This window comes from Capsicum annuum, chromosome 7 (assembly GCF_002878395.1).
Source record: "Capsicum annuum cultivar UCD-10X-F1 chromosome 7, UCD10Xv1.1, whole genome shotgun sequence".
NCBI lineage: Eukaryota > Viridiplantae > Streptophyta > Magnoliopsida > Solanales > Solanaceae > Capsicum > Capsicum annuum.
This window is the reverse complement of record NC_061117.1, coordinates 196,496,075-196,568,163: the sequence shown is the minus strand read 5'-3', so window position 1 is coordinate 196,568,163 and position 72,089 is coordinate 196,496,075. Positions and strand designations below refer to the sequence as shown.

The 72,089-nt window shown below is 36.0% G+C and overlaps 1 long non-coding RNA gene and 1 pseudogene across 1 annotated transcript; both read left to right on the top strand.

Annotated features, from left to right (window-relative positions):
- Window positions 1–12,694: 12,694 nt before the first annotated feature.
- On the top strand, window positions 12,695–41,638 carry LOC107878283. The gene is made up of 3 exons (XR_001676802.2): window positions 12,695–12,991; window positions 13,527–13,613; window positions 41,335–41,638. It is a non-coding gene; the product is annotated as an uncharacterized LOC107878283 (long non-coding RNA).
- LOC107878282 lies at window positions 15,252–25,826 on the top strand (annotated as a pseudogene).
- Window positions 41,639–72,089: the final 30,451 nt, after the last annotated feature.

Genomic DNA, 72,089 nt, shown 5'->3' with positions numbered 1-72,089 from the left:
AGGCAACTCAATCTCGTAAGCTACCTTTCCAAAATGGCTGAGAATTTGATATGGAACGACATATCTGGGACTAAGTTTTCCCTTATTTACAAACCTCTTCACTCCTTTCATAGGAGAGATTTTCAAATACACAAAGTCACCAATCTCAAACTCGAGATCCTTTCTTCACATATCTGCATACGATTTCTATCGGCTCTGAGATGTCTTAAGCCTTTCCCTGACCAATTGAACTTTTTTAAGGCATCAAATACCAAGTTTGGCCCTACCACTACGGCCTCACCCACTTCAAACCAACCAATGGGAGATCTACATCTCCTCCTATAGACTGTCTCAAACGGAGCCATCTCAATGATGGAATGATAACTATTATAATATGCAAACTCAATCAAGGTAAAGTGGTCATCCCAACTACCCTTAAAGTAAATGGCACACACCCTTAACATATCTTCCAAAGTCTGAATGGTCCTTTTTTCTTGACCATCTGTCTAAGGGTGAAAGGCTGTACTGAGGTGAACTTGTATACCAAGACCCTTTGGGAAGGTTTTCCAAAAATGAGAGGTAAACTGGGTACCTCTATCTAAAATAATAGATACTAGGACTTTGTGCAACCTGACCAACTCTTTGACAAAGATTTTGGCGTATTTCTCGACTGAATAAGAAGTATGAACTGGTAAGAAGTGATCTAATTTGGTCATCCTGTCTACAATGACCCAAATCAAATCATGCTGGCAACGAGTATGAGCAAACCCATCATAAAATCCATGTTCACTTCCTCCCACTTCCATATGGGAATACTGAACTCCTACATAGATCCACTAGGCTTCTAATGCTCAATCTCAACCTACTAACACGTAGAGTACTTAGCTACAAACTATGCAATGTCCCTCTTTATCCCACTCCACCAATAAATCTCTCACAAATCATGATACATCTTAGTGGACCCTAGATGAATAGAGTAACGTGCACCATACACTTTTGCAAGAATTTGTTGCCTCAATTCATCTACACTGGAATGTATAGCCGACCCTGGCAATGCAATACACCATCTCCCCCTTGGAATAAAACCTTTACTTTCTAATCTCTGACTTACTCTTTCAACTTGACTAAACTGGGATCTCTTTCCTATTTTTCCTTTACTTTAGAAACCAAAGATGATTCTAAACTATTCTGTACCCACACACTACCTTCGGCTAAATCAATGAAGCGGACACCTAGTCGAGCAAGCTGATGAACTCCCTGAACTAACTTCTTCTTAACATCCTCCATATGAGCAACACTACCCATAGACATCCTACTGAGAGTATCAACCACTATATTGTCCTTTCTCGGATGATACAGAACACTCATGTTGCATTCTTTCAACAAATCTAACTATCTTCTCTGATGTAGGTTTAGATCTTTCTGAGAAAATACATACTGTAGGCTCTTGTGGTCTGTGAACACATCTACATGTACCCCATACAAATAATGCCTCCAAATCTGTAAGGATAATACAACAACTACTAACTCAAAATCATGAGTTGGATAATTCTTTTCATGTTGCTTAAGCTGTCTAGAGGTATATGCTATGACCTTACCTTTCAGCATCAAAACACACCCTAAACCCACTCTAGAAGTATCACAATATACCACAAACCCGTCTGATCCATCTGGTAAAGTCAAAACTAGGTCTGTAGTGAGTCGAGTCATTAAGTCCTAAAAACTCTTCTCACAAGAATCTAACCACTGGAACTTGATTTTCTTTTAAGTCAAACTGGACATGAGGGATGCAATGGATGAAAATCCTTTAATAAACCGTCGGTAATAGCTAGCCAAACCCAAAAAACTCTTGATATTTAATGGAGAAAAATATCTAGGCCAGTTTCTCACTGCTTTAGTCTTTTAAGGATCAACTCTAATGCCCTCACTGGAAACTATATGACCAAGGAAAGCTACTAACCTTAAGACAAAATTCCCACTTACTAAATTTGGTGAACAACGGATGGGTTTTGAGAGTTTGTAATACTATTCTGAGATGGTCTGCATGATCATGTTCACAACAGAAGTAGACAAGAATGTCATCAATGAAGACTATGATGAACATGTCCAAGTACTGCTTGAACACACGGTTCATCTAGTCTATGAAGGATGCTGGAGCATTGGTAAGACCAAATAACATGACTAAGAATTTGAAGTGACCATAACAATTTCTGAAAGCTATTTTCAGAATGTCACATTCTCTGACTCTAACCTGATGATAGCCTAATCTATGGTCTATCTTAGAAAAAAACTGGCACCCTAAAGTTGGTCAAACAAGTCATTGATTCTGGAAAGAGGATACTTTTTCTTAACCGTGACTTTATTTAGATGATGGTAGTCTATACACATTCTAAGAGAACCATCTTTCTTACACACAAATAGAACTGCTGCACCCCAAGGGGATACACTGGGTCTGATGAATCCTTTATCTAGGAGATCCTTCAACTGTTCTTTTAACTCTTCATTCTTTATGGTAGGATAGAGATAGGATGAGCATCTAAAAGAAGGTCTATTTTGAAGTCAATTTTCTACTCGGGAGGGACTCCAGGAAAATCTTTGGGAAACACATCTGGGAATTCAATGCTATTGGAATTGACTCAAAATTAGGGGTCTCTGAACTAAAGTCTTTAAATTGAACGAGATGATAAGCACACCCCTTGGATATCATTTTCCTTGCCTTAAGGTAGGAAACAAGTTGACCACTAAGTGCTGAAGTACTACCCCTTCACTTAAGGACAGGTTCATTTGAAAACTGAAAATGAACAACTCTATTTCGGTAGTCAACTGAAGCATAGCATGAATGAAGAAAATCCATGTCAAGAATGACATCAAAATTATTCATCTCTAATCCTTCTAAGTCTACTAAAGTGGCTTTTTGAGATACCATAACCAAACAGTTCCTGTATACCCACCGGTCTATGATAGATTTAGCTACTGGGGTAAAGATTGAGAAGGGCTCTACTAGGATTTCAAGACTGACACCGAAGTCATCAACTATATAATGAGTTACAAAGGACAAAAAAGCTCCTGGATCTAGCAAAGCAAAAATGTGAAAATGATAAACTGGTAATGTACTAGTGACCATATCAGGATAACTTTCCCTATCCTGTTGGGACTGAAGTGCATAAATCCTATTTGGACGTTGCCCACTGGTGGCACTGGAAGAGAAACCCTGTTGATTCGGGTGACCAGATTAAGCTGAAGGATGATTATATTGACTCTGCAAACCCATTCGAGGACACTCTCTGACCCTGTGGCCTGGCTTTCCACATTCAAAACATACATCACTACCAGCCTTGTAGACACCCTGGTGGTTTCTGCCACACTTCTAGCAAAGGGGATTTGTTCAGGCACTGCTAACACTACCTTGAGGTTTAGGGCCTGGTACCCTATAGTTATTGCTGTCTCTAAATTTTAGCACTGGAGCACTGGCTGAGGATGGAGCTGGAACAAAAGATTTTGGGTTAAATTGAGAATGATTTCCACCCTCTACTTAGGCTGAGTGAATTTGAAGCTACATATTCTAGCTCTCTTATTTTCTCTCTCCTTCTTCTTATTCTTAGCCTTCTTAATCTATTCAGCATGGACCATGAGCCTGGATATGTCCATCTCCTTAATCAGCATTACGGTCCTACACTCCTTGACGATATCGTTAGATGTGCAAGATATAAAATTACTCATCTTAGATCTGCTATCTGCTACCACATGAGAGGTGTATCTGGATAACTGAGTAAACTTAAGAGAATACTCTTTCACTGTCATATTGACTGCTTCAGATTAATAAAATCCAAAACCTTCACTTCTCTCAACTCTAGTAGGAAAAACCTATCCAAAAAAGTAGTGGAAAACTCCTCCCATTCTATGGGCCCTGCATCTGCGGTCCTTTCTGCCTTTTCTTTCTTGAACCATGAGTGAGAAATATCCTACAACTGATATGTGGCTAACTCCGTGCTCTTACTCGTACTCACCCCCATAAAATCTATGACTTTCTGCAGCTGATCAAGGAATTTCTATGGGTCCTCATCTGACTAAGACTCGGTAAAGGCTGGAGGGCTCATTTGGGTGAAGTTCTAAATTCTAGATGCAATAGTATTGGCCACTAGGTTGGCCGGAACAGCAGCTGAGCATTCATTTTGGGCTGCCACAGAATGAGCTAGAGTGGTGAAAGCTTCTTTGAATTCTGCACGAGAAACATGCTCGTCCAGAGGATCTGGCTGGACGGGCGGAGGTGCTGGCTGATTTTTTGTTCTTCTTTCGTTGTTCTTTTTGGGAGGTATGTTTTATAATAAAAGGGAAAAAGAATTATACTGAGAGTTCAATTGGATCTCATGCTCACTCTCACGATATAAATACTGAAAGAAGGGAAACTTTTCCTAAAATGCCTCATAGCCTCTTGTCCATAAGTATGGCACGCTACACACCCATGCATAAGACTCTTAGACGCGGCTTTCAGACTTCCTAGGACTCTGTTGAAACCTGGATATGATACTAAGTTTGTAATATCCAGATTCTGTACCCCAAACGTCATACAGTGCTCATAATCTTTAAGGACCATAAGCTAACCCATGACTGGTACCTGCTGCAATCACTGAATAGTAATATTATAAAAATACAAAAATTTGGATAAAAATACCATAGGGTTCAAAACTAAATCAACTACTAAAAACTCAAAATCAATACTGTAAACTGAATATCTGTTTGAAATACTCTAGCCTGAAAAGCATCTAACTAAACTATCTGAAAGTGGAGTTGATGGAACAAGCCCCCAACTAATTCAGACAACTAAAAATATACTGAAATTGAAATAAAGACTCTATCCTCAAACTATGAAGACTCACAACTAACTCTACTGCTGGTAATCTAGGCTGCTAAGACAGTCAGGAGCCCGTGCGTCTGAACCTATGATATAAGAAATCATAGCACAAAAAAGGTATGCATCAGTACTTTGAATGTACTAGTATGCTAGGTGAGGTAAGGTTGAATACATGGGTTCATATGCATGAATAATCACCGACTGGATGGCATATATATAAATGAATAAGAGTACATGTATATTTAAAACTGCTGTAGATACTAATTATGCAAAATGACAGATATCTGAGTTTACTGATACTGTATTACTATTAACTGAGTGACTTTTTCTAACTATCCTAATTCTGTAGAACTGAACTAAGTTCTATATTGAGCTGGGTGACTGTATCTGATAGTCCTAATTCTGAAACTAAATTGAGGTTTTATACTGAGTCTAAAACTAAACTGTGGGAGTGTTCATCTAATTGAATACCCCGATTATAAACTGAGTTGGGGTCCAACCTGTGACTCAGTTGAAAGGGTGTCAGTATCTTGCCAAGGCTTACTAACAATGGCTATTATTTAACCCTCTCTGATAGAAAGCCTTTTCATCAACCCTCACTAGAAGGAAAACTTGTACGAGTTGTATCAACCCTAGACTGGAAGGAAGACATCTCAACCTATGCTGGCTACATAGTTGTATAATGCAGGGATTGCTACTAAGGGTCAAACCCTCTACTGAAAGGAATGCGTCCATCCCTGGGTTCCCTCGATGCTGATTCCTACTCCTAACTGAATAGACATTAAACTGATTTCTAGACTATACTAAGCTTGACTAAACTGTTATTGATTATGCTGTCTATCTAAATTGGACTGAGTTCACTGGGTTCTGACAACTTACTGAATACTCTGAGTTCTGTTAACTGGCTGAATCTACTAAGTTCTCTTATCTGTCTGAGTACTACTGGATGTGACATCACTGAGACTATTCTAAAACTACTAAAAATCTAGGTAAACAGCTATATTGTCGTGTATTATATACCCCCAAGACTCGATTGCATAAATTTTAAAACATAGAACAATCTTGAAAGCATAATAGCTAGACACTTTGTCACAAGTCATTCATTGAGGCATTTTAGCAAACACTTCCATGGCATAAACTTGTATATATGCTAACATGATATGATTTCATTACTCAACTCGCATGAACAATTCATCAAATACTTGGGTAGCATAATTTATACACAGGACAATACTATAACATGCAAGCATCATGATCAAAATCCCAAACTCACAAACTCAAGGGCTTTCAACATGAAACCATATAACAACACACACATGCTATTTGTTTCTTAAAAAACTTACAATTAATCATGGATTATAAACCCAACTACATCATAATCACGAATACAATGAAATTCAACATAAAATTTGTGAAAAAAAATAAACTTGTAATTTGAAAAGGGTTCTTGAGCTCCAAGGGTGGAAGTAAACCCTTGGATGAACACCTAACATACTTTGATACTTGAATTCGTGAAGATTAATGGTAAATTTATTGAATCTTTATCTTGACTTGATGGACTAGGGTTTGTTCTTGAAAAGATTTTAGTGAATAATAAGAGTATTTTGCCTATTGAGCGGTTTAATCTCGTGTTTTAGGATTGAATAGAAGTGGGGAAAATGTCCCAAATACCTCTCTGGACGCTGATTTAATTATCAAAAAGTATGCCCAATGATGCGCATACCGACGCAATGTGATGACTAACGTGCCGCATCGAGTTTGTGTTGGTTCACTGAAATCGCACCGAAAGCTAGGAAAACATTATCTATCGACGTGATGGGCGACGCGACGCATCGAGATTGCGTCGACCTATAATTTTGGTCACCTGAATATGATTCAATCGAGGTCTAAAAAATCTGAAACTCACTCGGAGTGACCTATTGTCACACCTAATCATGATTCAATCCAAGGATCTACATTCTAAGGTCATAAGGGTCGTAAAATAGGATCGCCAACTTGTAAAGGCTAAAATAAATTCTAAGTGTAAACACTTAGCTGAAATTTGTAAGTCTGGGACCTCTTTTCAAGCTTTAAAGGACTGAGTTAAGTTTAGGATTTTGTGGGGTATTATAACACAAGTCATAAGTCATGTGATTTCATCTTTAGTTTATAGATGATAAAGGTGATTCCTTTTACACTTAGCCTGTATGATTTGAAAATAAACTTGACTTCAGCCCTACTTATTCTACTAGAAGAAAGAGTACAAGTACAACTTTTAGAATAGTGTTATGGATGGAAGGATCTATACAATATGTTTTATTACTAATGGTTTATGATTTTCAGCTTTAAGCTATTCAAGCTAAGGTGATCCATTTCTATTTAACATGCATTCTTTTATGAGTTTATATGAATATTGAGATATTCTTTTACTTGTGCATTAACCCCCCACATGATCAGTACATTCTAATAGTACTGATCCACATATATGTCTATGTGCTACATTGTCTCATAATATAGGTTCAGGTGCTCAGTTCCAGCAGCGTGATTGACCGTGCGCATCTCTATCTGCATCCCAACAGTTGGTGAGTCCTCATAGTTCAGGGACCCAGTTATTCAGATTTCCAATTTTTCAAATTAGTTTATTCAGTTATGTCAGACAGTTCAAGTCAGCTGGGGTTCTATCCCAGCGACTCTCTAGTAGTAGCATTAGAGGCTTGTCCGACTATTAGATACTTTTTAATTTTTCAGTGTTGGTTCTTCAGATTTTCTTAGTAGAGTACTTTTAGACTTTATATGTATTTAAACTCAGTTCAGTTCAGATAGTATTATAGTAATTTAGCATACCACATGCTTATGTTATCTTTACTTGGGTCCTCAGAATGAGTAGCAGGCTTTCAGGGTTAGCTCGGGACTACTTGTAGTTCAGAGCATCGTGTGGCATCCCAGAAGCCATTCTTGGGGTGTTACAAAAATATACCTTCTAGTCGAGTCATTCCCCTCGACTCCTAGGAGATGAATCTTCTAGCCGATTCATTCTCCTTGACTCCTAGAAGATGTACCTTCTAGTCGATTCATTCCACTTGACTCCTAGAAGATATACTTTCTAGTCGAGTCACTCCCTTTGACTCCTAGAAAATGCACTTTCTAGTCGAATCATTCCCTTGACTCCTATAAAATGTACTTTCTATATGAGTCATTACCCTTGACTCCTAGAAGATGTACTTTCTAGTCAAGTCATTTCCCTTGACTCCTAAAAGATGTACTTTCTAGTTGATTCAGTCCCCTTGACTCCTAGAAAATGTACTTTATAGTCGAGTCATTGCCGTTGACTCTTAGAAAATATACTTTCTACTCGAGTCATTCCCCTTGACTCCTAGAAAATGTACTTACTACTTGAGTCATTTCCCTTGACTCCTAGAAAATATACTTTCTAATCGAGTCATTCCCCTCGACTCCTAGAAGATGTACTTTCTAGTCGAGTCATTCCCCTTGACTCCTAAAAATATACTTTCTAGTCAAGTCATTCCCTTCGTCTTCTAAAAGATGTACCTTCTAGTCAAGTCATTCCCCTTGACTCCTAGAAGATGTACCTTCTAGTCGAGTCATTCCCCTTGACTCCTAGAAGATTCACTTTCTAGTCGAGTCATTCCCTTTGACTCCTAGATAATGAACTTCTAGTCGAATCATTCCCCTTGACTCCTAGAAGATGTGCTTTCTAGTCGAGTCATTCTCTTTGATTCCTAGAAAATGCACTTTCTAGTCTAATCATTCCAATTAACCCATAGAAGATGTATTTCCTTGTTTAGTTTTTTCAAGTAGTTATTATGCGACTTTCACAAAAGTCCTCTAATGATAAACTGAGTAAAATTTAATTCCTATTGTTCGGAACTTTACTTTTCTGAAAAAATAGAATCTTTCTTTATCATAATCTTTTTTGTGATAACACTTGTTCTAGTTTTGACATTGAGGTAGGAGTCCACCCAAGCAAAAAGGTGAAGAAATTGAAAGTCAAGAAACAAAGTGAAGAAATTGAAAGTCAAACAACAAGGTGAGGAAATTGTAAGTCAAGCAACAAGGTAAAGAAGTTGAAAGTCAGGCAACAAGGTAAAGAAATTAAAAGTCAACAGATTGAAGAAATAACAAGTCAGGAACCTTCCTGAAGAACAGGGTGAAGAAATTGAAAGCCAAGCAACAAGGAGATAAAATTGCAAGTCGGGAGCTCGACCGGAGAACTAAGTAAGGAAATCGCAAGCCAGGAGCTCGCTTGGAGAATAGAGTCACAAAATAGAAAATCAACATTCAAGAGAAGTTGCGTAGGTAAGACTTTTGTAATTTCATTGTTGTTTTTAACTAGCAATTTTTATCTTTGATGTAGTAATAGAGCTACGGGCCAAAATCTCGATAGGGCCTTAGTTGACTCTCCAACTCGGTATAGCCCTTCTTCTTTTTAATCCTTAAACCACATGTGACTTGATCCCCACATAACTTGAGATAGGTACAATGTCCAAAATCAAGAATCAGTTGTATTCCTTCTTCTGTTTCCTCCATTTGAATAATGGTCAGGTCAAAATTCGATCTTGTTGTCTACTTTTTTGTCTGAAAACACTTTATATTTACATCCAAAGAGGGGCATGATGTACACACGTATTTTTGTCCCTCCAAAAATTAATTTTGAAAACACCTTAGCATGTACCCTACCCCCATATGATGATCTCTTCACAAAAAGACAAAAATAATAAAAATTCTAACAAATTAACAACCCACCCTAACTAATTTTGACACCTCACAACCCCTTACCCCACATACACTCCCCTAGTCTCCCTCACACATTTTACTCATTTTTTCCATAACAGCAATACAAAGCAACAATATATAGAGAGAGAGACACTTCTCTATTCTCCATACATAATAGGGGATAGACACTCACCTCACAAAAACCTCACATACACACTTGGAGAGGAATACTCACACTCACTCACCCCTACAATACATATACACCTCCATACGGCTTCCTCACTATAGAGATTACACCATATACACACACCTATACAGACAATACACGTACACATACTCAGGTCTGACGTTTTCTTCAACAAAAGACACTCCACACACATAGATAGCAAAGAGGGGCGAGGATAAAGTGAAAATTAGAGAGAAATGGGGAGTGAAGCTGCAAAATAGTAAGTGAAATAGAGTGAAAAAAATAAAGGGGGAGAGAGAGGAAAGTCGAGGGTTGAACGAAAAAGAGAGAAATTCATAGTTGTTGAATTTTCGGCGAGTTCCTCGCTGAAAATCACCAAGAATAAAAGTCGATTAGATACCACTGCCCCATTCACGATCAAACCATCCTTGGAAACCCACCAAACCAACACTGACTTTAGTTCCAGTTGACCTCACTATAATCTAAGCAACCGCATCCCCAAAATCCCCAAATTCTCTTCTGTTTTTGGTTCGCCGGTGAAATCTCACCAGGAAATATTATTTTGCTGACTGCCAGGATCCATCAGAGCTTTGGCGAGTTCGAACCTTACCAAAAATTGCAAACCCGACATCCAAATCAGTAAACCCAACATCCAAATCAACAAACCCGACCCATTTCAGTCAATTCCAACGTAACCCAGTCAGAACACGACTAAAAATAGAAAAAATGGGTCAGTCGGGTCGATTGAAAGTTGGTTCAGTTTTGGTTTTGTCTAATTTTTGAGTTATTAAGGCTTGATTCGAGGTTTCGGGTGTAGTCTCATCTTTCGATCGCATACTTTGACACAATAAAAACTTCAGTTGAGGTCCAACTCTTCTCTTTCCCTCTTTTTATTTCATTATTTATTATATTCGATGCATTGAATTGAACATGGTGTGCATTGTTATTTTTTATTCTGTGATTAATTTTCATAATTATAGATTGTGTGGTGAAATGACACTTTATTTGTGTTTAGAATGGAATTGGGGCGGAAATTAAAAATTGATAAAAAGCAGACGTTAGTTGGTTTGTTTCATTGATGCTATTGAATGTGATAATTCCATGATAGGTCGAGCTGGGTAAGCAAACGGTAGGCTCGGGTAGGAAAATTTAGAACTTATGGATTGTGGAATGCTTGAAATATTTGTTTAGTGGTTTTGTTTACCACATTTGGATTTATTGTACTCATTTGGCCGGGGATTGCCTTGAGACACATTGTACTTATTCATCGGAGAATGTCCTGAAGTATCATGGACGCAAAAGAGACTCGTGATCAAGGCCCGAGGCATCGAATAAAGCATATCTAGGATAGTTTAGGTTTTAATTTCAGCATTTTATTTTGGGTCGTAATAAATTGGACTGGACACTCTTTTGGAGTTTTAATTGTTTGTTTTTGTGTGTTGTGTGTTTTGTTTGATTTATGCATTTTATAATGTTGTACTAGCCGATATGCTCCACGAAGCGACCGTGGTCGAACTACGGAACAGAGGGGTACCCAACACCTTCGCCTCGATCAGCAGAATTTCTTAACCGAAATCTCTGTTCGTAGACCGGTTTTGAAAGAGTCAGAAATTATTTTGAACAAGGATTTTCAAAGGTGACTTGACACACCAGATTATGCCAAGTGGTGACTCTAAATTTTGATTGTTAAAAGTCTTTTTCGAAATAAATTAGTTTCTTTTGTCACTTAATAATAAAACCCATTTCAAACTTGAAATTCATCTTTTTAATAAAAAAAAAATGTGACACACACTCCAATAGGAAAGCTTAAGTTCCACAGGAATCCTCCATTATTTTTCTACAATAAAAACTGCATTAGCTAGTCTTTCAACACTTGACTTTGAGAAAGATGACCCTGATATTATTTGAAGTCTTGGTCTTGGTTTTTATTTATAAATAAATAAACTCATTGAGAACAAACTTTAACACTTTTCTAAAAGGAACAAATTTCCAATGTTACATTTCACTTTTGTATTTTGTACTATTATTGCACAGCTCCAATAAAATAAAGATAAAAATATCTCACCTTAATATTTTTATTAAGGACCACTCGTGTCAATTCTACTACAGTGTTCATTTCCATAACGCTAAGGCCTAATGCCATATTAAATAGACTAGTTTTCAATATTGAATAATCATAAACACTACAAGCAATTACAGAATAATGAAAAATTCCATGGAGGGCCTCCTATTTTGCTGCCATGGGCCATTCATGACTAGGCTTTGCATGAAACGTTCATTTAACCCAAGCAAATGTTTGTTTCTTATATTTTTACCACTAAATCTCAATTATTGGTCATTTTATATAGGCATAATACATAATTGTACCCTTTAATTTGGCATAAGCTGATATTTACATCCTCGAATTTTGAATCTGCATAAGTAGACACTTAAACTTGTATAAAACTGAACAAGTAGACACAGACGTCTTAGGTGGCATCTACGTGGCAATTCTCATGAGATTGCCATGTAATACGCAGACATCTAGTTGTTCAACTTTATACTAGTTTAAGTATCTACTTATAAATACTCAAAGTTAGAGGGCATAGATGTCAACCGAGCCAAGTTAAAGAACATGCTTATATATTATGCCTTTTACATAAGATTATGAAAAGGGACTCACATTAAGAGATCTTACGGAGGTAGCTTATCCTACGCAAAAACTTAGTGGCTCAAATTTATAACCTCACAGTGAGCAATTTTGATTTAGCAACAATAATATATTTAATATAATTTCATAAGTAAAATCTGCGAAGGATAAAATCCATCAGGTAGAAAGGTTATTTTCTATATAACCTCACCTCAAAAGAAACACAGAATGTGGCAAATAGAAAGGAAATGCAAATAAGACAAATCTTAAACATATGGAGAAATTTCTAGTTGTCTCAACACTAATTAAAGAAAATAATTTCCTATGACTCCTTAAATTGTGAATAAGAAATGATCCTACAAAAATCTCTCGTGTTTTATTTACTTACTCATCTCTTTTGAAAAAAAAGGTCGTATAATTAAAATAGCATTGATAATAACCACAACCAAAATGGAATCTCCTACCTTCTAGTTATCATTTTTGATAAATTAAAGGAGAAAAGGGACCTTGCTCATTTTTGTAGTGATTTGGTTTTAAATCCTTTCACATATATAGGCACGTCCCAAGTTTGAAGAAGCAAAACCTTTCTTTTTCTTCTGAATTATTTTAGACTTGTAATCACTAGTTTAAGGTAAATATCCTTTTATCCGTTCTTATACTATACTTCATTGTTTTAATGTTGCTGTTTAACGTGCCACATTTTCCTTCAATTTTAGTAGCACCAGTCATTTCCTTTATTTCAATTTTCGTGTTACTGGTTATCACTACTTGTTCTTTTCTTATTTGTTCTCAATATGACTTATTCGCTACTGTATTTGGTTTACATACTTGATTTTAGATATGCTTACTCAAGCCGAGAGTCAATCGGAAACGGTCACTCTCTATGTACCTTCACAAGGTAGGGATAAACCTATGCACACATCCCTCCGCAGATCCTACTTGTGAAATTATACTGGATATGTTGTTGCTATTGTTAAACATGTCATACTTCGTACTCTAATGTAATTAAATCATAGTAACTGTTAAAAAAAGTTATGATACGATATTTATATATGCCAATAGTAGATGTAAAACATGTTCTAGTTTTTCTTTTTTCTTTTAATTGTCATATACTTAGTTCCTCTAAAGGGTTATACATTCATCTACTTAGTTTTTCATGTTATTAGGCGTTGAAGAGCTTTATAGGGGGAGAGACTGCTGGATTTCTAAGTCCTTTGATCAAAATTGTTATCAGAATATCAACTAAGAGTGAGGTAAGAAATCTCGACTCATCTTGAAAAGTTACAATATACTCAGTCCACTTTAATTAGTTTGTCTAATTAAAGACTTTAAAAAAAGGTTCTTTAGAAATTGATAGGAAATGAAAGTAAGACAAACAAATTGAAAAGATGGAGTTTATTTCTTGATGAAGAAATTTCATTTCCCCTGATTTTCGAAAAAAAATCAAGGGCTTTGATCTGGTTCCCCGAAAAGAAATTTCTTTTCTTTTTCGAAAAAGTTCTTATCAAGGAGTTTATTTCTAAGAAATTTCGCATGTTATATTATCTCACTAGCAGACCTTTTCTATGTTTTCTTCAAGTTACATCAATAGAGAATCTTTGTGATAATTTGATTTAGTTTCCTCGACATTCCCTTGCTACCTAAACGTGTTCAGTTCTGTTACAATGTAATCAGCATGCAGAGTTGATTTCTCAGATGGTCACTCAAGTAATAGTTATTATAATAAAAAGTCACTTTCTACTAAAAGGAAATTGAAATAAAGATGAAATGTGATTTTTTGAGATGATAACTATTAACTGGGTTACCGTATAAGAAATCAACACCCAGCATGCATAATTCCAGTATCAGTCTTGCTAAACTTTGATGCAGAAACCTTCTAATATTTCACCCATGTGTCTAACATTTTTGTTACTTTTATTCTTGACTACTTTTCGTTGAGCTGTGGGTCTATCGGAAACGACCTCTCTATCTCTGAGGTAGAGATAAGGTTTGCATACAATCTACCCTTCCTAGACCCCACTTTGTGAGATTATACTAGGTATGTTGTTGTTGTTGCTGTTGTGTTGTCTATCAGAAAAAGTGAAATCTGGAATCTGCTAAAAACATCTGTTAACATATGCAATTGTCTCAAGTGACATATCATGCATCATTTTATTGATAACTATAACCATATCATTCATTTCATATAACTTACTAAAAGCTTCAGAATAGCTTCCTTAGATTTTCAAATTTTATACAACTCTTACATCAAGAATTGACCTTAGACTTGGACATTTCCAGTAATTAAACACTTTGCAACACTTGGAGGGGATATACAATAGTTTGACATAATACGGAAGAATTTAATCAAGCTAGTGAATGAATCTAGAGAAAATTGAGTGGTGGCTACAGGACCATTTACATGAAAGACCATTACTATACAACTATAAACTCTCTTCTAACATTATCTAACATGGCAGCAAATAATTATCTGTGGATGAAGTAATTACCAATCAGATGACTAATACCAAAAAGAGAAAAACATTTAATTACCTTTGAGCAGGACTCTTATTTTCAGCTTCCTTTAGTGTCTACGAGGACTAATTACATTTTCAATTTTGATAAATTTGCAGCTGAGATATGGGAGACAGAATCACAAGTACTGTAGCTAACTGTTTCCAACATAATTTAATTCATGGAAAATAAACTTCAATCACAAATAAAAATATGAAAAAACAACAGTTTTATTGATAAACGATGGGGGTACAAATTTGTTCCTCCCTTGATTCTTCTCTCTTGATTTTCAATTCGAGGACCGTCAGTAGCATATTTCTCGAATGTATGAAGATTTGAATATGAATTTCTCCGTAATTCGAGGGCCATTAGTGGAATATTTCTCGAACGTAGGAACATTTGGATTTGATCTCCATGAAAGAAGGGTTCGTCTTCTTGATGTATTTGATTATCAAGAAGAGAGAGTTTTGATCTTTATGAATATCCCATGAATTTATTGGGACTTTTCAGAGCGTTGATCTCTTTGTGGATATCTCGTGAATTTGTGGGATACTGAAGATGCTTCTTTAAAGGGATATTTGCCCCTTTATATATAGGAGTAATTTATGGTTTAGGTTGAGTAGCCATCAAGCTAGATTTAGGGTAAAGTAGCCCCTAAGAACTCTAACCAAAATTAAACTCTTTTTGTAGAGCCAACAAAATTTCAATGCCTACAAATTCCCCCTACGTCGGAGTGTAGACTTGATGAAACTAAAAGACGAGTACCGCTTCCATCTTTACGATCTTGCGGCTACAGATTTGAATAGTTGATTTGTGAGAAAAGAGATGAAGGGTAGATTTGGTCCCACTAGGCGTGCCAATTTGTTTCCAACATAATTTAATTCACGGAAAATAAACTTCAACCACAAATAAAAATATGAAGAAACAACAATTTTATTGATAAACGATGGGGTTACAAATCTGTTCCTCCTTTGATTCTTCTCTTTTGATTTTCTCTGTAATTTGAGGGCCGTCAGTAGCATATTTCTCAAATGTATGAAGATTTGGATATGAATTTCTCCGTAATTCGAGGGCCATTAGTGGCGTGTTTCTCGAATGTAGGAACATTTGGATTTGATCTCCAGGTAGGGAGGTTTTTTCTTTTTGATATATTTGATTATCAAGAAGAAAGGGTTTTGATCTATAAATATTCCATGAATTTATTGGGACTTTGAAGATTATTCATATGAATTTGTTGGATACTGGATATGCCTATTTAAAGGAATATTTGCTCCCTTTATATAGGCGTAATTTAGGGTTTAGGTTGAGTAGCCATCAAACTAGATTTAGGGTAAAGTAGCCGCAAGCACTCTAACCAAAATTGAACTCTTTTTGTAGAGTCCACAAAATTTCAATGTCTACACTAACCTCATCGTAGACTTGTCCAAACAAGTGAATATGCATGCTAAATATGCTATTCAATTTGAAAGTAAGTTTATGGAGATGAAGAGAGAGCTGAGTCTCATGTGTTTGTATATCACAAAGCAAACAGGATGAAAGAAAACAATGAGTTTATCAAGTCAATCCTATCTGCACTTAATGAACTAATTTATGAAACAGATAATGTGATCACAGATTGCCAAATTCGTGAAGACTATCTGAGGATGAAAGGGAATCCTTCTTTTATATTTCCGTCTCCGAGGGAGATTTCTTACAGATACAACACTGGAAGTAAACTGACAGAACTCAACAAGAAGATAGTGAAAATGCATCAGATGCTGAGGACCTTTGTTGGCCCAATAACTGAACAATCAAGAAGTGACCATAGCAGCAACAGACCGACTAGATGGTCCTCAGACATTATTGATGAATCTAAAATTTTGGGGTTTTATAAAGATAAAAGAAGAATCAAAGAATGGATCCCATCTCACAGCAAGTCACTACATCGCGTTGGCATTGTAGGGATGGGTGGTTTGGGTAAAACCACAATCGTGCAAAAGATCTACAATGACGTACAAGTGAAAATGAGTTTTGAAAAGAAAGTTTGGGTTTCAATATCTCAAACTTATGATGAGATTGACATCATGAAGAGAATTTTGAGATAGCTGAGAGCAGATGATAGTGGAACTGACAAAGGGGACTTGCTAAACAGAATTCATGAAGCGCTTTCACATAAGTCATACCTGGTAGTCATGGATGATGTATGAAGTATTGCTGATGGATGGTGGGATAGGATCTCAAATGGATTAGCTAAGTTTATAGTTGTATTATAATCACATCAAGAAAGGAGGATGTCGTCAAGAGGATGGGAGCCAGAAAATTAAGAATTCATCGACCAGGATTGCTTGATGATGAAGAGAGTTGGTTGTTGTTTTGCAAATTTGCATTTATTACAACTAGAGGGAAGTGCAATGCTCAACTGGAAAAAGTTGGAAAGGAGATCGTGCGCAAATGTCATGGTATTCCTCTAGCCATCAAGACTACAGGTGGGATGTTATCATCAAAGTCACATTTACTCGTGGAGTGGATAAGGATATATGAAAATTTTTAAGAGAAATTGATATAGGATTGTGAAAGCAATATCTCTGTAATTGAGGCTTCTTTGCAGCTAAGTTATGACGAGCTTCCTTCTCATCTAAAATAGTGTATATTGTTCTTCTTAATCTATCCAGGCAACCATGAAATTGAGGCGGAACAATTGGTTCGTTGGTGGGTAGGGGAAGGATTAGCTTATGGCGATGACACAGAAACTGCGACAAATGTAGCTTATAATTATTTGTCTGAACTGGTAAGTAGGTGCTTGGTTAAAGCTATCCAAAGAAGAAACTTTGATGGCAAAGTTTACAGTTGCAAGATGTATGACATGGTTAGGGACATGAAAATTCTAGTCACAGAAGACGAGAAGTTTTGTAGCTTTAAAAGAGGCAGGCCCATAGCCACCAGTAACTCTAGGCACTTGGGGGTCAATAAGGACACAGCTTTCCAGCCCTTGGCTAGGAATTCAAAGCTAAGAGTACTTTTTCTCACTAAAACAAAGTCCATTGGCTTTAACAGGAAAATTGCTCTAGCTGAAATCAAGACTCTTAGGGTTTTGGACTTGTCATGTGTCAAGCTAGACAACATCTGTTTACATAATTTATGGTTATGGATCACATCACTAAAGCGACTAGCGTATTTAAACCTTAGAGATGTTGCAAACCTGGAAGAAATTCCAAACTCTGTGAGGAATTTATGGGGCCTCCAAATACTGGTCCTTAGAGAATGCAAGGAACTGAAAAGGCTACCAACATCAATCACAACACTTTCAAGATTGGCAATTCTTGATGTTAGAGGTTGTCCATCTTTTTCATGCTTACCACAAGGTCTCTCTAGGCTTTCCAATCTTGAAGAGCTATATGGATTCGAGATACCGAGTCCAGCAACAATGGAAGCTTGTCGCCTTAATCAGGTCATGGCACTGACTCAACTTCAGTACTGCAATTAGACATAATGGATGAAAGCATAATAGAGGAGAAGGACTTAGCTACAATGAAACAACTTCAACTACTAAGGGTGCTATCAATCAACCTAGGGGACAGTAAAAACAAGGACATCATAAGGAAACTGGATAACATGTAACCACCAACGCGCATTGAAGAATTATATCTAAAGCACTTTCTTGGAGAAACCACACCAGCATGGACAAACCCCATTTCACTTCCCCAACTACAGTACCTTTGCATCAAAGACTCAAGAGTGCTTAGTCACATGAGCGAAAATTTGTGGGGAGACAACGAGGGTAGCTGGAATGTCGAAGGACTATGCTTGAAATTCCTGCCAAGGCTCGGTGAAACATGGGAAATATTCCAAACTGCAATGCCAACCCTCAAATACTTAGAAGTCAGCCATTGCAATTCGCTGATAAATTTCCCATATAACGTTGAGTGTTTAGGATATTGGAGAACGACAGAGGAAGAGCAGGAAAAATAGGAAGAACAAGACGTGATTTCATGTAACAGAGGCAATGAAGGAGAATTTGGAGTCATCTACTGAAACTATAGGATTCCCAATCTTCAGTGTCAGTTCACAATTTTGTATTTCTTTTTCTTTTTTTTTTTTTTTAGGGGGGGAGGGGTTTGAATATCAGTTCCCTGTTTGTTGAGTCTTTATTCGAATATAATTTTTATGCAATGGACAGGTAACAATTTGTATTGCTTGCTGATTTATATGAATGTGAATTATGAAGCTTATGTTTCTGCTCCCGTCCCTACCTTGGTGAATTAACCTAAACAACCGTCCACCCAACTATTTAAATTACAAAAGGCCGGCACATGTATAGTAATGGGTATGATCTGAACAACCCTATGTTTTCCATCAAATTTCGTTATGACAATCTTTTTTCGCAACAAAATGGTTGTTACACAACTACCATAGGACATTTTCATCAGTTCTTAAAAAGCGATTTTCGTAGGGGAAGTACGGTACAACAAGAGCTGCTTCATTGCCCAAGAAGGGACATAGAGGTTAGAAATAGTGGAATCTTGGATGGAGAAAATGGTGGAACGAGGAGTGGAAAGGAAAATCTTTAGAGAGATTTGGAGAAGAGTAGCTAAGATATTGAATCCGTGATTTCGAAGAGCTTTAGAAACGTTGATGGTGAGTTTGTGTTTGTTGAAATAATGAGATGAGTTTGAGTGATTGTTCTTGGTTCATTTAGAGTGCATTGTGGGGGTTATTGCTGTGTATGCGAGGAGTATAGAGAGGAGTAAGAAAATAGCACATGGCAACAAGAATTAGCCATTATTAGTTTTGTGTGTAATGTGATTTTGTGTTTTATGAAGATGAAGAGAAGTTGGTCAAAGGAGAGAAGGAATATTTTGTGTGTTTGGTTATGTAATTTGAAAAAGAGGGGATTTTTCCTTCCTAATTACAAATTGTTAGGAAATTAAGATTTATCTAGAAACTCTTAGTTAGAAGATATTTTTTGTAGTAGAAACTCCTAGATATTAGATTTTTTTTTTGGAATAGGTTCTTCTAGAATATCCTAGTGTAGTATCTTGAATAAATATCTTGTAGATTTATCTAGATATTCTAGAAAAGGATCATTAGATTTTTCTTATAGATGTATCTAGAAGGATATCTAGAATGATCCATACACTAGTATAAATAGGAGGAACATTGTGCATTTGTAACCATCCAAAAAAATTGAAAACACTCAATAAAAGTTTCAGCTTCTCTTTTTTTCACTGTAGTTTTTTTTGTAGCAATTTACAGCTGCATCATTTTCACTGTTTCAACTTGTTTTTCAATCTTTCTTTTCCTTATTCTGACATGGTATCAAAGCCCATTTCTTACAGGATCTGAATTTATTTTTTGTTGATTGGATCATCTAAGTTTTAGCTCCCTTTTCTTGGATCTCGTTGCTAAAAAACATGGAACCAGACAATCAACCAACAACGGGTCCTCCGATTTTCTTGGGGGAGAATTATCATATTTGGGCCATTAAACTGAAGGCTTATTTGAAGGCTTTCAACTTGTGGGATGTTGTTGATAGAGGAGAACCTACTGTCCAGCCATTAAGAGACAACCCAACTTTCAATGATATCAAAAAGCATGATGAGTTGGTGACTAGATCTCCAATAGCTCTCACTTGCATACATTCAAACCATAAATGGAAGTGATGTTTACAAGGATTATGGTTTGTGAGACAGCCAAAGAAGCTCGGGATAAGCTAAAGGAAGAGTTTGAAGGCAACAATAGAGTTAAGTCCGTTAAGGTCTTAGCTTTGAAGAGGGAGTTTAAGCTCTTGAAGATGAAGGCTTCGGATAGTGTAAAAGAATACTCTTCCAAACTGATCGATATTGTGAACCAAATAAGGACACTTGGTGAAAACTTTTCAGATCAGAAGGTTGTTGAGAAGATCGTGGTTAGTCTTCTGGACTACTCTTTCAATAGTTGAGCTGATCTATAAATTACAAATTCAAGAGCAATGGGTAACTTTGAGTAGTGAAGGGACAGTCAAAGATACCTTTCAAGTAAGGCATAAATTTAAGCAACAAAAGAAAGGCAGAAAAGTCTCTTCAGACCACTCTGAAGAGGTGAAATCTGGTGGATACCAAGGTAAATCTTCGAGGAGAGAAAAATTTCCATCTTGTGTTATTTGTAAGAAGACAAACCACTTGGGAGAAGAATTGTTGGCAGAAGTCCAAGAGGTCTCATATTCAATGCAGATACTGCAAAAAATATGGGTACATTGAGAAGTATTGCCAGCAAAATCAAACTCAAAGTGGTCAATCTTCCCAACGTGTAAATTTTGTGGAAGATCACCAAGTTGAAAAAAAATAAAGGAGGAGGTATTCATGGCTTCGCACATATCACATATTGATCTATATAATTGGTATATCGATAGTGCGTACACAAGGCACATAGCGATTGATGAAAATCTATTTGTTAGCCTGGGCAGGTCTGATAGGACCAAAGTAAAGGTTGGAGATGGTGCACTGATGCAAGCTCAAGGAAGAGGATCAGTAAAATTCCCTACGAACGAAGGTATCAAAATCATAAACGATGTTCTTTATGTGCCAAGCCTAACTCAAAACTTGTTAAGTATTGCTCAGTTGCTTCACAATAATTATTCACTTACTTTTAAGGATAAAAAATGTGTCATTTATGATCCTAAAGGTTGTGAAGTAGCTAAAATTAGCATGATTGGTAATTTCTTTCCAATTTCATGCTATTCTACTGAAAGTTGCTCTTTCAATGTTGAAATGAGTGATACTTGGCTTTGGCACAAAAGATTTGGTCATTACAACCTTTGTTCATTGGTGTATATGAGATCCAAGGGTATGGTGCTTGATGTACCCAAAATTGACATTTGTCGAGATATTTGTGAGTCATGTCAATTTGGTAAATTACATAGACGATCTTTTCCTAAAGGATCTTTGAAGGGCGAAGAAAAAGCTAGAGTTGGTTCATATAGATATATGTGGACCAATGAGGATGATTTATTTGAGTGGGAATAAATATTTTATTCTCTTTTTAGATGATCTAACTTGAATGACATGGGTCTATTTTCTAAGTAGCAAAGTTCAGGTGTTCTTTATTTTTAAAGAATTCAAGACTATGGTAGAAAGGGAGAGTTTCTGTCGGTTGAAGTATATCAGGTCAGATAATGGAACTGAATATACTTCACATCAGTTCGGCAAGTATTGTAAATATATGGGTATTCAACAAAAATTCACTATTATCTACACTCCAGAATAGAACGGGGTTTCTGAGAGGAAGAACAGAATAGTGATGGAGATGGCGAGATGCATGTTGCCAGAAAAGAAGATGCCTAAATATTTTTGGGCTGAGGCAGTCAATATTGTCGTCTATTTGCTGAACAGATTACCAACTAGATCACTCCAAGACACAACGCCATTTGAAGCATAGAAAGGTATAAAGCCATCTGCGAGACACTCAAAAGTCTTTGGTTCACTCTGCTATGCACATGTTCCAGATGCTAAAAGATGCAAATTGGATAATAAGGTAGAATTCTCATTTTGTTGGGCTATAGCACAGCTGCAAAAGGGTACAAAGTATATAATGTTCGTACGAAGAAGGTGCTTATCAGTAGAGATCTTACGGTGGATGAGTCTAGCCATTATGATTGGGATCAAGATATTGTTGTAAAGAACTAAGATGGGAGTACTTCAGTTACAGCCAAAATCCGCAGACAAGTGATATTTTTTACAGTCCTATTGCTGGAGCAGGACACCTTTCAAATGTTAAATTGACAACTGATTCTCCAGTTTTGAAGACCAGATCACTAGCTGAAGTTTATGAGTAATGCAATTTTGCTCTTATCGAACCATCTTCCTTTGAAGAAGCAGCGGGTCATAAAGCTTGGATTTTTACAATGGAGGAGGAGCTTGCCTTGATTAATAAAAATGATACTTGGGAGCTGGTTGATAGAGCCGACCAAAAGAACGTCATTAGTGTTAAATGGGTCTATAGAATGAAGTTCAATCCAGATGGCCCCATATTCAAACATAAAGCTAGACTCGTAGTTAAATGTTATTCCCAGCAGCCTGAAGTGGACTTTGGAGATACGTTTTCTTTTGTTACGAGGCATAAAATATTAAGATTTCTAGTCACTCTTGTAGTACAATACAAGTGAAAAATTTACCATTGAGATGTCAAATCAGCATTTCTAAATAGTTTTCTTGAAGAAGATATTTATGTTGAACAACCTGAAGGTTTTATAGTTGTAGGCGAAGAAGGCAAGGTGTATAAGCTTAAAAAGGCTCTCTATGGCCTTAAACAAGCTCTGAGAGCTTAGTATAGTAGTCTGGATACTCATTTGCTATCTCAAGGCTTCAACCGAAGCCTAAATGATCCTACTTTATACTTCAAAAGGTAAGATAATAGGAAGTTAATTGTGATATCTGTTTATGTTGATGATTTGATGATCATATATGAAGATTCTCTTACTGTTCAAGAAGTAAAAAATGTGATGCTAAAAGTTTTTGAAATGTCTGATCTAGGGGAGATGAAGTTCTTCCTGGGAATGGAAATTTCTCAATCTTCTGAAGAAATTTTCTTATCCCAAAAGAGGTATGCCCTGAATCTCTTAAAATGGTTCAAGCTTGATAAGTGCAAACCTGTTGTGAATAAAAGTTAATGAAGGATGATGGAGAAGAGCGGGCAGATTCAGAACTTTATAAGAGCTTTATTGGAAGCTTGTTGTATCTGACTGCTACCATGCCAGATGTGATGTTTGCAACTAGTCTACTGTCCTGATATATGCAATGTCCTAGCACCAAGCATCTTGGAGCTGCTAAAAGGGTCTTGAGGTATATTAAAGGGATAACTAATTATGGCATTTGGTACCGAAGTGTGGAGAATGGAGTTTTTTTTGGCTATTCAGATAGTGATTGGGGTGGATGTTTGGACGATTATAAAAGCACATCTGGTTAATCTTTTTCATTTGGTTCAGGCATTTTTTCTTGGAGCACAAAGAAGCAGGATATCGTAGCTCAATTTTCAGCTGAAGCCGAGTATGTGGCTGCTGTATTTGCTATAAATTAAGGAATTTGGTTGAGGAAAATCTTGTTTGAATTGGATCTTTTGCAACAAGAAACAACAGTGATCTATGTGGTTAATTAATTAGCCATTGCTATGGATGAAAATCCAATGCAACATGGAAGGATGAAGTATATCAACATCAGATTTCATGCTTTGCGAGATGCCGAGAAGAATGGCGAAGTTAAGCTAGTGCATTGCAGAAGTGAAGAACAACAAGCCGATACTCTAACGAAGGCTCTTCCCACAAACAAGTTTGAGTTTCAAAGGTCGTTGCAGGGAGTTTCAATGAAAAAACTTAAGAAGGGGTGTTAGGAAATTAAGATTTATCTCGAAACTCCTAGTTAGAAGATATTTTTTGTCGTAGAAACTCCTAGATATTAGATATTTTTTGTTATAGGTTATTCTAGAATATCCTAGTGTAGTATTTTGAATAAATATCTTGTAGAGTTATCTAGATATTCTAGAGTAGTAGAAGACAAGGATCACTAGATTTTTATTTTAGATGTATCTAGAAGTATATCTAGAATGATCCATACACTAGTATAAATAGGAGGCACATTGTGCATTTGTAACCATCCAGAAAAATTGAAAACACTCAATAAAAGTTTCAGCTTTTCCTTTTTTCACTGCAGTCTTTTTGTAGCAATTTACAGCTGTATCATTTTTACTATTTCAACTTATTTTTCAATCTTTGTTTCCCTTCTTCTGACACAAATGAAGAGACCTGAGAAAACTGAACAATTAAGTCTTGAATGAAGGATTGGTGACATTGACCAACTTAAAGGGTCAAACATAATTAAGAAATTTGATTAGGTTAATTGTGATCTTGATTAATATTTTCAAAACTTTCTAATCTTTTCAAAAATATCAATCAACCCACACCCATAAAACTTCTCTCTCTGTAAATCAATCATCTCTTCTATCTTTCTCTCAATTGTTTCTCTCTCTAACTTCTCCTAACCAATAACTTTCCAAATTTCTCCCTTCAATCTTCTGCAACTTTAATCTTTGGCGAAAAATAGTTTTGAGTTTTTGTCCGAACCCTTTTGACTTTTAACCGTCAGTTGATGTGACAACATTCTCCGACGATAACAACTTTGAGTTCTTTATCAATTTTTTTGATTTTCACAGGTAAAAAATTAGAGATTTTTAGTTATAAAGAAAATGAGAAACTTGAGTTAACTTTTTGTAAGACCCCGCAAAATTTCTAAGATTAATTTATCCTTTTAGGCTTCTCAAGGGGTCTTATACTTAGAAAATTCTAGCTAAGTTCCAGATTTATTTTATTTTTGGCCTTCAAAAGTTGGCAATCTAATTTTGTGACCTTAATGTCCTTTAATGGTTCATATTTTTGTTGATTAATTATCAGAGAGGTCGATAGGTGTTCTCGACCAAGTTTTAGATTTTTTGGAACTCGTTTAGACCACGTTTAGTGTCCCAAAATAGTGGACCAATGTGATCTTGACGCGCCGCATCGCCTATCATGTTTGTTAACATTGTTGAAGGTTGCTAGAGTCAAAACTACTGAGGCTTAGCGCGATCATGGCGCGACGTGTCGGGTATCGCGTTGATGTAATTGACGTGCCGCGTTTCCAATTGTGTCGGTGCCCAGTTTTCAGTCACTAAATGTCTACATCTTTAAGGGTAAAAGGGTCAATTTCCCACCCCTATATAAACCTATAACACGAGATTCTTCTATATTTTCACCAAAATATAGTTGTTTCTCTCAAATTCCCTCAAGAATAAGTGTAGGGTTTTCAATTGAAGGTTCTAATCCAGGAAATTCCACCATTAATCTTTAAGATAATTTCCATCTAAGGTATGTAAAGTTTTGATTCTTTGGTTCCTTTCAACCATGAACTCAAGAAACCCTTTCAGAAATATAAATTTCGAATTCCATGTTATGAATTGAATCATATCCATGTTTATGTTGTTGTATGATTACCAAGTTGAAATCTTTAATACATATAATGAAATTATTTTAGCATGTGGTTGGAATTCTTGTATTTGAAGTGAAAAATATTGCCATGATGTATTATTTTAATGTTCATGTCTAAGCCTCAAGTTATGCATGCAAGGCGGTTGCTAAAATGCCTAAGAGACTAAGAATTATGCTTTATGAGTCAATTGTGACCAAATTAATGAATCCATGCTTTACCCTTATGTTCACAATGACCTCCATTTTATTGTTATACATTGTAATGGTTTGGTGGAATGCTCATGAGATTAGACTTATGAAATTATGACATGTTTATATGTATTCCTATTCATGCGTAAGCTTATGACATACAAATACTTCATGAAAATCCCCAACGTTTGAATTGTTGGCTATGGTCATGTATTCAAAAAGTGTCATGTCTTGTCAATATCATGCTATTGAGTCCTAGGGGTACTTGTACCTGGCAATTTAACTGTTTGCCTAGAGCCAATGTCAGTTTCAAGATAATCTGAGTCATGCCATGATCAGTAGTATTCTCAGTCAGTTTCAAAACTCAGTAGAATTCAGTCAGTTACACGACTCAGGAAAACTCAGTAATCTCATGAACTCAGTCAGTTAACAGAATTCAATAACATTCCGTCAGTCCATGGAACTCAGTGAACTCAGTCCAGTTTATCTCAGTATAATTAGTTTAGTGTCTATTCAGTTGGGAGTAGGATTCAGCACCGAGCGAACCTAAGAATGAGGGCACACGCTGACAGTAGAGGGTATGACCCTTAGAAGTAATCTTTGCATTCCCGAACTATGTAGCCAGCATAGGTTGAGACATCAACACTAATAGTTGAGGGTTGATGAGGTGGATTAACACTTCTAGTTCAGGGTCATACCATTCTCCTTTGGGGACACCGCTAGATGAGGGTCATTCACAGCTTGTCCTTACTAGTGGTACAGTATTGAAACCCTTCTAATTAGGGTTACAGATTGGACCCCAACACTATATAGAAAAGGGGCACGTCGGTTAGATAACTACTTCCCATAGTCTTAGTTTTAGTCTCAGTAAAGGAACTCAGATAGTTCTTCAGATTCTGGACTGTCAGATGCAGTCACCTAGTTCAGTACGAAACTCAGCTAGTTCCATCAGAATTAGGACTGTCAGATTCAGTCACTCAGTTAACAGTATATCAGTTATACAAAACTTATGTTATTAGTATTCAGACTCAGTATTCAATATTATCACGATCTCAATTATATTTATGTATTCATGCATGTATTCTCACGTTCATGTTATTGAGTCAGTTAGTATTGTTTATGCATATGAACCCCATGCATTCAACCAACCTTACTTTGTATACCAGTATATTCAGACGTACTGACGCATATGTACATTCAGACGTACTGATGCATATGTACATTCAGACATATTGATGCATACTTTTCTTTTGTGCTAAGGTGTTTTGTACCATATGTTCATACACTCAAGTTCCTGATCACACATCTTTAGATTCAGCCAGCAGTAGTAGATTTATAGTGAGTCCTCATCATTCAAGGATACCATGATTAGTTCATCAATTCATTATTTCAGTTTTAGTAGACGGAGTTAGTTGGGGACATGTCCCATCAACTCCACAGTTTTCAGATAGTTTAGAGGCTTTCAAACTAGCATGTTCATACAATTTATTTTAGTTTTGGTATTAATATACCGTATTTCTAGATGTTATTTTTTATCAGATATTTGAACCTTATGGCCTTTTAGCCCTTTTATTCTGCATTTATATAGTATATTATGCAGTGCTCAATTACAAATATCAGTCATGGGTTAGCTTGTAGTCCTTCGGGATCTCTAGCACCGTGTAGCATTTCAGGTATCAGATTTAGGGCATTACAAACTTGGTATCAGAGCCTAAGGTTCAACAGTGTCCTAGGAAGTCTGAAAAGCTACATCTAGTAGAGTCTTGTGCATAGGTGTGTTGCACGCGACATTTATGTACAGGAGGCTATAAGATGTTTTAGGAACAATTTCCCTTCTTTTAGTATTCATATCATGCCAGTGAGCATAGGATCAAACTTAAACTCTCAGTCTAATTTTCCTTTTTCTTTTGTTTATAGAACATGCCTCCCAAAAGGACTAATGAAAGAATAACTGGGAATCAATCAGCACCTCCACCTATTCAGGCAGATTCCCTGGACGAGCATGTCTTTCATGGCAAATTCAAAATCGAGTCCCTTACTTTATCTTACTCAGTAGTAGCTCAGAGTAATCTACAGGCTGTTATTCCCCCTAGGAATATGATTTATACTCAGCAGATTAAGATGGGGAAGCATAGGATAAGAGAGCGAGAATAGGTAATTTCAACTTCGCTCAGTCTAAGTCAGAAGGTGGTAATCATTTTACGTTTCACCTAAAATCCTTAATTCCAGTTCCATCTCTAGCCAGTATACTAGTACCTAAGTTCAACATTAATAGTCATAAGGAGGCACCAGGCTTCAAAAAATAGGGTAGTGAGAGCAGGGGTCTTACTTATCCACTTTGTGAATAGTGTGGTAAGAATCATAAGAGTGTGTGTAGAGCTAGTAGTGATATGTGTTTTGGATATAGCGAGTCAGGTCACAAAGTCTAAGATTTTCCTAAGCGCAGTCCATGAAGTCGGTATAGTTTTCCTTCAGCTTAGTCTGGTCGCCCGAATTAGCAGGGTGCCACTTCTAGTGCCGCATGTGGGCAACGCCTAAGTAGACTCTATCCACTTCAGTCCCGACAAGATCAGGAAAGTTCTCCTAATGCAGTCAATGGTATGTTATCAATATCTTATTTACATATTTATGCATCTTCAGATCTATGAGCTTATTTTATTTTGTAACTCTGTGCATAATAGTCAATCTTAAGGTCGTATCAAATATTAATAGGACCCTTCTCAATTTCCACCTCAATGGGTCAGTCTATCATAGCCTGGCAGGTATACAGGAACTGTCCGACTATGATATCTCAAAAATGTCAGGCCTTTAGATTCTAGTAGTAATACCAGTATGTGTAGGAATTCAATAGGGGAAGGTAATTCCCGATCCGTTCCTATCTCAGTGCAAAGTTTTGTACTACAGTCAATATGATACTTATGCATGCTTCACGTCTCAATTCCATGAACACAGCTAACATTCATGCACTTTCCATAGAATCGTGTATGTTTCCAGTTCCTAGTATGAGGAATCCTAGTTCACTTAGTGTTATAAATCATGTTCTATGAACACAGAAAACCCCGCACTTAGGTCATGCAGCTCATGACTCATGCACTTAAGTCAAGCTTTACAGTATTGTCAACCCTCATGACTTATGATCCACTCCTAATGATCAGCCAAACTCAGATTATATCACGTATACCCTCATTTTAGACCCCTTAGTGAATCCATGGTGTTAATGCTTTATTCCTCATGCCTCAGTTATGACACTAGTTCAATTAATCGATATTCAGTAAAGGACTCAGATAGTCCTACAAAACCAGAGCTTTTAGCTATTATTTACTTAGCCATTCAAATTCAGTACTTCAGTACCAGTCTAACCCTCAACTATCCGAAACTAGCCTCTAGTCCCAGTTACAGTCTTAGCTACAGTCTTCGATAAGTCTTAGTTCTAGTATCAGTCTTAGCTTCAATTCAGTAATCAGATCAGTAGCTTAGTTTAATTTTAGATTTTCTCGACCATAGCATACAGTTATTAGTTACTCAGTTATCAATATCTCAGTACCTTAGTTTATAGAATATTTTAGAATCATGTTATGCACTTGGTCTTACATTCTCAGATAATATAGTTTTCACAAATACATGCTCAGTTATCTTACATTTCCTAGTCAGTCCTTACCTCATATGTATAATGATCCATAATTTTAGTCCAGCCATTCAAACTAAGCACAGTTCAGTCTTACATACCTAGTATTCAACTATTAGTCATACGGTTAATTAGATAAGTTAGTATATTTATGCGTTGGTGCTCAGCACCCATATGGTTATCTTCAGTAGTCTTAAGTGAAGTGGCTCACTAAGGTGGAAAGTATAGTTAGCTATAAGTTTCAGTAATAGTTTGTCCATAAAGCCAGTAATTCAGTTTGGCAGTCAGATGGACAAATTCATATATTGTGAGCTCCCATCTTTTCATCTAGCGGCCCTATCGAAGTCTCATGGATGTAACCATTCTGAGATGGAACAACTAGGTAGAGGTGTGTCCAGCTCAATTCATGTATCATGCCTTAGTTTCAGATCAAAGATATTCAATCACGATTTAATTCATAGGTGCCCTGTGCATCGTCTCAGTTTTCCCCAAAATTATGAGCTTGAATTACCTTCAGATCTAGCCTCAGTCCATCCATTGTTTCATGTCTCCTTGCTTAAGAAGTGCATAGGTGACCCAGAAGTTGTAGTACCTATAGAGGGTATAGAAATTCCAAACAACCTCTTTTATGAAGAGGTTCCAGTCAAAATCCTTGACTACCGAACTCGCAGACCAATGAACAAAGAAGTTCCTCTAGTAAAAGTTCTTTGACGGAATCAGTCCATTGAGGGAGATACTTGGGAAGAAAAAGACATGTGTACCAAGTACCCTCACCTTTTTTCTGCAAACTCAGACTCAGCCCAAGGTAATAACTTTTCTTAAATCTTATTCATTTTCATGTTCAAATTTCAGTTACAACTTGGTATTCAGTTTCATGCTCAAATTTCCATTATAAAATTGGTATCAACTACCATTGCATATTCAGTCATGTGTTTATGTATCATGTCAGTCATGTATTCGTGCATCAGATATGCATGAACAAGTGAATCAGTACTTTCAGTCATATATCTATGTATCAGCTCAACCATGAAATCATGCATCAGATATGCATACTCAGTATGAATCATAATAAATTAGTAATGTCAATCATGTACTCATGTTTCAGTTGTTCATAATCAGTATATACTTCAGCTTATCTTTTCTCCCATCTTAGTTAGTCTCATTCGAGGACGAATGTTACCAAGGGGGAGATATTTAAGACCCCACAAAATTTCTAATCTTAATTCATCCTTTTAGGCATGTCAAGGGGTCTCAGACTAAGAAAATTTTAGCTAAGTTCCCAAACTTAGTTTATTTTTGCCTTCAAAAGTTAGAAATCTCATTTTGTGACCTTTATGTCCCTTAATGGTCTATATTTTTGTTGATTTATGATCAGAGAGGTCGATAGGTGTTCTGGAATGAGTTTTAGATTTTGTAACACTCGTTTAGACCATATTTGGTGCCCCAAAATAGTGGACCTATGCGATCTTGGCACACCGCATCGCCAATCGTATTGGTTAACATTATTGCAGGTTGCCAAAGTCAAAACTACAAAGGCTTAGCTAGATCATGGCGCGACATATTGGGTATCGCGTTGCCAATCGCGTCGATGCCCAGCTTTTAGTCATTAAATATTCGTGTCTTTAAGGGCAAAAAGGTCAATTTCCCACCCTTATATAAGCCTATAACATGAGATTCAGCTAGGTTTTCACCAAAATATAGTTGTTTCTCTCAAATTCTCTCAAGAACAAGTTTAGGGTTTTTAATTGAAGATTTTAATCCAGGATATTCCACTGTTAATCTTTAAGAAAACTTCCATCTAAGGTATGTAAAGTGTTGATTCATGGGTTCCTTTTACCCATGAACCTTAAGAAACTCTTTCAGAAATATCAATTTTGAATTCCATGTTATGAATTGAATCATATCCATGTTTATGTTGTTGTATGATTCCCAAGTTGAAATCCTTAATACATATAATGAAATTATGTTAGCATGTGGTTGGAATTTTTGTGTTTGAAGTAAAAATATTTCCATGATGAATTATTTTAATGTTCATGTCTAAGCCTCAAGTTATGCATGCAAGGTGGTTGCTAAAATGCCTAAGAGACTAAGAATTATTCTTTATGAGTCAATTGTGACAAGATTGATGAATCCATGCTTTACCTTTATGTTCACAATGACCTACATATTATTGTTATGGATTGTAATGGTTTGGTGAAATGCTCATGAGATTAGACTTACAAAATTATGACATATTTATATGTATTGCTATACATGTGTAAGCTTATGACATACAAATGCTTCATGAAAATCCCCAATGTTTGTACTATGAATTGTTGGCTATGGTCATGTGTTCAAGAAGTGTCATGTCTTATCACTATCATGCTATCGAGTACTAGGGGTACTTGTACCTGGCAATTTAACTGTGTTCCTAGATGTCAATTTTAAGATAATCTGAGTCACGCCATGATCAGTAGTATTCTTAGTCAATTTTAGAACTCAGTAGAATTTAGCCAGTTACATGACTCAGGAAAACTCAATAATCTCATGAACTTAGTCAGTTAACAGAATTCAGTAACATTTCATCAGTCCACAGAACTTAGTAAACTCAGTCCAGTTTATCTCAGTATAATTAGTTTAGTGTCTATTCAGTTTGGATTAGAATTCAGCACCGACCGAACCGAAGAATGAGGGTACATGTTGATAGTAGAGGGTATGACCCTTAGAAACAATCCTTGCATTTCAAATCTATATAGCCAGTATAGGTTTAGATATCAACACTGATAGTTGATGAGGTGGATTAGCACTGCCAGTTGAGGATCTCACTATTATTCTTTGGGAACACCACCAGATAAGGGTCACCCACAGATTATCCTTACCAGTGGCGCAGTATTGACACCTTTCCAATTGAGGTTACATATTGGACCCCAACTCGATACAGAAAAGGGGCATGTCGGTTAGATGACTACTTTCCATAATCTTAGTCTTAGTCTTAATAAAAGAACTCAGATAGTTCTTCAGATTCAGGACTGTCAGATACAGTCACTAAGTTCAGTATGGAACTCAGTTAGTTCAATCAGAATCAAGACTGTCAGATACAGTCACTCAGTTAATAGTATATCAGTTATGCGAAACTTATGTTATTAGTATTCATACTCAGTAGTCAGTATTATCACGATCTCAATTACATTTACGTATTCATGTATGTATTCTCACGTTTATGTTATTCAGTCAGTATTATTCATGCATATGAATCCCATGCATTCAGCCTACCTCAGTTTGCATACCAGTACATTCAGACGTACTGATGTATACATTTATTCTGCGGTATGGTGTTTTATACTATAGGTTCGGATGATTAAGTTCCCAATCGCACTTAGCTTCAGATTCATCTAGTAGCAGTGATTTGCAGTGAGTCCTCATTATTTGAGGATTGCATGATTAGTTCATCACTTCATTATTTTAGTTTTAGCATATGGAGTTTTTGGGGACATGTCCCATCAACTTCACAGTTTTTAGATAGTTTAGAGGCTTTCAGACTAGCATGTTCATATAGTTTATTTTAGTTTTGGTATTTATATAATGTATTTCCAGATGTTATGTTTTATCAGATATTTGAACCTTATGGCCTTTCAACCCTTTTATTCCGTATTTATACAGTATATTATGCAGTGCTCTGTTATAAATATCAGTCATGGGTTAGCCTGTGGTCTTTCAGGATTGCTAGCACCGTGTAGTATTTCGGGTATCAGATTCGAGGCGTTACACTTTTCTTCTAGTATGAGTTAACAATTTCAATATTTGTTGCTTAAATTTATAATGGGGACTCAAGAATACCCTAATTTTTAGTATTTTTTCCTCTTGTCGGAGTGAAATATGATTTTTTATTGTTATTGTAGTTTTTGTTGTCGAACATTGTTGTAAACATAGCGAGATTTGAATTTTTGTTTTAAGAGACATCTTTCTGACCAAATCTAACAAAAAATTGTTGATTTGTTGGTGTTTGTTATTTTTTTTTGATATTTTTTGTAATTTGTGTTTGAACAATATTGAAGTTGTTGGTAAATATTAATGTTCTTAGTATGTGTTACTTAAGTGATTTTAGTAAGTAAAATTATAATTTTTAGTTGAATATCTCATCTGGGTATATTTGCTACTATTCTTTTTCATTAATGGATAAAACATTTAATGTGAATCCAATAGATTAGTAATCTATTGCAACAGATGAGTCATATGTTGCAATAATATGTGGCTAATATGTTACAACAGATGAGTCATATATTGCAATAGATTACTCATCTGTTGCAATAGATGAGTCATATATTGTAACTGATTACTCATCTATTGCAACAGATGAGTCCTATGTTGCAATTGATTACTCATCTATTACAATAGATGAGTCATATATTGCAACTAATTACTTATCTTTTGGATTCGTATTATAGTGTTGCAACATTAATCCAACATATAGGTCATCTGGTGCAATAGATAAATCATCCATTGCAATATATTACTCATTTGTTGCAACAAATGACTCATTGTTGGATTCAAGTTACAGGTTCTATCCATTGTAGCAGTAGCAGATACACCAAATAAGAAATTAAAAAAAATCATAATTTTGCTTACCAAATCACCTATGAAGTAATGTCCAAGTGATATACGAGCAAAATTTGACCTAAAAAAATTTCAAAAATTTCAATAGGGGCACAACGAATAAGTGAAACACATGAAATTTTTTATAAAATAGGTAAAGAAGACAAAAATAGTGTACCATACATCAAATGCAAAAGAATCACAAGGACAAACATTTAAGTTCTTCTAAAAACATTTAAGTTCACTAGTATTTTAATTGCTTTATAATAGATGACCCATTTGTTACAACAAATTATCTATCTATTTGATAATTTCCAATAGATGAATCATCTGTTGCAACATGTTAGTCATTTGTTGATTCAAATTAAGCAATTATTAGTAATAACTAAATTGATTTAACCAAAATTATGGATAAGTCTTTAAGACAATTGGAAAAATATTTGAGTTCTCCTAAAAATGTTTGGGTTCCCTAGTATTTTAATTGTTTTCCAATAAATGAACTATTTGTTGCAACAAGTTAGTCGTCTATTGCAACAAATGTTTATAACAACTTAATCATTTTTTGATTCAAATTAAGCAATTAGTATTAATAACTAAATTGATTTAATTAAAATTTAAGATAAGTCTTTAAGACAAGCCTTAGAAAAGGGAAAAAATATTTGAGTTCTCCCGAAAACATTTGAGCTTTAGTATTTTAAATTGTTGTTAACATATATTCTATCTATTTGATAATTTCCAATAGATAATTCATATGTTGCAATAGATTAGTTATCTATTACAACAAATATCTATATCTATTTAATAAGTTTTAATAGATAAGTCAGTTATTACAACAAGTGATATGGGTACGATCACGTAGAGGGACTTATGAGTGACTGTGTTGGACCCGAGACTTGGTGTGTGCAATTGAAGTGCAAAGGAGGACCTAAATTCACACCAAAATAGTCCATTACATACACTAGAGGGGTGCCTCTTCACTAAGGGATTATTTGGCCATTTTAACTTCTATTTTGTAATACACTATATAAGAACATTGTAGGGTTTCTTTCATTAGTTTTTTCATATTAAATCTTGTATAACACATTTTAAGACAAGTTCTCTCACCCCTTTGAGACTTAGCCAAAACCAGATCAACATTAGAATGTGGATTTACTCTTGTTGTTATCTTGCTTGGAACATTGGGTTCTTGAAAGGATTGGGGCACTCTTGTGTTCACCAAAGAGTGTAGATGTTCCTATTACATTAGTTGAGGGTCTTTGGGTTTGAAACACACTTAGGTTCTTAGTGAATGCATTAGTTTATGTCACACTATCTATCTTTCATTTTTTGTAATCTTGTGTAGTGTTTGTGTCTTGTAATCTTTTACTCGTTGGTTGATGTTATCTTATTATTTTTGTTCATCATATTATTATTGTTAATTAGTATGCGGTGTCTAATTTGGTATCAAAAACACCCTTGTATCTTGTATTCTTGTTGTATTTGTTGAATCTGAGGGTGGTCTCCATTTGGTCCTCGGATCCTTGTGATTTGTGAACTGTTTTGGAGTGTGTTTTTGATACTTCCAAGTGTGTAACATATCATTTAGTATTAGATCTTGTGGTTGATTTTTTTCCAAAAAAATCAATCTTAGGCTTGACACTTGAAAAATTCAAAAAAAAAAATAAGAGAAGTGTTCTTGTTGTATCCTTGGCCGAGAACTTAAAGTTCTTGTTGTTGTTGTCTTTACAAAAAAAATTGAGTCTATGTCTAGGATTTATTTTGTTTGTTTTGTTGTTTCTAGTGTTATGCTTGTTCTTCACTCTCACTTTGAGCCTAGATCTAGATTTAAGCTTAAATTGTTGAGGTTGTTGTTGTGAACAAGGTTGTGGTCGTGTGTTGATGTTGTTGTTCTTGGCCGTGTGGTGATCATGTTGTGGATTTTGTTGGACATTGGTTGATATTATTGTTGTTCTTGAAAGGTTGTTGTTATGTTCTTTTTATTATTCACTCCTTTCATCTCTTGTTAAAATAAAAAGTAAACATTAGATCTACAAAGGTGAAAGACCAAGTTGTAGTACTTATTGGTGAAAGAACTTGATCACATCACTCAAAAGACTTGACAACTACTTTTCACCTACTTTCCATGATATAAGGACCTTGTTTCAAGGAGGAAGTACAAATGAGGTCAAGTCTTGCTTTTGAATTTGAAAAGAAGCTCCAAGACCATATTTCCCTCCATTAATCAAATCCACCAATTCCAAATTGTAAACTTGGTCAAGACTTAAAACTGGAAGGTAAAATTTGACAAAACCGTGGCCAATAGTGGACTGTCATGCCACTAATTTACTGTTCACAAAACATTTTTAAGTACAAATTTTTAGATTCTTAGTTTCATTTTTTTTCCTTAGTTGCGTTTATTGGTTCTAAAACTAATTGACAAGCTAGTAAACTCCTACTAGATTGTAAGTTAGTTCTATGTCCATTTATTCGTGGTAAGCCTTATTTGTGTGCTTTTTGTGGTTTTTAAATTGTTTATTAGTTCTTGGCTCACGTCCTATGAGATTTCAAAACAAAATTCTAATCCGAACAAGAGTAGACTCAATCCTCAACTCCCCACGAATTCCTTAGCTGACTTACAACACTTGTGAAGCTACGAGTGAGATAATCAAAGTGTTACAGTGTGGTGAGGTTATTTTTGAGCTAACTTCTTCTTTTTTTCTAGGTATTTTCTTAGGTATATTTTAATGGAGTGAACTACCTCCTAAACCATGGGAAACAATGATACCAATATCCTTGTGGTTTCTATTAAGGGCCTCAACCGCACTTTGGAAAGAATGCAAGTGAGTTTTGGTAAGTTAGAAACGGATGTGTCTTCGGTGAAAGGGGATGTAACATTAATAAAGAGGGATATGACCACTATGAGTGGGAGATTGGAACGGGTAGAAAGCAAAAGAAGTTCCCGACCTTCTACTCCTCAAAATACTTCCACTAGCAATACCTCCAAAATGTTACACCAAATGATCCATCCACCGAGACAACCACTAAATGATCCCCAAGGCTGAGAGTATGAAATACTAATCCACCATCCACTTTACCAAGTCCAACAAGAAGGATTTGGAACCTAAATTACACCACCAAACCCGAGCCCTCCACTTAACCAAAGGCCTCACTCTCCAATCCAAACTCTATTAAACCAAAGGCTTTACTTTCTACCAAATCCAAATCTACTTAATCCAAACCATCCTAACCTTGTAGAGAGATATGTTAGTAAGGAACAATATGGTGGTTATGGATCTTACAGTGATGTTTACTTAAGGGAAGAAGAAGTGATGGGTAGGCTAGGTGATTTAGGCTGAGAGGTAAGGGGTGTCCACCAAACCCAAAAGCTAGGCATTAATACCATCAAAGTTATTCTTCTGATCTTCAAGTGTGAGAGTGATCCCAAGGAATATCTTGATTTGGAGTCATCTTGTGACAAGATATTCCAAGTAAATGATCTAGCCGAATAGAAGAAGAGTTGTCATGCTATCACTCACTTTGAGGGTTATGCAAACACTTGGTGGGAGTATGTGAAGAGGTTTGGTGATATGTTAATTGTTGGGAAGCCACCTCCATGGTGTATATTGAGGTACCTTATGCGTTAAAGATACTTACCCGAGGGCTACAAACAAGAGATTTTTGCCAATTTGTACAACTTGAGGCAAGGAAACAAAAGTGTCATGGCATACTATGATGAATTTCAACAACTGATGTTAAATCTTGAGCATCGAAGGGAACGTGTGAGCCATGAAATTATACGATTCAAGGTCGGGTTGAATAGAGACATAGCTTCTTACATGACCCTCCACAAGTTTGATACCATCGATGGCATCTTCCAAGCGACATTAGATATTGAAAGAGAACGCTCGGCTTCCAAGTCCAAGAGTTACCAACAACTTTCCTCGGATTGGAACCAACATAAAGAGCATTTATTCAATGCCAACCAAATTGAGAACAAGGTTGTCAAAACCAAAACTAAGGCTGCCCAAAGGTATCCTCCAAGAAACGAAGGAAAGCCAAATCCTACTTCTCGTCCTCAGGGATTTCGATGTTTTAAATGTCAAGAGTAGGGGCACAAGTCTAGTGAATGCCCAAACTGGAGAAACATAATCCTTAGGTAGGGAAAATTGTATTACCTTGGTGAGGAGGTGGGAATTAAATCAGATGAGGGTGATAAAAAAGTTCAAGATGGAGAGCTAGAAGATAAAGTAGAAATTGATGAAGGCGGGGAAGATGTATGGCCGTGTGATGGTGAGGTTGAAGTGCCTAGTTATATGGAAAGGAGAGTCATGATTAGTAAGGAATTGTAAGAAGAAGCTGAGAGTGAGGAGGGTGAATAAAAAGAGAAGTCGAGAGTCATGATGGTGGGATTTGTCCACAAGGGCCCTTTGTTGCTTACTAACAAGATGCTAGCACTTTGTCTAGAATAAAATCTTCTTATGTGCAGGTCGTAGAACATGTGAGTCCAAGGAGAATGCGTGATGATCTCATAGAACCCTTGGTTAAACATCCTAACCTTGGGAGGAGCAATGAAGAGATGATTCAAAGAGGAGATCTTGCGGGTGATGATACCTTGAATTTGTGGATAAATTTCTTTCAAAATGAAGAGGATGATATGGGTACGATCACGTAGATGGACTTATGAGAGTGTGTGTTGGACCAGAGACTTGGTGTGTGCAATTGAAGTGCAAAAGAGGACCTAAATTCACACCAAAATAGTCCACTACATACACTAGATGGACGCCTCTTCACTAAGGGGCCTTTTGGTCATTTTAACTTCTATTTTGTAATACACTATATAAATAACATTGTAGGTTTTATTTCATTAGTTTTTCCGTATTAAATCTTGTATAACACATTTTAAGACAAGTTCTCTCTCCCTTTTTAAACTTGGCCGAAATTAGGTCAATATTAGAGTGTGGATTCACTCTTATTGTTATCTTTTTTAGAACGTTGGGTGCTTGAAGGATTGAGGTCGATCTTATGTCCACCAAATATTGTAGGTGTTCCTATTACATTAGTTGAGGGTCTTTGTGTTTGGAATGCACTTAGGTTCTTAGTGAATGTATTAGTGTATGTCACACTCTCTATCTTTCCGTTTCTTGTAATCTTGTGTAGTGTTCGTGTCTTGTACTCTTGTAATCGTTGGTTGATGTTATCTTATTTTTGTTGTTCATCATCTTATTGTTGTTAACTTAGTTTGTGGTGGCTGATTTGGGGTTAAATATACTCTTGTATCTTGTATTCTTGTTGTATTTGTTGAATCCGAGGGTGGTCTCCATTTGGTCCTCAGATCCTTGTGATTTATGGACAATTTTGGTGTGTGTTTTTGATACTTCAAAGTGTGTATCATATCAAAATGTTATTCATCTGTTGCAACAGATATCTATATCTATTTGGTCATTTTCAATAGATGTCTTTATTTGTTTGGTCATTTCCAACAGATTACTCATCTGTTGCAACATGCTAGTTATCTTTTGATTCAAATTAAGCCATTATTAGTAACAACTAAATTGATTTAACTAAAATTAAATATGAATTAATAAGGTCAATTACAGTTTTAATTAATCTCATGGTAATTACACAATTAACTAAGTGTGTTCGTACTGAGTAAAGTGATCAATTGACCAATTTTATTTAAAATAATTCAAACTAAGCCATCATTAGAAATAAATATATTGAGTTAACTAAAATTAAAGATGAATTAGTAAGTTCAATTACTATTTCAATTAATCTAATGGTAATTACATGATCAACTAAGTGTTTCATCTCGAGTAGAACGACCAACTGACTAATTTTATTTGAAATGATTCAAATTAAGCCATTATTAGTAATAACTAAATTTATTCAATTAAAATTAAAGATGAATTAATGAGTTCATACAATTTTAATTAATCTCAGAGTAATTACATGATTAACTAAGTGTATTAATCCTGAGTAGAGTGATCAATTGATCAATTTTATTTGAAATAATTCAAATTAAGCCATTATTAGTAATAACTAATTTGATTAAATAAAATTAAAGATGAAATTACAATTTCAATTAATCTCATAGTAATTATACGATTAACTAAGTGTTTTCGTCATGAATAGAGTGATCAATTGACCAATTTTATTTGAAATGAATTGAATTAAGCCATTATTCGTAATAATTAAATTGATTTAACCAAAATTAAAGATGAATTGATAAGTTCACTTACAATTTTAATTAATCTCATAGTAATTACACGATCAACTAAGTGTATTCGTCTCGAGAAGGATGATCAATTGACAAATTTAATTTGAAACGATTCAAATTAAGCCATTATTTGTTACAACTAAATTGATAAGTTGGTCTTAGTAAAAATGGTGTATCGATAAATGATGTTTTGTTATTGTTTCTATTGAATAAATCTTGCTACTGATATTTTTTTTTCAACAGATGAACAATTTGTGGCAGCAGATGAACCATATGTCATAAAAATAAATCAATTACTCCAATAAATGAGTCATATGTTGCAACAGAAGGGGAATCTATTGCAACAAATGGACTATATGTTGTAACAGATGGATCATCTATTGGAAGAACTCAAGGGTCATGACTTTTCGATCTTTTAATTAAAAAAAAATCATAAATAAATAATATGAAAAAATATGATAAACACAATTTTGTAGCTATTTAATTTAAATAACTAAAATACTAAAAAGGTGAAAAGTTATGAATTTTCACCCTTTTTGTATTTAAATCTATTTTTTTAAATTGAAATAATCAAAAAGTCACAAAGTTTGATTTAATTAAGAGATATAATTATTAAAAAAGAGGTGAACGGTCGTGAATTTTTGGCTAACACCCTACACTACTCACTCATTCAATATTGTATAAATATGTCTCCTCATCTCTATCTCTTGCATTCTGTCTTGCATTAAAATGTCATTACATCTTCAACCAATTCTCTTTCAAAAATAAATTTTTTGTTCGTCCGTTGAGGTATGTTTTATTTTTTTTGTTCTAACATGAAAATTATTAACATGCATCTATTTTCTAGTTAAGTTTCACTTTTTTTTTGTTAAACTACTAGTTGGTAGTATATGTGGTTTAGTATTTTATGTTATTTGTTCATGCATGTTCTAGATATGGCTGATCCGATTTGGTATATGGCAATTCTGCTTGACACCGTGCAAAAACTTGAAAGGCTGTTTCATGAACACTAGTGAGAGTTAGGTGACATGAGAGCAAGGGTGCTTTGTGGGATTCGAAGGCTGAGGGATTTGCTGCCTAATGAATTTCCGATTGACAATAATAATAATTAGGTTATGTATTTTTTTTCTCATATACAATTTATTTTATCAGATTTACCTAATGTTGTAAATGTTTTGTATCTAATGAATGAGAAAAGCTATATTTGATCGACTAAGTTTATTCTTATTTTTTTTTCCATTCTGCCTATTTCTTTTTTTAAGATGTTGAGAGGTGTAGGTTTTTGAGCATTCGGGAGTGGAAAGAATCAACTACAAGAAAGAAAGTGTTTGGTTGAGAGCAAAGTCATAAACTAAAATCAAATAACAACACAAGATTATTTACTATTACAACAAAGTTATTGATAGATTGATAATAGATGGCCCATCTGTTGTAACAGATGAGTAATTTATTGGAAATGACCAAGTAGATAAAGATATCTATTGTAACAGATTGATCATCTGGCACAACAAATTAGTAATATATTAAAAATGACCAAATGGATAAAGATATCTTTTACAAAAGATTGGTCATCTATTGCAATAAATTAGTAATCTGTTGGAAATGACCAAACAAATAAAGTCAGATGTTGCAACAGATTGGTCATTTATTGCAACAGATTGGTCATCTATTGAAAATGACCAAACAGATAAAGACATTTGTTACAATAGATGACCAATCTATTGCAACATATGTGTATATTTGTTTGATAATTTTCAACAGATGACTCGTCTATTGCAACAAGTTAAATTTGTTGCAATAAATTATACACTTAAATAATCATATAATTACTATGGGATTAGTTGAAATTGTAAGTATTAGATACATTTAGCTATTACTAATAATGACTTAATTTGAATTATTTTAAAAAAATTGGTCAATTGATCACTCTACTCATGACAAACATACTAAGATGATCATGTAATTAATATGATAATAATTGAAACTATAATTGAATTTATCAATTCATCTTTAATTTTAGTTAAATCAATGTAGTTATTACTAATAATGTCTTAATTTGAATCATTTCAAATAAAATTGGTAAATTAACACTCTGCTAAAGATGAATACACTTAGATGATCATGTAATTACTATAAGATTAATTAAAATTGTAATTAAACTTATCAATTCATCTTTAATTTTAGTTAAATTAATTTAGTTATTACTAATAATTTCTTAGTTTTAATTATTTCAAATAAAATTGGTCAATTGATCATTCTATTCAGGACAATACACTTAGTTGATCATGTAATTATTATAAAATTAATTAAAATTGTAAGTGAACTTATCAATTCATCTTTAATTTAGTTAAAATTAATTTAATTATTACTAATAATGACTTAATTTGAATCATTTGAATAAAATTAGTCAATTGATCACTCTTCTCGAGACGAATACACTTAGTTGATCATGTAATTATTATGATATTAATTGAAATTGTAAGTGAACTTATCAATTCATATTTAATTTTAGTTATATCAATTTAGTTATTATGAATAATGGCTTAATTTTATCCGTTTCAAATAAAATTGGCCAGTTGATCACTCTATTCATGAGGAATACATTTGGTTGATCATTTATCGTAGTTGATCATTTAATTACTATGAGATTAATTGAAATTGTAAGTTCATATTTAATTTTAGTTAAATCAATTTAGTTCTTACTAATAATTACTTTAGTTTTTCGTAGAAACTAATATTATGGGACAAATACAATATAAATGTTAAAAATCATAGTATAACAATCTAGATAAATAAAACTAATGTTTAATCTTCTTTTTTAATTGTTAATTAATTTCTTTTACGGATAAAAAACTTTGTTATTTTCACTTATGTTTATAGAGAAATTCAAGTTTGGTTTAGGTTTAGGGTTAACCACCATACATGCAGAGATATGCAATGCAAACTCTAAAATACTTGAGTGTCATCTTCCACATCTTCTAGCAATGGGAGCATGAATACCCTGTTTCTCTGTAACGTCCCGAGTCTGCACCTCAAACGCCATACAATGCTTACAAACCCAAAGGACCACAGGCTAACCCATGACTGATATCTGCTGTGAGCACTGAGTAACAATACTGCAATAAATGCAAAAAATAGGCTGTAATACCATAAGGTTCAAAACCTGAAATACTGATAAAGAATACCAAATATAATAATAATTTGTACAACTGAATATTGTCTGAAAGTCTAGTATGAAAGCCTCTATCTGTCTGAATATGTAGTTGATGGGAAAAGTCCCTAACTAACTCCGACTACTGAAATAAACTGCATACTGAAAGAATGAAATGCTATGATAAATTTTTCCTCAAACTATGAGGACTCGCCACTAGGCTGCTGATAATCTGGATTGCTAAGTTCGGTCAGGAGCCCGTGCGTCTGAACCTATGATATAAAACATCATAGCACAAAAGAAAAGGTATGCGTTAGTACTTTGAACGTACTGGTATGCTAAGTGAGGTAGGATGATATGCAAGGGTTCATATGCATGAACAATAACTGAATGAATAACATGAATACAATTGAATGAGGGTACATGCATTACTAAAATTAGTGAAACATTATTTATGCAATACTGTTCACATATCTACATATGCTATGTCTGAGATCATAGTTACACTACATACTGAGTTCTAATAACTGAATGACTGATATTTGAGTTTTCTGATAACTGTATTACTGATAGCTGAGTGACTATTTCTGATAGTCCTGATTTTGTAGATCTGAAATGACTTCTATACTGAGCTGGATAACTGTGTCTGACAGTCCTGATTCTGTAGAATTGAACTGAGTTCTATACTAAAACTGAAATTAAACTGTGAGAGGTAATCATCTAACTGACATGCCCTTCTCTAAAATGATTAGGGTCCAACCTGTAACCCTAGCTAGAATGGTGTCAGTACCGTGCCACTGGTAAAGACAAGGGCTGAGTCACCCTCATCTGGCAGGTGCTTTGAACGAGAATGGTGGTACCCTGAACTGGCAGGTAAAATACCTCATCAACACTCAATTAGGTTGATGTCGCAACCTATGATAGCTATATAGTTCTGGAATACTAGGACTGCTTCTAAGGATCACACCCTATACTGGCAGGCGAGTCCCTATCCCTGGGTTCACTCGGTGCTAAATCCTACTCCAAACTGAATAGACATTGAACTGATTTCTAAATTGTTCTAGGCTAGACTGAATTATTACTGATCGTGTTAATTAACTGAACTATACTGAGTTCACTGAGTACTATAACTGATTGAGTGTTCTGAGTTCTAATTGTTGACTGGATATACTGAGTTTTGTACCGACTGAATGCTACTGTACGTGATATTACTAAGACTATTCTGAACTACTGTGATTCTAGGTAAACATCTAAATTGTTGGGTATTAGATACCCCCAGGACTCAATAACATGCAAAGTAAAGCATAACATGATCTTTAAAAGCATTACAACGTTCATAATTCATTCATAAAGACATTTTATCAAACACCTGTAAGATATAAGCTTGTACTTATGCTAACATGTCATGATTTCCCCATTTAATTCACATGAGAAATTTATCAAACACTTGGGGAACATAATCTATGCACATAATGCTAATCAACATGTAGGCATCATTATTTTCAATCCTAACTTACAAATTCAAGGGCTTTTACATGAATTCACATAATACTACACACATGTTCAATAAATTTACATGAATCTTGTAATAAATCATGAATTAGAAATCCAATTAACATCATAATCATGAATACATTTAATCCCAACATGGAATTCATGAATTCAATAAACTTGATGTTTTACAGGAGGTCCTTGAACTCCAAGGGTGGAAGGAAACTCTTGGATGAACACCTAACATACCTTGATTGTTAATTCTCTGAAAGTTGTGAAGAATTTCTTGACTCTTGAATTAGAAGCCTCAGAGTTTTGTTTCTTGAGTAATTTTGAGAATAATGAGTGTTTTATCCCTAAGAATAACTTAATCTCGTATTTTTGGGGCTGAATATGAGTGGAAAATGACCCAAATACCCCTCTACATACGGGCTTTTGATGACTGAAAGCGTACCCAGTGATGCGCAGACTGACGCATCGTGTTGATGTCATCAACACGATGAACAACATACCGCGTCGAGTTCACCTTGGTTCACTGAATTGCACTAAAAATTGGGGGAAAATTATCTGTTGACGTGATGGGTGACGTGATGCGTTGATATCGCGTCGACCTACTATTTTGGTCACCAGAACATGGTTCAATAGAGACTCACTCAAAGTGACCTACTGACATTCCTGATTATGAATAAACCTAAAATTTAATAATTTAAGATCATAATGGTCGTGAAATAGGATTGCCAATTTAAGAAGGCTAAAATACTTCTAAGTATAAACACTTAGCTGAAATTTCTAAGTCTGGGACCTCTTTTCAAGCTTTAACAGACTGAGTTAAGCTTAGAATTTTGCAGGGTCTTACAATATCTCCCCCTTGAGAACATTCATCCTCGAATGAGACTGACTAAGCTGAGAAATACCGATAGGCTGAGCTTATACACTGAACATGCATATTTGATGCATAAGTACATAGTTGAACTGATTCATGAATGCATGACTATCATGAAGATGATATACAATGGTAATGAATACCAAATTGTAACAGTAACTGAACATGGAACTAAGCAAATCTAAGGAAGACTGTTACCTTGAGCTGAGTCTGAGTATGCAGAGAAGAGGTGAGGATACTTGGTCCGCATATCTGCTTCTTCTTCCCAAGTAGCTTCCTTAATGGACTGATTCCGCCAAAGAACGTTGACTAGCAGAAATTCTTTGTTCGTCAGTGTGCGAACCTGATGATCGAGAATTTTGAATGGGATCTCTTCATAAGAGAGGCTATTCTGAACATCTATACCCTTTATAGGGAGTACAACTGCTGGGTCACCTATGCACTTTTTTAGCTAGGATACATAAAACATTAGATGTATTGAAGCTAAATATGAAGGCAACTTAAGCTCGTAAGCTACGTTTCTAAAATGGCTAAGAATTCGGTAAGGAACAACATGTTGGGGATTAAGTTTCCCCTTCTTGCCAAACCTCTTTACTACCTTTATAGGAGAGATTTTTAAATACACATAATCACCAATCTCAAACTCAAGGTCCTTTTTTCGCACATCTGCATATGACTTCTGTTGGCTCTGAGCTGTCCTAAGCCTTTCCCTGATAAACTGAACCTTTTCTAAGGTATCAAATACCAAGTCAGGACCTATCACTACAGCATCACCCACTTCAAACCAACCAATGGGAGATCTACATCTCCTCTTATAAAGCGCTTCGAACAAAGACATCTCAATGCTGGAATAATAAGTGTTGTTATAAGCTAACTCAATCAAGGGAAAGTGGTTATCCCAACTTCCCTTAAATTCAATGGCACACGCTTTTAACATATCTTCCAAAGTCTGAATGGTCCTCTCTGCTTGACAATCTGTCGGAGGGTGGAAGACTGTACTTAGGTGAAATTGGTTACCAAGACCCTTTTGGAAGGCTTTCCTAAAGTGAGAGGTGAACTACATACCTCTATCTTAAATGATATACAATGAAACTCCATGCAATCTAACCAACTCTTTAACATAGAGCTTGGCATAATCCTCTACTGAATAAGAGGTATAGCTGGTAAAAAATAAGCTGATTTAGTCATCCTGTCTACAATGACCCTAATTGAATCATGCTGATAACGAGTACGGGGCAAACCCATCACAAAGTCTATGTTCACTTCGTCCCACTTCCATGTGGGAATAATGAACTCTTACATGGAACCATTAGGTTTCTGGTGCTCAATATTAACCTGCTGATATGTAGAGCACTTACCATAAACTCTGCAATGTCTCTCTTTATCCCACTGCATAATAGACCTCCCATAAATTGTGGTACATCTTAGTGACCCCTCGATAAATAGATTAATATGCACTATATGTGTAACACCCCGAATCTGGTACCCGAAATACTACACGCTGCTCATGACCTCGAAGGACCACAAACTAATCCATGTCTGATATCTGTACTTGTATACTGCATAATATACCATAAAATGTAGAAACATGAATTGAATGACCATAAGGTTCAAAACTGAATGAACATCTGATAAACAATGTCTGAAAATGGAATAACAATACCAAAGCAAATATGAAATAATTGTCTAACATGCTATAGTCTGAAAGCCTCTAAACTGTCTGAATAAGGAGTTGATGGGACATTTCCCTAACTAACTTCGACTACTAAAATAAACTAAAAACTGAATTAGTAATGAAACCATCATGTCCTCAAAGGATGAGGACTCACTGCTAACTCTAATTGCTGAACTGGGATACTACTAGTTCTCTGTAGCTTGTGCTTCTAAACCTATGGTATAAGACATCATATCATAAATGCGTCAGTACTTTGAATGTACTGGTATGCAAGTGAGGTATGCTGAATGCAATAGGTTCATATGCATGAACAATACTAACTGACTGACTAACATGAATGTGAGAATACATGCATGCATACATAAAAGTAACTGAGATCATGCTAGGACTGAATACTGAGTTTTGACTACTGAGTTTTACTAATAACATGGAATTACTGATATCTGAGGGACTAATACTATGTTATTGATACATGAATAATTGTGTTTGACAGTTCTGATTATAAAGAACTGGTTTGGTTAACTGTATCTGATAGTCCTGAAGATGAATACTAATGATATTAGTTTTGATAACTGATATAACTAATAACATGAATGACTATATCTGACAGTCCTAAATTTGATAAAACTATCTGAGTTTTGTTCTATCTCTGAGTTGACTATTTATGGTAGTCCTAAAATCTGAAGAACTAAGTTCTTTTACTGAGGCTGAGACAGACTGAACTATAACTGTGGGAAGTGATCATCTAACCGACATACCCCAGAACTGAACTGTTAGGGTTCAACCTGTAACCTCAGCTGGAAGGGTGTCAGTACTGCACTACTAGTAAAGACCTACTATGAGAATACCCTCTCTAATAGGGAGCTGTTCCATCAACCCCTCCTGGTAGGTAACCCAAATGAGATGTATATATGTCCCTAAACGCGTAGGGTGCATCTCAACCTACACTGGCTACGTAGTTCTAGAACTTAGGGATTGCTTCTAGGATCTCAGTCCTATATAGCGGGTGAGTCCCCATCCCTAGGCTCGCTCGGTGCTGAATCCTACACCCATCTGAAAGACACTGAACTGATTAATTGAGCTAAGCTGATACTAGTGGTATTGTTTAGTGGAGCTAAACTAAACTGAATTTACTGAGTTCCATTGACTGGCGAAATGTACTGAGTTCTGAGGACTGAATGATAATACTGAAGTTGCTGAGACTGACTGGGAATACTGAGGTTATTGATATTTCTTAGTACTGAGATCACTGAGATTACTGAACTACTGAGATTACCGAGATTTCTAAGTTTTCCTGAGTAATATGACTGACTGAGTTCTATGGATCATAGCTTGACTGAGAGTATCATGAAAACATGACAGTGCTCTAGCACACAACTAAATTGTCGGGTTTAAGTACCCCCAAGACTCGATGGAAAGAAACTGACATAGCATGACTTACGTGAACACGTGACCAATAACACAATTCATAATTCATATATTAAAGCACTTCATCAAACATGTGATATACATAAACTTATACAAACATGGGAATTTCATAATATCATGCTAGTTGGGTACTTTTCCTTCATATCGGCATTTAACAAAACACATAATAGGCAAAATATATGTAGACACCATTATACAACAATTACACATCATGATTCAACATCTAATTTCATCATCCTAGGGTTTAAACATAGGTTTACAAGAATATACATTTGTACAAATAAATTCCACGAAACATTAATCCGCCAACATAGATTTGAATTCAATTGATCATTCTCAACATAAACAAAATAAACCAAACATGAAGTTCATAAAGAAAATCTAAAATCTTGACTTTAGAAAAGAGATTCTTGGGCTTCATGGACGAAAAGAGTCCATGAATGAACACTATGCATACATTAGTTCATGATTTCGTGAAGATTGACGATGAGAAATTCTTGAATTTGAATCCTTAATAGAAACCCTAGCTTGTTCTTGAGAGAAACTTGAGAGAAACTAGTATATTTTGGGTAAAGAATGACTAAATCACGTGTTATTGGGTATATATAGGGGTGGGAAATTGACCCTTTTAACCCTGAATGCGTCTTTAATTTCTGAGAAAATTTCTCGATTTTCATCTCGTGCCACTATCACACCAAGTCACTGGAATGTGACAAATAGGAAATTGCTCGGTGGCGCGATATGGAGCTATCACGTTGGCACCTTGTCTGCGATCTGGAATTTTGGCGCGATGCGGTACTATCGCAGAGCAACACTGGAAATTGACAATTGCCATTTGCGCTATCTCCGCGATGCGCTGAAGGCTCAGTTGATACACTGTCTCACTTAAAGGGCTCTAATTCTTCACCCGGGTGTCGGATTTGGTATTGATGGAAAGCTTATTTGATTCCCCACATGATAAAAAGTGAAAATATTGAAAATACCACGTGTACAAAAAGTGGATTCATCTTTCAAAGAAAGCTTTTCTAATATTCTTGGAAAACTTTTCAAGCTAGGAAAAGTATGGGGTATTACAATATATCTCCCTTGAGAACATTCATCCTCGAATGAGACTGAGTGAGAGGGAAAAAAATACAAACTAACATAAATACTAAATATGACTGACTGAAACATGATTTCATGACTGACTGAAACATGGCTGAATAGAACATACTGAACATGCATATCTGATGCATGACTAGTAAGTTGAATTCATGCATATCTGATGGATGACTGATAATTGACTTATGAATACATGAATGAATATTCTAATGAACTGAATTTTTCACAGTGAGAATGCATGTCTAATGAATAATTACATGCCTGAACTGATATATGAATACATGGCTGAATATGAAAGGGTACTTAGTAACAAGTTTGTGATGAACACTAAACATAAAACTGAGTAAGACTAAGAAAAAATGTTGTCTTAACTAGAAATGCTAATGAACCTAAGATCGTCTTACTAAACATGCATAAGCAAAAACATGAGAACCTAACCGAGTCTGGTCTGATACGTGACATAAGAACTGAACATCATGAATTGAACTAAACCTCTGAATACCTGTCCCACAACTGAGGTTGGGAATTTAAGGGTCAACTTATAAGTACCCTCTAGTCTAAACTGGATTCTTTATATGAAGAGAACTTAGTTTAAGGCATGAGAGCATTTAGAAATTATAGGGTATCTCTCCCTTGGGACACTAGGTCCCCAAAAAAATATTGGCCTTGTGAGGATATTAAAGACTGAAGCAATGCATAAGGAACCTAGAAACTGAGTCGTGACTGATTAGCTAAGATCTGAAATTAAGGCATGATACATGAACCGAGCCGAGATTGCATCTACATGATTGATTCACCTTAGAATGATTTCATTCATGAAATTTTGGATAATGCGAATAGATGGAAAGATGGAAAACCAAACCGTACAAACTTGTCTGACTGACTGTTAGACTGAAATACTGGCTATTTAAACTAATTCCCTACTGACTTGCTCATTTGATTTAATGACTTATTAATGGTTAGGTACTGGGCAGTAAGATTGAACGGTATTCTGAATAACTGGGATAAGAATATGGAGTTTTTTTGAACGTGAGAAAGGGACTAATGAGTAACGTGAGATAACTAAGCATGAATTCGTGAAATACTAAATTATCCGACAACACAAGGCCACACGGATAACATGGTTTAGAAATATTTTGTGGACTAAAGTATTAAAATACTACTAACTAAGTGACTGGTAGCTGTAGATTTTATCAAGCAAGTCTGGGACTGAACTGAGTTTCTGATCCGATTACTAAATTGAAGTTGGTATTATAACTAAAACTATTTATGAGATTCTAACTGAAACTAAATGCTGGGTTCTGGTAATTGAGGTTTAGACTGATATTGAAGTACTGAGACTGGATACTGATAACTACTTGGGGAAATATTGGCATAGGTAAGGATCTAATGCTCAAACAAATACTATATCAACCTCAACAATCGACTAAGGCCTGAGAAACAGAATACCAATATTATGGATTTATCAAGAGATTTAAACTGGAGGTATAAATAACATAATCTGAACTTGACTGATCACTAGGAGTAGAGCATGAGTCATGTGGACTGAACATATGGTAAAACATGACATGTTTGCCTAAGTCATGAGATGCATGACCTGAGTCTGAAATTTCTGTGTTCATGGAACATGATTCGTAATACCAAGCAAACTGAAACTTCTGAATCTAAAGAAACATGAACATACAAATAAGGGATTTATAACTTACCAGTGACTACATCAGGAGTACTTTCCTAATCCTGTCGAGACTAAAGTGCATTGAGGCTATTTGGGCGTTGCCCAGTGATAGCGCTGGAATTGGTACCCTGCTAATTTGAGCGACCAAACTGAGCTGAGGAGTGGAGATTACTCTGATAACCTGAGTAGGGGCAATCTTTGACCTTGTGACCTAACTCACCGCATAAAAAACACACACCACTGCTGGCCCTACACATACCCTTATAATGCTTACCACACTCTTCACAAAGTGGATGAGTAAGAATCCTGCTCTCACTACTCTGGGCCTTAGAGCCTGATGCCCCATTCTTACAGTCATTTTTGAACTTTGATACTGAGGAACTAGCTAAAGAGTGAACTGGGGCTGAACATTTCTGACACAATTGAGAATGGTTACCATCCTGTGACCCATGCCGAGAAAAACTATAACTACCTATTCTGACTCTTTTGCTTTTGCTCTCCTTCTTCTTAAGCTTCTACTCTTCAATCTGTTGAGTATAGACCATAAGCCTAGATATGTCCATGTCACCAATCAACATCGCAATCCTACACTCCTTAACCACTCTACCTGATACCCCTGACATAAACTTACTCATTCTAGATCTACTATATGCTACTATATGGGGAGCATACCTGGCTAACCGAATAAACTTAAGGGAGTATTCCTTTATGCTTATTATACATTCTCTAAGATTAATGAACTCTAATAATTTGGCCTCCTTCTGCTCTATGGGAAATAATCTATCTAAGAAAGTTGTAGCAAATTCTTCCCACTCTAGGGGCTCTGTATCTGTACCCCTGTCTACCGTCTATAGTTTATACCACGTATGGACTACATCTTGTAGTTGATAGGTGCGTAACTCTAAGCTCTCACTCGAAGTCACTCTCATGATGTATGTGACTTTCTGAACTTGATCAAGGAACTTCTATAGATCCTCTTCAGACTTGGAACCGGTGAATAAATGAGGATTCATTCGGGTGAAGTCCCAAGTCTTACATGCAGCAACATTGGCCACTGGGTTGGCTGGAATAGCATCTGGCCGTTAATTCTGAGCTGCGACTGAACTGGCTAGAGTAGTAAATGTAGTCCTAAATTCTGTATGGGAGAGATACTCATCCAAGGGATATGCCTGGACTGGATGAGGTGTTGAGTGACTTGGATTTCCCCCTTTGTTAGCCCTTTTGGAAGGCATGATCTGTAAACTAAGGTAAGAAGTGGATTAGATTAAGAGTTTAATTGGAGCTCATGCTTACTGGCATAACATGAATACTGAAAGAAGGGAAACTGTTCCTAAACATCTCATAGCCTCTTGCACATAAGTGTGGTACACAACACACGCATGTACAAGACTGTACTAGATGCATCTTTTTAGACTTCCTAGGACACTGTTGAACCTTAGGCTCTGATACTAAGTTTGTAATGCCCCGAATCTAGTATCAGAATGCTACATGGTACCCATGACCCCGAAGGACCACAAGATAACCCATGACTGATATCTGTACCTGTATACCATATAATATACTATAAAATATGGGAACATAAACTGAATGGACATAAGTTTCAAAATTGAATGAACATCTAATAAACAATGTATGAAAATGGTATAACAATACCAAAGTAAATCTGAAATAACTGTCTAACATGCTATAGTCTGAAAGCCTCTAAACTATCTGAATAAGGAGTTGATTGGACATGTTCCTAACTAAATCTAATTACTAAATTAAACTAAAAACTGAATTAGTAATGAAATCATCATCTCCTCAAAGGATGAGGACTCACTGCTAACTCTGATCGCTGAACTGGGATGCTACTGGTTCTCTGGAGCTCGTGCTTCTAAACCTATGATATAAGACACCATAGGCAAATGCATCAGTACTTTGAATGTACTGGTAGGCAAGTAAGGTAGGTTGACTGCAATAGGTTCATATGTATGAACAATACTAACTGACTAACATAAACGTTAGAATACATGCATGCATACGTAACTGTAACTGAGATCATGCTAGACTGAATACTGAGTTATGACTATTGATTTTTACTAATAACATGGAATTAATGATATCTTAGGGATTGATACTATGTTACTGATACATGAATAACTGTGTATGACAGTTCTAATTATGAAGAACTGGTCTGGTTAACTATATCTGACAATCCTGAAGATGAATACTGATGACATAAGTTTTGATAAATGATATAACTGATAACCTGAATGATTGTATCTGACTGTCCTGAATCTAATGGATCTATCCGAGTTCCATTTTATATTTGAGTTGACTATATTTGACAGTCCTGAAGTCTGAAGAACTATCTGAGTTCTTTTACTGAGGCTGAGACTGAGACTGAAACTATAACTGTGGGAAGTGATCATCTAACTGATATACCCAAAACTGAACTGGTGGGGGCCAATTTGTAACCCCATCTAGAAGGGTGTCACGACCCAAACTAGGGCCTGGCCGTGATGGGCATCTCAAACCATGAAGGCCCAAACATCCTATTCTATCTGATCTGGTAATCATGCACAATATTGATATCATAAAAGAAAATGCGGAAATATAATCTGATATGGAAACATGGTCATTAAATCTGGGTTTCAAGACATAAGAAAGAAAACTACAATTCAAAACATTTGAATAAGATCTGACTCAGTCTATGAAATCTCTACTACATCTCAAAATTATTCTGAAAACTGAGACAAGGCCCCTAGTAGACCAAAATCATAACTGATAATAAATGTCTAAAAATAACTAGGCCTTCTAAAATATAGAAGGCTCACCGACTAGATCCTGCACTTCTATCTGAAGAAATCTACTGCTTATTAGGACCCCTAGACTGTGCCTCAGAACCTGGAAGGTATGGAGGGAGGGGGGTCAATACAGATGTACTGGTATATAGAGCAATCCAAAATAAATCTTTTAATATAAATCAAATAGTTGAGAGCTAGTCATAAAACATCACATTCAATATAAATTCTAAAACACATGGGCATCTTTGATAATCATAAAACTTTTCTGTCAATGCAACCTCTGATCTTTGTATTACTTCTGAGTTAGGTGGCACTCCCCTACAAGTTTGATAATCCACGGGCTATATGGTGGTCATGTTCTTTTGAAAAAACCATTCACTCTTTCATTATATGTATATTCAACATTTATCTATATGCACAACCCTCTCTTTTGATTCTACAATCATGTTCAAATCATAGTATAAATCAAGACCTTTCATATCATGTTTTTCCAAACAATCCATATCATATGAATAATGGGAAAAATCATATCAAGAGAGGGATTCATTATAATTAATGCTCACAATTGAATATTCATCCTTAAACACATGCATATATATATATATATATATATATATATATAGAGAGAGAGAGAGAGAGAGAGACAGAATTTCAAATCAATTTGGGGAAAGGCCTAAAGACCAAAACAATGTTATTGAGACTTCTAAAACATGATTATAAATCATAAATCTAAACCCTTTTCTAAAAATCATGATTTCTATGCCCATGAGATTTTTAGGAAAATACCACATACTTCTATATTGGAAATAATGGATGATTCTTGAAGCCTACGATTTAAGGAATCTGAATCTTCAATCAATCTAGAAAAGCCACGGTTAAATCTTCCTAATGTACCCTTAATGAGATGGAATAAAAATATAACTGGAAGACTGATTTTATGGGTCACCGCGATGCGCCACAATCACGGTGGCTCACAGAAAATTGACGAATGGAATTCTTGGGGTCACCGCGACGTGGAGCCATCATGTTGTCCCGCTAGTTGGGACCTAGAACTTTAGCGCGACGCACCACAATTGTGCTAGGCTACTGAAATTTGACAATTGTTAGATAGACCCCCTCCGTGATGCGCCAAGCACAAAAATGATGGTGTTTTAAGACTAGAACTTAAATTAGCCATAACTTCTTGCCCGAGTATCAAATTTGGGTGAATCTTATAGCAACAGAAAGATCATTCAATTTCCCACATGATAAAAATTTAAAATTAGGGAAATTTTATGTGGTTTAAACTTTACTTACTTTGGAAGTAAAAAATGAGACTAAGTCTCTTTAACACCATTCTAGTCATTTAACTCTAAGGGCATATTACCACAAGATAACGCATTGATGATGCGGGGCATAACATTATCCCTCCTTGGGATCATTCATCTCCGAATGATGACATGAAACACAGATAAGCATGATTTAAGGTATACTAAGATCATAAAAGAATAAAGCAAGGATTGTACCTTCCATTTTGTTAGTCACTGGATCAAACAGGTTTGGGTATCTTGCTTTCATGTTATCTTCTGATTCTGATGTTGCTTCTGCAACTTTTTGATTTCTCCACAATACCTTAACTGACACTATCTCTTTGTTCCTCAACTTTTGAACTTAGCGATCTAAGATTGCAATAGGTTCCTATTCATATGCTAATGAGTCTGTGACCTTGATCTCCTTTACAGGTTACACTAGGGAATGGTCTCCAATATATTTCTTCATCATGGATATGTGAAATACCAGATGAACAGAACCAAGATCTACAGGAAACTATAACGCATACTCAACTGCACCTATCCTTCTAAAAATCTGGTATGGTCCTATAAGCGAGGACTCATCTTATCTTTCTTCCCAAATCGCATAACTCCCTTCATAGGGGAGACTTTTAGAAATATCCAATCACCAACTTCAAATTCTTGCTCCCTTTTTCTGACATCGGCATAGGATTTCTGTCTACTCTGGGCTGTCTTAAGTCGTTCTCTAATAATCTTCACGTTCTCCATTGCCTGATGAGCAAGATCAGGCCCAAATAACTACGTCTCACCCACTTCATACCACCGTATTAGCGACATACATCTTCTCCCATACAGTGCCTCAAAAGGAGCCAGCTTAATACTGGTATGATAACTATTATTATATGTGAACTCTATCAATGGCAAGTGATCTACCCAAGTACCTTTATGTCAATCACGCAGGCCCTCAACATATCCTCAAGGGTCTGAATGGTGTGCTTAGCTTGCCCATCAGTCTGTGGGTGGAATGCAGTACTCAAATTCACTTAGGTACCTAAACCCTCTAAAAAGATATCCAAAACTGAGAAGACAATTGTGTACCGCGGTCAGATATGATGGATACAGGTGCTCCATATAAGTGGAATATATCCTCAGTATACATCTTGGCATAATCATCTTCAGAATAGTTAGTTTTGATGGGCAGAAAGTGGGCTGAATTTGTCAATCGATTAACAATCACCAAAATTAAATCATACTGGCTTCGGGATCTCGGAAGTCCCATGATGAAGTCCATATTAATCATCTCCCATTTCCACAAAGGAAAGGCTGTCTCTTGGGACGTACCACTTGGCCTCATATGTTTACTTTAACTTCTTGGTAGTTCAAACACTTGGAAACATAATTAGCCACATCACGCTTTATATTATTCCACCAATATAAGGTCTTTAGATCATGGTACATCTTAGTAGATCCTGGGTGAACAACATACCTCGAAGTGTGAGCTTCGTCAAGGATTCTTTTTTGTAACCCATCTACATTTGACACACATAGTAGACCCTGATATCTCAAAATACCATCACCACCTATTTCAAAAGACAACATCTTCTGCTGACCCACATCTTTCTTGATCTACATTAAGATGGGATCGTCAACCTACTTCTCTTTATCTTCTGCACAAAGGGAAAATTTAGCTACCTCATGAACAACCACTCCCCATCTTTGGAATCCAAGAGTTGTATTTTTAGATTTTCAAGTCGGTGAATATCCTTCATCATCTCTCTCTTTTCCCTTTTAATATAAGAAAGACTGCCCATAGACAACCTGCTGAGGGTGTCGGCTACCACATTTGCCTTGCCAGGATGGTAGTACAGGCTCATGTCATATTCATTTAAAAGCTCCAACACCTTTTCCTGAGGTTTAATTATTTCTGTGAGAAAACATATTGTAAACTCTTATGGTCAGTAAATATATCAATATGTACCCTATAGAGATAATGCTAGCAGATTTTAAGTACAAACACCATAGCCGCAAACTCCAAGTTATGGGTGGGGTAATTTCACTTATGCACCTTCAACTGCCTAGATGCATAGGCCACCACCTTATTGTGCTGCATAAGTACACACCCAAGTCCCACACGGGACGCATCATAGTACACCACAAACCACTCTGTACCTTTCGAAAGAGTCAAAACAGAAGTAGTTGTCAACTTATATTTTAACTTTCCAAAGCTATTCTCTTAGGAGTCAGGTCACACAAACTTCACATTTTTTTGAGTCAACTTAGTAAGTGGTGCTGCTATGGAAGAAAAAATCTCTATAAATCTTCAGTAATACCCTACCAAACCCAAGAAACTCTGAATATTGGTTGGAGTCATGGGTCTGTGCCATTTTCTCACTGCCTCAATCTTTTGGGGATCAACCTTAATCCCGTTCCTAGACACGATATGCCCCAAGAAAGAAATAGATTTAAGCCAGAATTCACATTTCAAAAATTTTGCATACAACCCATGATCTTTGAGAGTCTGAAGGGTGATTTGGAGGTGATTGGCATGGTCCTCCTCACTCTTGGAATAAATCAGAATATCATCAATGAAAACTATAATAAATAGATCTAGAAACTGATGGAACACCCTGTTCATAAGATCCACGAAGGCTCCAGGGGCATTAGTCAACCCAAAGGATATGACTAGGAATTCGTAATGACCGTATCTGGTTTAGAAAGGATATGACTAGGAATTCATAATGATCGTATCTGGTTTAGAAAGCTATTTTGGGAATGTCTGACTCTCTAACTTTCAACTGATGGGATCTCAAATGAAGGTCTATCTTTGAAAAATATTTAGCACCTGAAAGTTGGTTGAAGTGATCATCAATCCTAGGAAAAGGATATTTATTTTTAACAGTGACCTTATTTAGCTGGCGGTAATCTATGCACAGATGCAGGGAACCATCTTTCTTTTGCATGAAGAGTACAGGTGCACCCCAGGGAGAAACATTGGGATATATAAATATTTATCTAGAAGGTATACTAGTTGTTGTTACAACTCTTTCTGTTCTGTAGGAGCCATTCTATATGGTGGAATAGAAATAGGACTTATGTCTGGCAACAAATCAATACCAAAATCTATCATCCTATCAGGTGGTATTCTTGGGAGATCATTTAGAAACTCATTTACCAAAGGGACTAACTGGAGAGGAAGACTTTCAGTATTAGAATCTTTAACCAGAATAAGATAATACAAACAACCTTTGGAGATAAGTTTACGGGCCCTGAGATAAGATATAAAGTTCCCTCTAGGAGCTAAAGAATGCCCCTTCCATTTTATCACTGGTTCATTCAGAAAAGAAAAAGAGACTCTTCGGGTTCTACAATTTAATGTGGCATAGCACGAATGAAGCCAGTCCATCCCTTGGATAGCATCAAAATCAATCATATCTAGGTCTATGAGGTCTACCATGGTATTCTGACCACAAATAGTCACCACATAATTTCTATACACTCTCTTAGCCCCAATAGAATCACCCACTAAAGTGGAAACAGAGAAAGGTTCCAAAATTTCATAGGGCTCAAATCTAAAACTAACTGCCACATAAGGGGTCACATAGGATAAAGTAGACCGGGGATCAAGCAATACATAAGCATCATAGGAAAAAAATTGTAATGTATTGGTGACTACGTCTGGTGAAACTTCCTCCTTCTGGCAGTTGGACAACACATATAGCTGGTTGCGACCACTCCCGAAAGCTGAGGTGGTGCCCTTTTAGGGTGGTGGTGGTATGGAATTATTTGTCTTAGATTTAGCACCACTAAAACTCCTTCTAGTTGAAGGACAATCTCTTTGAAAATGACCCGAATGACCATATAAATAGTATACCAGCAAACCTAGCTGACACATCCTTGGATGATGCCTACCGCAGGTCAAACACCGCAGAAATGTACGATGCTGCAGAGCTATGCTACCCTATGATTGGGTATCCTGAGCTTTGGATCTATGATTAGTTTGGAAACTCTGAGGTCGTCGGTCTACTAGAGGTCTGGGCACTGGGTCACTGGCTACGGACTGAGCATTTCCCCAATTCTTCTTCTTCTACCATTTATTTCCCCAATTACCACTTTGTGGCTGACTGTGGTTCTGATCTGCTATTCTGGCTGTCTTTTCCTTTTTGTCCTTCTCACTAGATTCAACGATTCTATTCTTACACTCCTTTACCTACTGCATATACACTGATAGCCTAGAGAAATTTATGTCCCTATTCAGCATAGCCCCCTTACATTCAAGTACTAAGTCATCCGAAAGGCCGAATGCAAATTTTCTCATTCGGGCTTTTATATTACCATCCATCTTCAGAGTATAACAAGACAGTTGGTTGAACTATAGAGTGTACTCCTTGACACTCATTTTCCCTTGCTTAAGGTTAATAAACTCCTCAGCTTTGACCTCTCTCAACTCAAGTGGAAAAAACCGATTAAGGAAGGCTTTCATGAACTCGCCCCACACTGTCGGCTCAACACTCTCACCCTTAGAATCCTTCCACTCATTATACCACTGGTTAACAATTTCTTCAAGATGGTAAGCTACCAGTTCCTCCCCATCCACCTTGTAAACATGCATCACCTTAAAGATCTTCTCCATCTCATCCATAAACTCCTGGGATCCTCTTCTATCTTGGTGCCCCAAAATTTGGGCGGGTTCATTCTCATGAACTGACCCACCCTAGTAGCCTCAGATGTGACCGATGCAGACCCAGTATCTTCTGACCATTGAGTTTGTATGGCTACTAACCGAGCATGTGTGTGAATGGACTATCTGAATTTCGCATTCGACACCTCTCTTTCATGAGGCTGAGTGAGGTTAGTCCCTATTTGGGGAGCTCTAGGTGCCCTAGGTGGGCTGCTATGAGTAAGTGGGACTCTTAGAGTACCATCAATCTCTAGGGACTGAGCTCTATTTTGGGTCCTCATACCATGAGTGCGACGAACCTCATCTTTCTGTGCATTTTGATCGATAGTACGATGGGGAAGCATGGTTGTTTTTCTGAAATGCAAGAGATCACAGATTAAAGAACAGATTAGACTCCAAAGCACGAAATAAATTACAACAAGGAAAAACATTCCTGAATGCCTAGTAGCCTCCTGCTTATAAATGTGGTGCGCTACACTCCCATAAACAAGACTCAACCTAATGCAATTTTGCAGTCACCCTAGGACCATGAACAGTGCTCTGATACCATGTTTGTCACAACCCAAAATAGGGCCTGGCCATGATGGACATCCCAAACTATGATGGCCTAGATGTCCTACTCTATCTTATCTGGTAATCATGCACAAAATTCAAATCATAAAATAAAATGTGGAAATATAATCTAATACGGAAACCTGGTCATTAACTCTAGCTTTCAAGAGATAAGAAACAAAATTGCAATTCAAAACATCTAAATAAGCTCTGACTCAGTCTGCAAAATCTCTACTACATCTCAAATCTATTTTGAAAACTGGGATAAGGCCCTGAGTAAACCAAAACCATAACATATAATAAATGTCTTAAAATAACTTGGCCTTCTGAAATATAGATGACTAACCGACTAGATCCTGCACTTCTATCTGAAAAAATCTACTACTTATCAGGACCCCTAGACTGTGCCTCAGAACCTAGAAGGTAAGGGGGGGGGGGGGTCAATACAGATGTACTAGTATGCAGAGCAATCCAAAATAAAGATTTTAATATAAATAAAATAGTTGAGAGATAGTCATAAAACATCACATTCGATATAAATTTAAAAACACATGGGCATCTTTGATAATCATAAAACTTTTCTGTCAATGCAACCTCTGATCTTTGTATTACTACTGAGTTAGGTGGCATTCCCCTACAAGTATGATATTCCACGGGCTATATGGAATCCACTATTGACTCGGTAGGGAAGCCCCCAACCCAAGTATGCCACAAGGGTTGGAGTGTCTTAGTCTGATACGCCACAGGGCACTAGGCTAGCGTATAATAATATACCTGGATCAGCAATTTATGGTTTTTGGGAATGAGTTGTTTGAAATCGTTCCTTATTTGGGTAACCACCTAATCTCTCTTTATGCCCAATTTTTGTCTGTTTTGAAATATGCATCATTCTAGATTCAAAAATCTGAAAATCTAATTTCAAACATGCATTCTATTCTGTTCTAAATTAATATGGCATTATCTGAGTTGGTGTCGTCACACCAAGATTTGCAAGTCCTTCTTCTGAGACATAATGCATCATTCATGATTCCTTCATCAAAACTCAATTCAAACCACCCAAACATACAAATAATATAAGAGATTTCATGTTCCGAAACATAAGTCAAAACTATGCAAGAATTCTTCAAACATATGGTGGTCATGTGCTTTTGGCAAAACCATGCACTCATTCATTATATGTATATTCAAAATTTATCTACATGCACAACCCTGTCTTTTGGTTCCACAATCATGTTCAAATCATAGTATAGATCAAGACCTTTCATATCATGCTTTTCAAAACAATCCATATCATATGAATAATGGGAAAAATCATATCAAGAGAGGGATTCATTATAATTCATGCTCTTAATTGAATATTCATCCTTAAACACATGCATAAATATATATAGAATTTCAAATCAATTAAGGGAAAGGCCTAAAGGCCAAAACAATGTCATTGAGACTTCTAAAACATGATTATAAATTATAAATCTTAAACCCTTTTCTTAAAATAATGATTTCTACGTCCATGAAATTTTTTGAAAAACCCCACGTACCTCAATACCAGAAATAATGGATGATTCTTCATGCCTATGATTTTGGGATTTCGAATCTTCAATCAATCTTGAAAAGCGACGGTTAAATCTTGAGTTATTTGGGTTTTTAGTTTGAAACCCTAGAGAGTGTCTTTGAGTAATTTAGATGATTGTGAATGTATTCTAGGGTCTTTAGGATTAAATCCCATGTTTAAGATGATAAGAGGGTGGAAAATACCTAATGTACCCTTAATGAGATGGAATACAAATATAAATGGGAGCCCAATTTTATGGGCCACTGTGACGTGCCACAATCGTGGCGGCTCACTGGAAATTGGCGAATGGAATTCTTGGGGTTACCGCGATGCAGAGCCATCGCGTTGTTCCACTAGTTGGGACTTGGAGCTTCAGCACGATGCTCCGCAATCACCCTATATTACTGGAATTTGACAATTGTTAGATATACCATCTATGCGACCTGCCAATCACCAAAATGATGGTGTTTTACGACTAGGACTTAAATTAGCCATAACTTCTTGCCCGGGTATTGGATTTGGGTGAATCCTATAGCGATGGAAAGCTCTTTCAATTTCCCATATGATAAAAATTTGAAATTAGGGAATCTATATGTTTTTTAAACTTTACTCAATTTGGAATTCAAAAATGAGACTAAGTCTCTTTGACTCCATTCTAGTCATTTAACTCTAAGAAAATATTACGATGAGCTAATGCATTGACGATGCAGGGCATTACATTATCGCCCCTTGGTATCATTCATCCCCAAATAATTATTTGAAAAATAGGTAAGCACGATTTAAGGTATACTAAGACCGCAAAAGAATAACGCAAAAATTGTACCTTCCATTTCGTCATTCACTGGATCAAATAGGTTTGGGTATCTTGCTCTCATGTCATCTTATGATTCCCAAGTTGCTTCTTCAACTTTCTGATTTCTCCACAACATCATAACCGACACTATCTCTTTTCTCCTCAACTTCCAAACTTGGCGATCTAAGATTGTAATAGGTTTTTCTTCATATGCTAATGAGTCTGTCACCTTTATCTCATCTACAAGAAACACTAGGGAATGGTCTCCAATATATTTCTTCAGCATGGATATGTGAAATACCAGATGAATAGAACCCAGATCTATAGGTAACTCTAACTCATATGCAACTGCACCTATCCACCTCAAAATCAGGTATGGTCCTATATAGCAAGGACTTAACTTAAATTTCTTCCCGAATTACATAAATCCTTTCATAGTGGATACTTTTAGAAATACCCAATCACCAACTTCAAATTCTAGCTCCCTTCTTTTGATATTGGCATTGGATTTCTGTCTACTCTGGGCTGTCTTAAGTCGTTCTCTAATAATCTTCACGTCCTTCATTGCCTGATGAACAAGATCAGTCCCAAACAACTGTGTCTTACCCATTTCATACCACCCTATTGGCAACCTACATCTTCTCCAATACAGTGCCTCAAAAGGAGCCATCTTAATACTGACATGATAACTATTATTATATGAAAACTCTATAAATGGAAAGTGATCTACCCAAGTACCTTTGAAGTCAATCTCGCAGGTACTTAACATATCCTCAGGGGTATGAATGGTGCACTCAGCTTGCCAATAAGTCTGAGGGTGGAATATAGTACTCAGATTCACTAGGGTACCTAAACTCCTCTGAAAACATCTCCAAAATTGATAAGAAAATTGCATACCTCAGTCATATATTATGGATAAAGGTTCTCCATACAAGTGGACTATCTCCTCAATGTATAGCTTGTCATAGTCATCTCCTGAATAGTTAGTTCTGATGCGAAGAAAGTGGACTAACTTGGTCTGTTGATCTACAATCACCCAAATTGAATCATACTGTCTTCAGGACTTCGAAAGTCCCGTGATGAAGTCCATATTGGTCATCTCCCATTTCCACAAAGGCAAGTCTATCTCTGGGGATGTACCACCTGGCCTCATATGTTCTACTTTAACTTGTTGGCAGTTCAAACACTTGGAAACATAATTAGCCATATCACACTTCAAATTATTTCACCAATATATGGTCATTAGATCATGTTACATCTTACTAGAGCTTGGGTGAACAACATACCTCGAAGTATGAGCTTCATGAAATATTCTCTTTCATAACCCATCTTTAACTGGCACACATAGTCGACCCTGATATCTTAAAATACCATCACCACCTATTTCAAAAGACATCATCCTCTGCTGACCTACATTTTTCTTGATCTGCATTAAGATGGGATCTTCAACCTACTTCTCTTTAACGTCTGCACAAAGGGTAATTGAAATTACAAAGGTCCAATCTATGCAGCTTCTTTTGGACTTTTGACTTGAGTTTCTGACACTTTCAAAATTGACAAAAAATCTGATTTATTTTGGATTGAACTTGTGAATAGATTCTTTCTCCATACAAAATTTGTTGTTAGAGATGAACTCACATATTGACCATGTTCCATCGGTGGTACTTCTGAACCTTGATCCTGAATTTGAAAATCTTTACCCTATTCTTCAATCGGGCTCCTGACTTACAATTTCATCACCTTGTTGCTTGTCTTTTAATTTCATCACCCTGTTCTCCAAGCGGGTTCCTGACTTTCTATTTTTAATCTTTTGATTTTCAATTTCCCCGCCCTATTCTTTGGGTGGGCTCCCAACTTGTAATTTCCTCATTTTATTGATTTTCAATTGCTTCACCTTTTTGCTTGACTTTCAATCTCTTAACCTTGTTGCTTGACTTTCAATTTCATCACCCTATTCTTCAGGCGGGCTCCAGACTTGCTATTTTATCACCCTATTCTTCAGGCGGGCTCCTAACTTTTAATTTCATTACCCTCTTCTTCAGGCGGGTTCCTGACTTGCAATTTCATCACCCTGTTCTTTAGGCGGGCTCCTAACTTGTGATTTCTTCACCCTGTTCTTCAGGTGGGCTCCTGACTTATAATTTTATTATCCTATTTTTCAGGCGGGCTCCTGAATTGCCATTTCATCACCCTATTCTTCAGGCAAGCTCCTGACTTGCAATTTCATTACCCAGTTCTTCAGGTGGGCTCCTAACTTCCAATTTCATCACCCTGTTCTTCAAGCAGGCTCCTGACATGCCATTTCATCACCCTATTCTTCAGGAGGGATCCTGACTTACAATTTCATCACCCTGTTCTTCAAGGGGCTCCTGACATACCATTTCATCACCCTGTTCTTTAGAAGGGTTCCTGACTTGCCATTTCATCACCCTGTTCTTTAGACGGGCTCCTGACTTTCAATTTTATTACCCTGTTCTTCAGACGGGCTCCTAACTTGCTATTTCATTACCCTGTTCTTCAGGTGGACTTCTGACTTGCAATTTTATCACCCTATTCTTTTGGTGGGCTCCTGACTTGTCATTTTGTCACCCTGTTCTTCATGCAAGCTCCTGACTTGCCATTTCATCACCCTATTCTATAGGTGGGCTCCTGACTTGCCAATTCATCACCCTGTTCTTTAGACAGACTCCTAACTTGAAATTTCACCACCCTATTCTTTATGCGGGATCCTGACTTGCCATTTTATCACCCTGTTCTCCAGAAGGGCTCTTGACTTTCAATTTCATCACCCGATTTTTCAAGCATGCTCCTGAGTTGCCACTTCATCACCCTGTTCTTCAGGCGGGTGATAACGCTCAACTTGCATGTCAATTTAGTGCAAGGTGGTGGTTGTTAATATATTTACCCAACTTTGGAATCAAGGTCGAATTTACAAGGAACAATGTGACTAATTTGAAACTATAGCTACAAGTTTAATTTAAACAAATGTTGCGAAAAGATAAAATGGGGATTTTTATCAATTAAACAATAATTAAAGTTTTGACTTGCTTCAGAACTCAAAGATAAAATTTCAATAGTTTAAATCAATGATAAAGAGAAACTAGGGTTGGGATCACTATGATTATTAATCCCCATTAAATAATAACTATAGTATTAGGTTCTCGTGACTAGTGGGAAACACCAAATTATCAGTTTTGATAATCTATCTAAGTGTTTCTCAACCTACTTAGATGTTGAACTCTCTAATTCTCTCGAACTTAGGAAATCATTCTATTCATACTGATTTTATCTCAAGTTGATCAATCTTGTTACAACATTAATCATTAGATGGGAGCTTAACCTTCCCAAATCCTTGCTGATAATTCGCTACCTTTAGTTTATTTCTCAGTTAGCAAATCAACATAAGGTGGGATTTATTATTTGTAACCAATAAATAACAATCATAACAAAGGAATTATCAAGATGTCTCCACAATCACTCAAACCCTAGCCAACTATTAAATCCATGGAGGAATAATCATAGATCCTACAACCCTAGTTGTGGGTTTTAGTTCCATATGAGAAAGAAAGAGATAGCAACAATTATATTCATCATTCAAAGTAATTAAACTTACAAAAGATGAAGTCTGAATTTGATTCTCTTCCAAGTTCAAGAGGAAAATCTCGATACCCAATCAAAGAATTGAATATTGATTTCTAAGTTAAGAGCCCCCAAAGAGAGGTAAACTCCTTTGGAATAAGTTCCAGCCATTTTCAAGATGTTCTCATGAAAACCTTAGAACTTTTCCTTAAGTACTTCAGCCTAATTATGGAAACAAAATCATAGATCACAACTTCTTTTCTCGGACAGATGACGCCGTGGGTGATAGCTTATGAGGAATCTAATGACTTATCAGGAATGTTGTCAGATCCTTTTCACTTTTGACAATCTCTACCTTAGGTTGACGATGAGGCGTAATGGCTTATCGGACCTTTGATGACTTATCACAGACATCATCAATTTTTCACTTCAATCCCATTCACTGGCTAAGCCTAGTGACGATCCTGATGGCTTATCACACTTCTGATGGCCTATCAAAGATGTCATCACGTATTCTATCTGAAGTCCATTCTCTATCTAAGGTTGATGGTACTTCTAATAACTTATCACAAGGTTGACGGCTTATCAGACAAGTTATTTGCTATACTTCTCTCTCTACTTGCTCAGAAATCAACTCTTTTACTTCCATTATTGCTGGTTCTCTTGCATCTTGACTTTTACTGCAATATCAAAGAGAAAACAATAAAAAACGATAAAAATTTCTTAAGACTTTTCAATTATTCTCAGTTAAAAGCCTTAATTGTGTTAGCATCTGCTCACCCATCAACACCCCCAACTTAAAACAATTGCTTGTCTTCAAGCAACTAAAACATAACTAAGAGGATACAAAGCACATTCGACAGTCAATCATCCATTTTATCTCAAAACATCTTCACCATCTCCAAGGTTAATTAATTTAAAAACAACAACTATGCATATTATTGAAAAACAACAATGCGACACACAGGAATCAAGATATGGCATCAATTCAGCAACAACAACCATGCATGTACCAAGACTATACTATCCAAACAAGTTAGCAATTAGAAACGTAACCAAGGTGCCCTTACATCAAAGGGGTCCCTCCTCACTCATATGTGAACTCAAGCATGTCAATACGGGGATGGTCAAGAGACACTCACTCTCAGAAAGAAGTTCCAGTCAATGTATGCCAAATTCCATAAGTTTGCTCTTATTTTCATCAACTTCAGACTTCATCTTTTGTAAGTTTAATTACTTTGAATGATGAATATAATTTTTGCTATCTCTTTCTTTCTCATGTGGAACTAAAACCCACAACTAAGGTTATAGGATCTATGATTATTTCTCCATGGATTTAATAGTTGGCTAGGATTTGAGTGATTGTGGAGACATCTTGATAATTCCTTTGTTATGATTGTTATTTATTGGTTGCAAACAATAAATCCTGCCTTATGTTGATTTGCTCAAACCCAATCACAACTACTTGTAACAATGAATAATGCAAAGATGAATCAATGATTCTGATTAACAAATTAACCTTTTGAGGGTAAAATTGAATGGCTGAGACCAACAAGTCCCTCTCTTAAGAGTGAAAGTGAGAGATTCTTATGAAAAGTGCATTTTTTAGGATTAGAGGCTCAAATTAAGAGGTGCACCTCATAGCCATGAGACATAAAAGACCCAAATTAGAGAATGTGTCTCTTAGTGGTATAAGATGATGAGTTTTACCACAATTGTGATTACCAAACCTGTACAGCGACATTGCTCTTGCATTTGCAGAAATAAGGAATTGCACCTCTGGATATTTGAGCTTTGAAGCCTTTGATTTGAAGGTAGCAACTTTTCCTGTTTCATACAAAGAAAACTTGTGAGTTTAAAACAAGGTGGTTGGTTTGCTGCTTTAGCCTTGGAAGTAATTTCTCTTGCCCTTATCTTGCTGCACCATTGACCCAAACATAGATCTTTAAAAGTGAATCTGAAGCAAGCACAATATCTCCATTTTGCTATGTCTCTTAGATAAATCCTTCGGCCCTCGGTATTTCCTCAATTTCCCAAACTTATTTACTGATAAAATTTTTTGCTTGTCTTGTTTGGACTTACAATCATATTTCTTTCATATACTGGCCTTTTATTTTGCTTTGTCCAATTGAAAAAGTTGGTAGCAAGTTTTGAAATCCTTTCTCACTTATTTTGACATGGACTTGACTCAAACACATGAGAAAATTTATTTTTTATTCGAATGACAGACTCAAAAGGACAAAAATAGAAATAAAAATATAAAAAAGAAAGAGCAGACAATGAATGTCCCCACTGAAATAGAGAAAAGAAAAATTTATCTGAAAGTGACGGTTAACTCTAATGATTATGACAAGCATTTTGGATTAAGCTGCCAGATTTTTCCATCCAAACTTTCACCCATTGTTGTTGATTTAATGACCATGAAACTGAGTTGTTTTCTTAGGTCAATTGTACTTATAAACCTCATTCGGCTAGTGACACCTTGAAGGTTTTTTGTCAACAAGGCTCTCTCATTTTTCTTTCTCTCGGCTCACCATTTCCCTATGGTGTTTGTGAGGGTTTTCACCAATGAGACTCTTATTTTCATTTCTCTTAACTCACCATCGTCTTGCGGTGTTCATGAGAATTTTCTCCAATAAGAATTTATGAAACTTTTCATTTTAATATTTCTCAACTCACAATCGTCTTGCAGTGCCCGTGAGGGTTTTCACCAATGATACTCTCTTATTTTCATTTCTCTTGACTTACCATCGCCTTACGGTGCCTGTGACTATTTTCACCAATAATACTTTCTCATTCTTATTTCTCACCTGATTCATTATGCTGAGGAAGACAAGTAGTACCCAAAATGCATCATCATATCATTGCATACTTAGCCTTAACATTCTTAAATATTAATCTGATGGTCTTTCTTTGGTTGTAACTTGAATTTTGGATAAGGTTAGAAAGAAAGGATGACATGAGGCCCAAATGACATTTGAAGTGGGGTAGGACTTACAACTTTTGGAATCGACTTAAACAACAAAAATTAACTCATGCTCCAGTTTCTTTTGACGGGTAATTCTAAATTATTTATTTGGTTGGACCGAGCCCAGAGTAGGGCAACCTACGTATCTCACCCCCAAGGGAGGAGAATCAGGTCGCGCGTAGTTCCTCCAGCTCACTTTTTTGCTTGATTCTGATTTCTTATTTTTTTTGACTCTTTTTTTTACTCTCTTTTTTTCTCTTTGAAACTTTTTTTGACTTTGTTTTTCTTGACACTCTTCTTTTCCTTTCTTTTTTGATATATTTTTTTACTCTATTCTTTTGCTCGACACTCTTCTTTAAAACTTTACTGACTCTTATCTTGATTCCAAAAGAGAGGTATGAAAAAAATAGAACTAAAGCTCAAATAGGGTTAATAAAGGATGACACAATGTTTGGATAACAGAATGAAATGCCTTCGTCATATCAATCTTTGAAAATGCCAGTACATATCATGCAATGTGAAAGTGAAAGATGGAGATCATTCATGACATTTCTACAACACTAAATTTAACTGAATTTGTGCATCACTACTCTTGCACTTTCTTCAACATACCACTCCAACTTTGTTGTGCATTTCTCATGTTGAAGGACTCATGACTTCGTGGAGCTGATTTTCTTTCTGTTCCTTTTGATATAGGATCGTACATTCACTATTTGGCCTAATTGAGATATGTCTTTCAATTGATGAACAAGTTATTCATATGATTCTCAAAATAATTGCCTTGATGTTTTAAAGAAGGCTTCAACTTGATCACCAAATGCCTCGACACTCTATCTATTTTCTCATATGCTCTCCTTTTCTAACTATAATCCTCTGACTCAATGATTCATGATTAAATTAGATTTTAAGATCTGGCTGAACATTTGGCTAGTATGTCATATCACTAGAATCAACATAAAATGTACCGTATAAAAAAAATAAACAAACAACACATATTTAAAACACAAAGGGAAAAGGACACTTTATTTAGTTGAAATAAAAGATAGAAAGGTTTAAACATGAACGACAAAGAAACAAAATAATATAGATTCCAAACTACAACCCTGAGATAATTTGGAAAATAGAAAGGAAAACAAAACAAACTACCAATAATCCTTCTCGGTAAGGAGAGGAGTCAATTTCTAAGTGCTAAGCTTGACATCTTAGCCACTGATTTGCATATCATCATGACTAGTGCTTTCACCCTTGTCAATGTTCTTTACCACAATCAATTTATCTTAAACCATTTTTTCTATTTCTTTTTTCAACGCCTGACAATCTTTAATACTGTGACCCTGAACATCAGAATGATATGCACATCGTACATAAGGATCAAAATTTCTTGAATGTGGGTCAAGAGTATACCCAAAAAGAGGAGTGATCGTGCCCCATTGTAGTAATCTCTAGAATAAACTAGGATATGATTCTACAATTGATATAAAACTATACCTAGGCTTCTGTCTCTTCTCATTGTTTGACTTGGATCGAACATCGAGCCTAGAAGGGTTTTGATATATTTATGGAGTTCGAGGGTGACTTTGAGGCATTGGTGAGAACCATTGTAAGTAAGAAGGAAGTTAAACATATAGTTGTATGCAGTATACAGATATGGAGGTGGGGAAATAAAGTATAATGGACTTTAGGAGTGATTATAGAGAGCTTGGGTATGAACTTGGGCTTGAGACTGAGGGTAACAATGATGTGGTCTTCTTGGACATGCTCATTGTCCAACTATAATAGCAGTTGCATCTTTCTCATTCTTCCCCCTCCAGTTTTCCTTAATTGATAGCAATATTATCCTAAATGTTTCATGGAGTCCTCATGTCCTTCTTGCTCATCACATTTCATCATCTTAAGGATTGTAGGAGGGTTAACACTTGAAAGCATGCCCCAGTCTTTGTATGAAACATCTTCTTTACCTGTAGGTCCTAGAGAACTTTTCATAGCCTTTTCTGCACACTTCATTTTTCCAACCATTTTCTCTGGCTCTTCTGACATACTAGACTTCTTTTTAAGAAATTTTGGTGGTCCAATTAACATTGATGTGGGCTTTGAAGTATAACAAT